Here is a 67,789-nt window from a genome sequence, read left to right on the forward strand (position 1 = left end):
GTGCGTCAGCCCGGCTCTCTCCGGAGCAGCTCTTGGATGAAATTAGACAATTTCCATTAGGAGACCGTGCGTTATTAGTCCCTGGTGCCAAACTGGAGAATGAGCCAAGATGACTATTTCTGGCCAGGCTCACCTCAGGAAGGAACCTTCTTGGCTTTAATGGGATTTTGCTATTGTTGGTTGCCTTCTGTTTGACACCAGGCCAGCCAGAGCTTGGAAACTGTTTAGAAAGCTGCAGTGAAATATAACGGAACCCCAGCCATTTGCTGAGGCACATTCCTGCACAGTGTTTATTTTGAAGAAAGGGGAAAAAAATATATTGTCCTTGGCAGACAACAATTAAAAAAAAAAAAAGAAAAGAAAGAAAACAGTAACATGACTCTCTGACCGCGTGCTTCTAGTTGCCAGTTGTGTTTAAAAATTCCCTGCTGCTGGTATCAGAGAAATTCACACCAACGCAATAAATCTCTTGTAATATTTATAAGCATCTTCATTACACAGATTCATTACAGATCCAGGAAGATGTTTAAACTCGTGGAGGCCTTCAGGGTTGTTCAAACTGTTTGGAAAGGACGTGTGAGAGAGGAACAGGGAAAGAATATTCCAGACTCTTGCTGATCCTTACTGAGACTGCAGATAGGAAGCTCACAGAATTTCCCCTGCCTTTCATTGTGGTCAAGATGTTCCTCGAGTGGCTGGGGGACACAGCTCAGTTGGTAGCATGCTTGCCTCGTGTGTGCAAAGCCCTGGATTTGCTCCCCAGTACCATGTAAACAGAGCATAGTAACTCACGCCTGTAATCCCAGGATTCAGGAGGTAGAGGCAGGAGGATCACGAGTTCCTAACAGTACACTGGGAGCGAGGCCAAGCTACCCAGGAAGACCATGTCTATGAGTGAGTGAGTGAGTAAATAAATAAATAAACAAACAAACAAATAAATAATAAAGTCTTGCCTCCCCCATCTCCAGGAGCAGACTTTGTGAACCCAGCAGAGTTGCTGACTGATGTGTTTGGAGACAGCATCTTGAGACCTAAGAATACATGAGAGGCCACCCTTTGATGGCGCTGGTGGTGGTTTCGGGGTGCTGACGAAGGCAGATCACCATCATAGTTTGATTTAGAAGCCGAAGTTGTCAACTTAGACACAGCTATTATAGAATCTTCTGCTAAGTACGCTGAAGGGTCAGACATTCTTGGATGAGACTATGGGACTAGGATCCCTAAATAGCTTTCTAACCTCCCTCATGCCAAAGCCTTGGCCTCTTTTTTTTTTTTTCCTGGTTCAATCCCTATGGACCTAAAGTGTATATGTGAGAGAATGGAAGCTGGCTGAAACAAAACAAACAATTAAAAAAAAAAAAGGAAGGTGGGGTCTAAGCAGACAAGCCTTGAAGCAGCATCAGATTCTGTTACAAGAGCCCCTCGATTGAGTACAGATGCCGTTTTCCCACGATGCTTAATGATAACATCTCTAAGTCTGGAAGCCAATCCCATCCATTGACATCCAAGTCTCTTCGGACTTGTTGCTTCCTTTCACTTATGAGGCGTTAGCCTTGGCCCTTTCCTCTTTAGCTCTTTCAATAAATAATACCTACAATTAAATCTTGACTGTCGACAACAATGGGGAGGAGGGGAAGCAAAGATAATACCCCAAGTCAGCCACCAAGTCGAGTCGGTGTTAGACACAAATGTCACCTCTTTCCCATGTAATCGTTTACTGCAATTGCTGACCCATGGCCAAGGCAGACTGATGGGTGATGTGTGAACCATGAGGGAGAGGAAGCGCACAAGGACTCCAGAACCCAAGCAGCTGATGGAGACTGCTTCATTCTTGTCTAGAAAATGGGGCTCGCTCTCCTTGGAAGGTGGCTAAGGCCTGCTCAGCTCTAGGACCAATTTTGACACACTATACAGAATTATGAAGATGATCCCCAAATGCCAGACACATAGTTCTCTTCCTGTGAGTGCATGTGAGTCCTACATCTGGGGAGGCGTAGCACTCCTCCAACTAGGTTAGATTATGTAGCCAAGATGAGGAGATTTCTCAGCTGTCCTGGACACTGGTCAGGGGACTTCGTGAGCCAGAGGGAGGTTATCATGTGTGGGTCTGACTTCATCAAGAGGACAACTTAAAGGGAAACTAGTATGTCCTCGGGAGAGAAACACCGTACTGGTTACTCTTGATTGTTAACTTGACAGCAAAAGGAATCGCCTAGAACACAAAATGCTGGGCATGTCTGAGAGGGAGTCTCTATCTTAGGTTAACTGATACGAAACGATCCACAGTAACTGTGGGTAGCATCATCCCACGATCCAGGGTCTCGGGCTGAGTGAAAAAGAGAAAGTGGATCTGGTGAGATGGTTCAGCAGGAAAAAGCGCTTGAGTCCAGCCCCCACAGTAGAAGAGAATCAACTCGTAAAAGCTGGCAGCTGAGACCTGAGTTTGCTAACACACACACACACACACACACACACACACACACACACACACACACACACACACACACACACAATTGTGGATAAACAAAAATGTAATAAGAAAGTGAACTGAGCAGCGGTCCTCACCTCTCTGTGCTTCCTGGCGGCCTCAAGCTCCCCCCCCTGTGATGTCCTCCCCTCTATGGTAGATGGTATCTTCATACCGAGTCAAAATAAATCCTTGAGCCCTTCACCACCTTTGCTGTGTATGTTGCCACATCAGTGAGAATGATAACTAGTACTCCATGTTGGTGAGTTTGAGCTGCCAGGGAAAGGCAGTATAGACTGGGAGGTGTATAAACCCGGGCTCTTTATTCCTTGTAACTCCTGAAGCTAGAAGTCAAAGGTCGAGTGTCAGCAAGCCAGGTTGTCTCTGCTAGGTCGTGTCACCATCGTTGCTAACGCTGGTGCATCTGGGAAGGGTTTGTGAGCGTATGGAGGCTGCTGGCCTGTGAACTGAACTGCCAATTCCAGGCAACACAGACGGGCGTTGCTCTAAAGAACCTTTCTAAACAGGTCTCCCAAGGGACCTTGTAACCACCAGGGGACCATTGATGGCTTCCTTTTCTCGTTTTTATTTTGCTTGTTCGTTTTGATCTCACCATGAAGTCCTGGCTATCCTGGAACTGTCTATGTAGACCAGGCTAGCCTTAAACTCCCAGAGATCCACCTGACTCTCCCTCCCAGGTTCTGAGATTAAAGGCATGCGCCCCCACATTTGACTCAAATTTTCTTTTAAGAGAAGTGGAAACTACACATTTGAGAACATGCATTCCTATTTGAAATTTTTAAATGGTATAACTTGATCAAATCATCTCTGAGACACACACTTTTAAAAATGGGGAAAACAAGGACCTTGAAGGGTAATGCACACTAGGGATCCCAGCTCTTGGAAGACAGAGGCAGGAGGATCATAGCTTTGGGACTAGTCTTGGGCTACATAGCAAGACACTGTCTCAAAACAGAAATCAAAGGGGAAAAACAAATGAGTAATATATACGAAGCACCTCTCCCAGGGACTCGAACACACGTTGCTAAATATATGCATTTTTTCCCAATAGCACAGCCCTGTTAGACCATGTGGGCTTGTTCTTTCTCTAGCACTTACCGATGAATCATTTCCCTTAATTTTGCTTCCGTGTTATCATGAATAGAATGAAAATAGCACTGACGCTTATTATGCAGAGCTTTAAAAATGTTACCCTTAGAGAATTGCAAACACGTATACAATGAAACACAATTGTATCCACGACCTATTTTTCTCCTTTAGCTCCCCCGAGACCGCCATTACACACCCCTCTCTCAATGTTATGTCTTCTAATTAGTTCATTGATTGCTGCCCATAATTCCATGGGTATCGGTCAGTTCAAGGAACACAGGCAATTGTCAATGGCCATATCCCCAAAAGAAAACAATTCTCTTCTCCTCTGCAGCTACTGTCAATAGCGTCTCTCTTAAAAATGGGGCCTTGTGAGCTCTTCCCACATCCATTTCGGAACTTGTGGTGGGTGGCCTGATTTTGTGCAGGTCTTGTGCAAAACCACAGCTGCTGTGTGCAATAGCCAGGTCATAGGTCATATCTAGAGGACAGATTTCACAGTACTGCTTCCCATTCTCCAGTTTCTTCTTCCTTCTTCTTCCTTCCTCTTTCTTCTTCCTTCTTCCTTCTTCTTCCTTCTTCTTCCTTCTTCTTTCTTCTTCTTCTTCCTTCTTCTTCCTTCTTCTTCTTCTTCTTCTTCTTCTTCTTCTTCTTCTTCTTCTTCTTCTTCTTCTTCTTCTTCTTCTTCTTCTTCTTCTTCTTCTTCCCTCCTCCTCCTCTTCTGCATTCCCTGAGCTTTGTCAGAGGGTGTGGCTAAGCACTCACACTTGCTTATTATCTGCATCTTGACCTTTTCTGAGTCTCTGTGTCGACTGCTGCCTGCTACAAAAAGAAGTTTCTCTGGTCAAGATTAAGAACAGCCCAGATCTATGGGCCTGCAGTGGTCAGAATGATGTCCCCACAGGCTCAGATATTTGAATGCTTGGAAGTGTTTGGGAGGGATTGAGAGGTGTGGCCTTGTGGGAGAAAGCATGTCATTGGTGGAGGTGTGCTTTGAGGTTTTAAAAGCCCACACCACTCACGGTCAACTTGGTCTGCTTCATGCCTGTAGATGACAATGTCAGCTCTCAGCTACGGTTCTAGTGCCATGTCTGCCTGACTGCCTGCCTTCTGCCATGCTCCCTGTATGACAGTCATGAATTTTAACCCTCCAGAACCCTAACCCCAAGTTCCATGCTTCCTTTGATAAGCTGTCTTGGTCATGGTGCTTTGTCAAAGCAATCGGAGACTAAGACAGGGTCTAAACGTAGACACTTAGGAGGCAAAACAACAGCAGGGTCCATGCAAGCACCGTGACCTTTAGACTGGCGCAGCAGGTCTTGGAAGAATTAAATTTTAGAAATTCAAGTAAAGTATCACGGTCTGCCTGGTGCCCTGCACACACGCCCATTTCTCCAACCAGACTGATCCTTTCTTTTTTGTGTCTCGCAGACGTGGACTGGATTCCTGAGTCTGCTCGTACCCTCAGATTCCGGTGGTGTAAGGAATCATACATTCCTTTCTGTCCAGATCCATGTTTTGCCTTAAGAGGGCAGGTGCCATGAGTTCTACGGTCTTCCCAGAATCTCACCCATTCCCTCCCATGTCATAAATGACTAAGGACTGATCTGTCTGAAACTAACTGAAGAGTTGGACTCACACAGACACAACTTGTGTAACCCAAGAAATGGCAGTGGCTCTGTAGAAGGGTTGGGTCTTTCCTCTTTGACAGATCAACTCAAGCCACACCAGTGTCTCGGGTGTGTTTGAAATACCCCCACATTAGGAGCTGTCCACCAACCAACCGGGCATTTGTGTTCTAGAAACACACGTAGGTTTGGTGTTACATACAGAGGATAGATCCCTGACTTGGGGAAACTTCCCATCATGGAGAACTTTCTTCCTGGTTTGTTGTTCCAATGTCACAAACCCCCTGCATCAGCTCCACTCACACCCCTCGAGGACTCAGAAAACTCCCCAGGACAGCTGCCTGCCATCCTTAGCCACACGACCCTCACATATTGAACGCCCATTAGTGTCACCCCTCAGCCCTTGCCTCTGTCTCCAAAACAGAGATATTGATGGTAATGGGACTGGTCGGGTGCCTCTAAGCAATAATTCATTAACATGGTGGCACGGGGCATGGAGAAGGCCAGGAGACAAGGCCACGCAGAGTCCCCTGTCACTCCATTCATTCTCAAAGGAAAACAATTCCGATCAGAGCTATAAAAAGAATCCTGTAGGGTAAAGCACGCCTCTCTCCCAGCTCTGGTAATTTGTTTTCAAGGAGGACCCGGGCACTTGCCTGCCTCCTCCCCGCCTTTAGCACAGCACATTTCTCATCTGTTCTTTTATTCGTGCTGGGTCATTTTCATTGTCTCCTGCTCAGAAACATCTGATAAAGATCTAACTTCATGGCAGTCGGAAAATCCGCTATTCAACAGAGGAACCCGCCATTGTGCCCAAGCACTTCAAAGAGCTCTCCCGGTATCTTATTTTTATTGTTTCTCCTCTTTTTCTTTTTTTCCTTTTTGGTCAACAGTATGAACAATGTGCCCTGCATCCCAGACTATCTGTGGGAACATGTACTTCCCATTGCTTGGGTCCCAAGCTGCTGACCACTGACAAAAACCTACAGTAGTTCATCCCTTCGTAAAAATGCCTTTAATTCTTTTCTAAGTAGAATACAATCACAGAGGATGTAGAACTCATTGCAGGTGCTACTACGAAGGGTCAAGACGCTCCAACTAGACTATTTTCTTCCTCTCGCATATCGACTTAGCATTAGTAATTAGGGTATAAATAAAGACTGATGGGTAGAAAATGTTATTACATAAACCAGGCATGAAAAAAGACATGCCTACATTCTTGTAAGAAAAGCTCCGTGTGTCCACCAGATAGAAACCACAGCAAAGGACAGTGTGGGTAAGTTAAAGGAAGGTAGAGTGAAGACTGAGGTTACACACACACACACACACACACACACACACACACACACACGGGGGGGAGGTGGAAAGGAGGAGAAGGAGGGGGAGGGGGAGGGAGGGGGAAGGGGGGAAGGGAGGGAGGGAGGGAGAGACAGGCAGGCAGGCAGGCAGACAGACAGACAGAAGAGATTACAGAATTACAGAGATCAGGAATTAAAAGGAATCTTACAAATGTCCAGGAACTGTAAGCTTATGGAAACATTAAAGTAGCTTCCTGGGATCTAGTCACACAAGCAAAACAGTGTTTCTAGCAAAGGTGCTTCTGGGTTTTCTTCAGTTCCATCACAATGCACCGAGGTCATCCAGGCGAGCGCCTAGCTCGCCTATGGAGCAAGTACAGGAACTGTTCCCAGATTATTCCTCCTGCTTGCCCGACATCTAACAAGATGACCCGCAGACAGTTAATCTGGATATTGTGAGTAAGTTGAGAAGTGGAGAGATAAAGACTCCCTCCTTGGATGCCGGTGGCAGCCAGCTATACCAGTCATATTGCCCTGTCCACATTACACGCTCGTTCCTAATCCTCACAAGGCTCCTTCTCATTGTATGCTTCTGTTCTCTTTCTTCCTTACACTCTTCCACACCAACTTTCACTGCACTCCCCCATCAGCATCCACTCCAGAGGATGCAGGCGGGATTCTCATCCTACTTTTCACCGTGCTCGTAAGTTAGTATGGAGACCCAGATCATGTTGCTAAAAGTGATCGTTGTCCAGTAGCAGAGATGCTCTGAGGAATGCATCATTTAGGCCACTTTGTGACCATCCAAACATCATAGAACGTGCGTACCCAAACCTAGATGTAATAGCATACTTCACGCTGGGGCTCTATGGTATAGTCTATTCCTCAAGCCGACAAACCTGTTCAGAGAGTCACCGCACTGGAAACCGTAGGCCGTTGCCACACAGTGGTGCTGTTTGTGAATCTAAGCATAGATGGTTATGCAAAGCCGTCGTAAAAGTATGAAGCAGTCGGAATTTTTCAGCTCCACTGTCTTCTAGGATCACCACTGCATACGGAGTCTGTCTTCAGACGACCATGAACTCTACGCATGCGTGTTGTGATTCTACCACGTTGAGTCCGTTATCTGCTAATGTCCTCTCTCCCTTAGGAGTAGACACAAGTTGTCTGTAATTACTATTTTTTTTTTATTGAATGACCAATCATTTCCTCCACCCCCCGCTGATGTCACTGGTAATTCAGCATTTTTATATTAGCTCAAAACGATACGCGACACCCCTTGAAGCCGTTTCTGAGATTCAGCAGTCACTTGGATTTTTCTCCATGTGCTTCATCCCTGGCTACGCATTTCTAATTCTATGAATTCATTCTAAGCACTTGAGGGTCGTTATAAATTTCAACATTGCTTAATATCTCAGCAATGTATTCCCTTAAACACAAAAGAAGCAGCGCTGAAGAGATGGTTCCGTGGTTTTAGAGCACTTGTCTTGCAGAGGATCCGGGATTGATTCCTAGCACCCACATCACGGCTCATAACCAGCCACAATTCCAGTTCCAGGGAATCCGCTGCCCTCTGAGGGTATCAGACACACACGTGGTGAACATACATACATACATACATACATACATACACACACACACTCAGGCAAAACACTCACACACATAAAATAAATCTAAAAACAAAGTTTTTAAAAAGTCATATGTGGGGATGTGTCCCTTTAATCCCAGCCCTTGTGAGTCAGAAGTCAGCAGATGTCTGTCTGTGAGTTCAAAGCCAGCCTGGTCTACACAATGAGTTCCAGGCCAGCCAAGGTGACATAGTGAGACCCTCTTTCAAAAAATTCAAAACAAAAACTAGCCTCTTCTTTTTATTGGTTATTTTATTTACTTACATTTTAAATGTTCTTCCCCTTCCCCGTTTCCCCTACATAAACCCTTTATACTATCTCTCCCCCCGCCCCCCCCCGGCTTCTATGAGAGTGCTCCCCCACCCACCCACTCACTCCCACCTCACCGCCGTAGCATCTCCCTTATGCTGGGGCAATGAGCCGCCACAGGACCAAGGGCCTCCCCTCCTACTGATGTCCAACAAGGCCATCTTCTGCTACATATGCGACTGGAGCCATGGGTCCCCCCATGTGTACTCTTTGGTTGGTGTTTAGTCCCTGGGAGCTCTGGAGGGTCTGGTTGGTTGATATTGTTGTTCTTCCTATGGAGTTGCAAACCTCTTCAGCTAAAAACTATTCTCTTATGAATCACATTCCATTATAAAATTAAGGATGTTACGCATTGATGCATCCTGCCATTTAATCCAAAGAGCACATGCGGATTACATCCTGGGTCCCAGTAATGGGATAAAGCAATTTACCCTCCCGAAACGAAACCCAATTCAGATCACGTCTTGTGTTGACATATCTCTTCTCTTTGTTTTTTAAATGCTATTGTAATTTTATTTTTAATTTCAATGGTATTTCGACTGGGATGTAGAACATACGACTTACATTCCCCACTGCGGCATTAGGTGATGTCTCTGTGTATGGTGTGTCTGTTTTCTCTTTTGTTTAGGGCGGTTACTCACCCTTTCCTATAGTGGCCAGAGGTGCCAGGTTCCCTGGTGTTGGAGTTATAGATGGTTATAAGCCACCCAGGATAGGTGCTGGGAATCAAACCCAGGTCCTTTGAAAAGGCAGTCAGTGAGTGCCCTTAACCACTGAGCCATCTCTCCAGTCTCATTATCACTTTATATTCTCACTACAAATTTGATTATAAAGGTAAAATCTATCCTGAAGCTAAAATGGCTATCACTTTCCATAGGTTAATGACAGCCTATAGCCTCAATCTAGTTTCCTCCTGTTTCCGTTGTAGGTGGAACCCTGCCGGATCCCCCGTTACATCAGGAGGTTCTAGACACATCTTAGATTTCTGTTCCCATCCTGGAAACAGCCTTTGCTCCGAGGAGCTCCAATTTGCTTAATGGAAGGTGATCACCCATTATATGTCATGACTTCTAGGTTCTCTGGGAACTCAGAATACATATACATATATGTGTGTGTCCTTTATCTACTGATGTTGTGTGTATACGTATTTGAATACATATAATACATTATAGGTATATATAATATACATGTGTGTGTTAGGCTGTCTTAATCATAGCACATGTAGGGAATGTTTTCACATATGTATATAGTTGTAGCTATCATATAGAAGTTCATACCGATACCTCTAACATCAGTTTAGCAACACAGGGCACATCCTATATTTTCTTTTTGCCATATTTATAACCCCAACAATGGGAAATCTCTCATTACCCTTGATAAAGTCACTCATACACTAGCCCATACATCTCCGAATAAGCAAATTTAATTAATGTTCGCTTCTAGTTCTTCTTTTATAAACTTTCCAGAAGTGGATACAGTGTACAGTCCCACAAACGGTGACAAACTCACGCACTGGTCTCTCTCACACAGCTCTGAGGATAGGCAGAGAGTTCCCACCATCCCAGAGAGTTCCCTGGCCAACTGCCTTCCCACTAGTGGCAGCCATTTTTAACTGTGTTCACCGTTGGTTCTTGTCTCTTTGCCTGCTCTTGAAAGCACATGAGTGAGTCATGCAGGATCTTCTCCTTTCTGCTTGACTTTTGTTCCTCAACAAGATGGAGAGCTTAGTCCAGTCTCCTGCATGTTGACAATTCTTCCTTTTTTATTGAATCGGATGCTGTTGTCAGATACACCACATCCGGCTTATCTATAAACCTTCACGGTGTTTTCAGCTGTTGGGTCTTATGAATAGCATTCTCACAAACACGCTTGTGAAACTCTTTCTGTGGGCATGCTTCCTCTCATTAATCTCTGAACCGTTTCTTTTGTTTTCTTAATGGCTTCTATTGTTTTTCCCATGTCCGTGGTTTCTTATCTCTACAATTTCTTCCTAGTATTTTCTATGGGTTTAATTTCTCTTCTTCTAGTTTCATAAAGTAGAAACTTGGACTTCATATAGGGCCTTATAAATGTGCGTTATAACTATAGCTACCTAAACAGTTACATGTGCTCATATTTATCTTTATAGTTTATCAATAGTGATTTCCAATCTAATTCTAATCAGATTGGATCCTAATTAGATTCCAATCTAATTACAGCAAGACGGTTCCAATCTTTTGAAATGTATTCAGGCTTATTGCATAATCCCACATATCAGCCCAGCAAACCTCCAGATGTATCTTGAGGTAGGTTTGTCTGTTTGTTTATATGGCTTGGTTTGGTTCTTGTTTTGAGGTAGGTTTCCTATAGCTCAGGCTGGCTCAGATATGCTATGGACCCTTTTGTTGTTGTTGTTGTTGTTGTTGTTGTTGTTGTTGTTGTTCTTCTTCTTCTTCTTCTTCTTCTTCTTCTTCTTCTTCTTCTTCTTTTCCTCCTCCTCCTCCCCCTCCTCCTCCTCCTCCTCCTTTTTCTTCTTCAGATGGAGGATTTTATTGCTAGAGTCACATAGATAAGGTTGGGGGAGGGAATGTGGAGTCCAACCCCAAAGCCTGGTGATGAAGAAGTTAATAAACAGTGCACAGAGAAGGCACAAGTGGGGAGGCTCTCCCCTGCCTGGAATATTCCCCACCCACTACGCAACTCAGGTTTCCTGGGGAAGCCTGGCATAGACTTTCTCCACTCCCTCTGCTGTCTTCTATTTAAAACCTGTCAATTCATCTGCCCCTTGGCCTCATCCACAAGACCCAGCAGTGGGGTCTAGCACCCAGGGAGTTTCCGTGGGCCTCTCTCTAGTAGGGACCAACAGGGAGGAGAACACAGCCTACTTTCTAGCTCAGCTTCTGCTCAGCCTAATCTCTTCCCCATGCCTCAGAAAGATGGGTGCTAACCAAGGTCTCAACACCTTCAGATTGGTGGTCCCACTTCCATAACTAACTCAGACCATTCTTCATGATCTGGTGAGGGCAACAGGCAAAATAAATCTAACTCTGTCATGCCTACATCTTAGTCTGCATGGTCCCATGGCAGGGATGAGGGGCAAACTAACGCATACCAAGCCTAAAGGGTGGGCTGGCCTTGTTGTGCACATGAATGTGACCTGTTCCTCTTGTCTCAGCCTTCCAAAGAGCTGAGATTACAAGTATGCACCATCACACTGATTTATGAAATACTGGGAAATGAACTCAGGCACTCTCCCATCGGAGCTACACCCCCAGCTCTACACACACACTTGGAAGAGAATGTGAAATCTCTAGGTGTTGGCTACAAGGCTATAAACACCATTTAGATCAAGATAGGCTAATCTGTTGTCTAGATCTTCCATAATCTCGCTGCTTTATCTTGAGTTCTGTCTAGTTGTTTCCATTTCCGAGAAAGAGAGGTAAAAAATGTATCCAATTCTAATCGTGGAGTTGGGTCTTTTGTTTTTTTGTTTTTGTTCCCACTAATTCTGCCAACTTCATTCTATGTAGTTGATAGCTGTTATTACATTCATGCATGCTTACTAAAGCTATTACATTTTCTTGATGAATTCATGTTTTATTATTATGAAACTTCCTTTCTCTGGCCTTACGTCTAGCCTTGAGGTATGTTTCGCCTGACATTAGCATATTAATCACTTATAATTAATTCAGATTTCCTATGCCTCTAGCTTATCATTGTTGATTGTTTATTTTCCATCTGTGTCTTATTCTAAAAGCATTAGTCTTGTAGACAGTATATAGTTTGCTTTGAACGGTCATATATTTTAAAGAAATTAAGAAGGGCGTAAAAGACCTTTCCAACCCAACCAGGGAGTTCTTTATTTCTTGTCTTATATATTTTTCACATCCAGAGTTTCCATTTGGCCCAAAGTCATAAGCTAGTCCCTGTGTCATGTTGCCAATATCCTTTATTCAGACTTTGAAGCCATTTATTAACTTTAATTTACATTCCTGTTCTTTTTGGTCCATTAACTCTGCTTCCTCTGGTTTTTGGCCTTTCTTTCATGGTTCTTGTGTACTTCATGTTCTCATTGTTTCTTCTGAGCTCATAGCCCCTGGAGACTACTAGCTACCTTCACTGTTCTGGTGGTACATACCTTGGCGGAGGGTCAAGAGCCTCTACTCTAGCGTTTATGGCCTCCAAGTGAGTTGGGAAAGCAGGCGTGTCTCAAGATACTACAAATCGACAACATAATTCTGCTTTCAGCACACCTATGCAAACTCCTTCTTCTGGGCATTGTCCTGAACCTACACCTCACCACACCTCATTTCCAGTGGCGACCTTTCCCTCTGATGGCTGCCAAGACCTAAGAGCTGCAGGGCGTTTTGGCGAGGGAGCAGTGTCCAGCTAGCCGCTGCTCTTCACCCCAGCCAGAATCTAGGATTTTATTTCGTAGACTCTGAATGCACGACTAACTCTTTGTTTTATATAATACATGCAGTAGACAGTTGTCTGCCCACGTGGAAGGAGCTGAAGGGGGAAACACCAGTCTTTGTCGGTTGGTTTTGCTTGGGATGTGCGCCCTTTAAATAAGTGAATTGTTATAGCTGAATCTGATATACTATCCATGGAAGAAATTAAACAAGCCACGAGCCCAAAGAAGTTGACTGTAACAAGTGGAAATCTTGAATAAGTCAATGAGAATCACTGAGTGATAAAAAAAAAAAAAATAGTGTGCGAAGCAAGTATTTAATCCCAGAGAAAATAGATTTTACAGACCTAATGATATTGATGTCAGATTTCTGGCCCATGAGGGAGTATTTCCGGGTCCCAGTCCCAGCCTCCCGTGTCCCGCCCACATCTCATTGCCCCGCCCATATCCATTGCCCCGCCCACCTCTGTGCCCCTCACCTAGAGCTCCAGCTAGAGAATTCTGCAGTGTGAACAGACAGAGACTGAATTGAACTTAAAAGAACTGAAATGCAGACAAACACACCAACAGTCAAAGTGTTGTGGAAAGCTGGCTAGCTCCGGTGTGGTGTGGTCTGTGTTCAGAAGGAGGGAGACTTCCCACTGCGAAGCTATTTATTGACTCCCTCAGCACTGGGCAGAGCTCTGGCTACTCTTACTGGAGAGACGCACTCATGTTTGCTCATGTGTTTGCGTGTCTGTTCTACTTCCTGATAGGGAAGGTGGACTCCAAGGAACCACTTTGCTGTCACGAAGCAGAGTCTGTGAAAGCCAGAAGTAACTGTGGAGATAGTCTACACACCTTTCATTTTACAGTGTGGGGGGGCGGGGGGGGAGGCCTGGGTGGAGTGGGGAGGTTGTTCAAGACCTCACTGTGAAACTGCGGGTCAGCAACTAACCAATCCTCATGTCCCTCAGCGCTCTGCCCGTCTGAGGGAGTGAATAAATTGAGGGGCACCTCTGAAGGCCCCAAGGGACTCTCCCTCTTTCTCTTCACAGCTCTGAACTCACCTATCCCTGTCCTTTTCCAGAGCCACCGTGTTGTGTCAGCTCTGTGGGATGCTGGGTGTACAGAACTGAATGAAATGGTTCCGGTAGCCCAGTAGGTGGCAAGACCCAGCACAAGAAATCATGAACAAACACATATCTTTAATCTCAGCGCTAGAGAGGCAGAGGAAGGTGAATGTGATGGTTTGTACATGCTTGGCCCAGGAAGTGGCCCTATTAGGAGGTGTGGCCCTGTTGGAGTGGGTGTGTCACTGTAGGTGTGAGCTTAAGACCCTCATCCTAGCTGCCTGGAAGTGAGTCTTCTACTAGCTGCCTTCAGATGAAGATGTAGAACTCTCAGCTCCTCCTGCACCATGCCTGCCTGGATGTTGCCATGCTCCCACCTTGATGCTAATGGACTAACTCTTTGAACCTGTAAGCTACCCCCAAATAAATGTTGTCCCTATAAGAGTTGCCTTGGTCATGGTGTCTGATTCACAGCAGTAAAATCTTAACTAAGACAGTGGATCTCTGTGAGTTCAAGGTGAGCTTTTACACAGTGAGTTCTAGACCTGCCAGCACTGTAGTGTAAGATATTCTCTCTCTCTCTCTCTCTCTCTCTCTCTCTCTCTCTCTCTGTGTGTGTGTGTGTGTGTGTGTGTGTGTGTGCATAGACATGTGGCAGACAATTCTATGGAATATAGTCTCTCCTTCCACCATCTCATGGGTTCCAGGGATTGAACTCAGCCACCAGGCCTGCACAGCAAGCCCTTGCACCCACTGAGCCATCTCACCAGCCCACCCTGTCTTTTTCTTTTTTAAGTTGAATTACAACTGACTGTAAATCATTGATATTCAGCATCTCTTGTGGAAGCAGAGTGAATTAAGATTATTAAGATTATTAAGTGTTTATGTTGACTTGTACTCAAGGGTGCCCAGATAGCTGGTGAGAACATCGTCTCTAGACACGCCTGGGAGGAGGTTTCTGGGAGAGAATGTCACATGTTGGTGAGTGATAAAGACCACCCTTCCCAGGGCAGTCGCCACTGTCCTCTCTACCCAGAGCTCGAGTGCAACGGAGAGGAAAGGGAGATTCTGTGGGTTTCAGCTTGGACATGCATTTCCCACCTTCTCTTTCTTCTGCCTCAGATGTTGGCCTGTTTCTTGGGTCCCTGATCCAGACTGTACCGAAACGCTGGCCGTTCCAAGTCCTTAGCTTGGAAGATGGTGGACCTTCCAGGCTTCCATCTTTGCTTGAGTCAATTCCCACACGAAGTCTCCTAGATACACTCCAACAGTTCTTTCTCTGGAGATCCTGACTCAACATCATCTCCCATCGGGCATACATGAGACTGGAGCTGGCCATGGTCTACTTATCTCTTTGGTCCTTCCCAAGTCCTCTTCTCTGGTTTCTGTTATGGAATTTTAGAGATTAAATCCTTGCTCTGGACATCCAGAGAAATCCTTGTGGAGAATAGCAGGCTCCACTGGGAAACTAGGGAGGACCCTTGGTTCTGCGAGATTATTGGAAGAAATACAATTTGGGAAAAGGTAGATGAAGCCAGGCTGGAAAGGGTGCAAGACTGGAGAGAAACGGCTCCTTTGCTGATGTTTGCTTTGGGTCTGCGTAAGTAATCTGAGGAGGAGGAAGGTTGTTTTCCAGCCTCATCCTGAAATTTTCAGCCAACCCTGGCTTCTCCTGTGGGACTCCCTATCTTTGCCTCTTGGCTGGGTTTCATTCATGAGAACCAGGGGCAGCAGGGAAGCCCTTACTGTGATCTAGTCTCTGCTTCCACATTTGATGACGCTGAATCTAAAGAGGAAGCAGCCATTGGTTACCAGTAGCCCTTCATCCTGAGTACCCATGCCGTGTGGTCAGCTCTAAAGATGCCCGCACATATGGGTAACACTGAATGAACTCATTAGTAGATATATGTGTGTGTATGTGTAGAAGTGTGGGCATGTATGATGAAGGAAGAGGTCGTGAATTTGAGACGGAGTGGGGGAAGGAAGGTGGGTGGAGATTATGTAAATACAGTACTCGGGTATGAAATTCTCAAAAATGTTAAAAAAAAATTAAAAGGGAGCAGAATCTTGGTGAAGGGGCAACGTCAAGATTCCAAACTACAATCAGCTCCTTGTCCACTTGGCCACTGTCGCACCAGAGAAGTAACAGAGAAGAGAATGAAGGGGGAGACAGGTGCGGGCACAGGCTGAGGTATGGGGACAGGGTGAGGTATGGGGACGTGGTGAGGTGTGGGGCAGCTTCTGCTGCTCAACTCACCAGAACCTGGGAGTCAAGGGATTTCTTCTGCCCAGAGGAAATGTGTTTTTGTAATCTTTCTCTGGCTGGTGGGAAAGAATCCTTCAAATCCCCCAAGGAATCTGTCAGATTCTAGCCTTCAGCCTGTCTGAGTCATAGTAACTGTAATAAATTCAGAGTGTGTTTTCTTAGCATTTCTCTCTTTGGGTGGGAAGGGGGTGGTTTACGACTGAACTAAGAAAGTGTGCGCGCTGTCATGGCCTCATCGGTAGGCATGATCTAGCCACATCTGGAAGTCCTGCTGAGAAGTTTTCTGCAGAATTCCAGAAGAAGGTGTTGGGATGAGGGAGCAGGGTTGGGTTGGGTATGAGTAGACTCTATACGGCCATGTAACCCGTCTGCAGAGGGCACACATACACCTGTTCTCTGTTCGGAACACTCTCCTTCACTTCCGGCCCCAACACTGCCACACCTTCATCGTTCTGAGGTGGTTCTCTTCCACGCTCAGCTGAAGTATCTTCCTGGTGCCCTGTGCTTCAGGTAGTTAACTATGTATGTGTTCCATTGCTTAACTCCCTCTCTTGACCCCTCATATGCTCCGTTTGACTAAGTCTACTTTGTCCACAACGTCTATGTCTGCTTTGCCCATAACTAGCACAGTAGCAGAGTATAAATGGTGACCAATGAAACATTGTTTTAAAAGGTTTATTTATTGTGCATACAGCATTCTGCAGCCCAGAAGAAGGCACCAGATCTCATTATAGATGGTTGTGAGCCACCATGTGATTGCCAGGAATTGGACTCAGGACCTCTGGAAGAGCAGCCAGTGCTCTTAACCGCTGAGCCATCTCTCCAAGGCTGAACCAATGAAAATTTAACGAAAGCCTCTGGGATGTTATCCCTGCACAGCCCTCATGGAGACAAACAGCCAAAAGCATCCACCTCTTGGTTTTCTCATCTCACAGACACCGTTCAGGGCATCCTATGTCCAAACCGAATTGTGCACATTAAGAGGGAGCCCCAGCAGAAAGAGGGGTTGAAACAAGCAATCTAGACACAACTTCCCTTGGAGCTGCCTGAATCGGTGAATCCAGTGTATTGCACCCTCACTCCTAAGGACAGGTGGCTGAGAAGTACAGGTATGTCCCGCAGATGGAATAAGAGATCTCAGATAGGAGTCCCAGAGTCACTGGTGTCCAGCACTGAGTGGCTTGGCTTTTGGGTACCCCATTTCCTCCTTGGGTGAGCATGGGTGGTGCTGATGTTAATTGATCTCAAAGTAACAATTTCCCATGGTTCTCCAAAGTCAACAGGAAGCCATTCACAAACACTGAATTCTTCCAGTTTTGGGTGGGAACTCATTCCTACACATCCTGCTAGTGGCTAGAGGCTGGTAGGCTACTGGGCCCTGGCAAATGGCTAGCTAGCATTTAAGTGTTCTGCACACGGTAGAGGGCTTTACATACAATTTGGTGTTCGATTCCTGCAACGTTACAGGGAGGTTTGATCCCATCACCTGGTCTACGAATACCCAAAGGGACCTTCAAACATTAGGATACACAGTTGGGGAGTAGAGTTGAGGTACCGCCAGGCTGCCCTCCTCGACACCTTCTAGTCCCCCTTTGCCTCAGAGAGTCACAGGTTCTCCAGATGTATATGAGAAGTTGCTATTGGAACTGGGAGTTGGGGGGGTGTTTTTTCTAGCACACAGTCTGGCCCCACTAGTCACCCCATGACCCCCATCAGTGTTGGGCCACCCCACCATTTCCAGTTCCCGTCCAAGAAGGGAGAAGCTCTCCACACTGCAACACTGGGTTTTGTTGTCCGTTTCTTCTCTGGCTTGGGTGCTGGAGATGGAACCCAGAGCTCTGATCATACCAAGTTCCACCCCGGAACCACATCCGTAGCCCCCAACAATGTTACTAAGCCCCACTGACCACCCCCACCCAATGCCAGTGAACCAACATTTGGTGGCTGCCACATATGTGCCTGTGGATGGGACAGTCAGGTACCTAAACCTGTGCTCTTTCTCCTGAAGAACTGGGGCTTGGGTCTGAGCTTGGAGAGACCCTGCCCACCGGCTGCTTAGGGGGCGCACGTCCAGTGGCTGACTGCGTATATGGAAGTCTCTTACAGTAGACCAGGTAGGTTGGGGATAGATCAGGGAGGTAGAGCTAGGATTGCTTCTCAAATTCAGAGCCCAGGCTATTGTCCTCAGAAACACCAGAGTCCTGGAAGCAAACAAAAGGGCAGCGAGGGAGGAAGTGGAGGAAGTTGCTTATCTCATTTATTTATCCTTCCTCCCCTCATTTCCTCTTATGCTCTTTCAGCCCCTCCCCCGTCGCCTCCCCCCCTCCCCACCCCAGTCTCTGGTTTCCTGGCCACTATCTAGCCAATAACCTTCCACATTTGCATTCTCAGCCCTCCTCTGCTCCCATAATCTCTTCTCCAGGCTCTGCTGAGGGTCATATTTACCACCACACAGGATTTCCGCCGATGATAACAGCAGGGCCTGGTCATTCCAGAACTGCCCCATCTCCTTGAGGGTGTCTATTTACAGCGAGGAAGGCATCTTAACTTCTCCCAAGAATGTGGCATTCCATAGTTGTCTAACCTATACCGGACCACCAAGGGAGCTTCTCCGTAAGCAACACTGACTCCCATCCCTGCACAGCGCTCTGAATCAAAAGTTAAAAGAAAAAGTCGGCTCTGTCTGGGTCTTTCTGTGTGCGGATGCCTCAAGTGGAGACATAAGTTACTCAGGAGGCTTGTCCAAGGTGGGTCACTCACCCACAAATCTCTGCTCTGAGGACTGTGTGGGTCGGCATCTCCTAGAGCCCTAGGGCCCTGGGGAGGGCCTCTGCACACAGAGGAAAGGGATACAGCGCCCCCTCGTGGTCATTTCTCTCATCTCATCAACACAGGGCTTTTCACTTAAAAAAACAAAACAAAACAAAAAACAGTCACTCGTAGGCAAGCTGTTTAACTTCTTGTTGATGTATGACATCCATCCAGAAGTGTACAGCTTCATATGCTCAAAACACGCGCCGAAATGGACACACTCTGGTTAAGCCAAAGCCTGTAACATAGGAGTAGTTTCCTGGCCTGAGCCCTTCTCCATTTTTCTTTTTTTTTTTTTTTTTTTTTTTTCTTTTCTTTTTTTTTTTTTCGAGCTGGGGACCGAACCTGGGGCCTTGGGCTTGCATAGGGCAAGCGCTCTACCACTGAGCTAAATCTCCAACCCCCCTTCTCCATTCTTGAACAACCACCCCACCCCCTTACCAGCTACCCCCACACCCCGCTGACACCTAGGTAACGCCCCATCCCCCACCCCTGCTGCCATTCAGGGTAACTGTCCTAACCACAGATTAGTTTTGCCTTCTGGGGTTACCTTAAGAAGCAGAGTTCCAGAGATGTGGGAGATAAAAGACCAGCTTGTCTACCAAGCGCCTAAAGCCTGACTCGGGGGTTTTACTTGGATCGTGATGGCGAAGATCACTGAGTGCTTAATAACCGTAGGAACACCAGGCAAGGACCTTTAGGGAAAGGATCGTCTGAGTGAGAATCACCGCTGTAGACAGAATGCTGAGCCTGCAGGTGAAATGAGATGAACTATTGAAGGCGCTGTAAGGAGCTGGGAGCCTGAGAGGCTGCGCTCAGTGCACAGTGCACAGCTGAGCCTGCAGTTAGCCTTTCTCACAAGGGAGGGGAAAGAGTTCAAACCTGCCCCTCACCGTCAGCCCGCATATCCTTCCACCCCCCCAACCCCATTCTAGAGACACTTGTGTTTACACAAAAACACAGTCACTACCCCTGAACAAGGATTGCACATCAGAAATACAGCGTGACACATGTCAATTGTTGCAATCTTTCAAGCCAAAAGATGTGTCTCAAGGGGCCAGAGAGAGGACTCAGCCTCAGCAGGTCAGCAGGTAAGGGTGTTGAGCCTGACAACCTCGGCAGGCATGCACCCACCCATACGTACATGCCACACACACAAATAAAAATAACAAATAAACGAATAAAATTTTTAAAGTTTTTAAAAATTTCCATTAGGAACACTTAATACAGTCATTAACACCATACAAACCAATAACATGGTTTAGAAGATCTCACCACAAAGAAAGTTATGACATTCCATATGCAGTCAGTCATAATAAAAATAATTACGGGGATTTCTTACGCTCTGTCGATATGAAGCGCCTAATTATATCTACAGCACACCTCAATTGGAACGAGGCACATTTCCAGTGGTCAGTGACTTGAAGCTGGGTGTTGTGGCTTTGAGCAATGTATGGGATGCCATCCATACCCCGAATCATCACGCAGGAAGAGATTATTAGGAGTGGTGAGGTAGCCAGTAAAATCGCTTGCCGTGTAAGCCCAACAGCATGTATTCAACAACCAGAAGTCACGGTCGAAGGAGAGAACCAATGTCTAAAAGGTGGCCTTGGATCACTCTACACACACACACACACACACACACACACACACACACACACACACACACATATTTCATTTTATTTAAAATAGTTTTAAACTTAAGTACACAAATATCTTAAGGTTATATTTTCATTTGCAGTCTGGCTTCTTAATTATAAAAACTAACATATTAAAAACTAACATAGAGCTGGAGAGATGATGGCTTAGCAGGTTAAGAGCACTGGCTGTTCTTCCAGAGGTCCTGAGTTCAATTCCCAGCCACCACATGGTGGCTCACAACCATCTGTAATGAGATCTGATGCCCTCTTCTGGTGTGTCCGAAAACAGCTACAGTGTACTCATATAAATAAATCTTTAAAAAACAAAACAAACAAACAAACAAACAAAAACCCTAACATATTTGGTGCTAAGGAGAGCTCCATTGACAGAGTGTTTTCCTAGTCCTGGTTTGCTCTCTATTTTGTGACAAACACAGTAACTAAAGCTAGCTGAGGAGGGAAAGGTTTCATTGGGCTTACACATCAGAGGTCTCTCTCCATCACCAAAGGAAGTCAGAGTGAGCTCAAGGCAAGAATTGACGTAGAGGCCACATGGGATGCCGCTACCGGCTTGATCCTTGTGTTTGCTCAGCGTGCTTTCCTGCACATAACCCAGGGCCATCTGCCCAAAGGTGGCACTACCCACAGTGGGTTGGACCTTCCCATAGTCATTCATTAATCTAGAAAATACCCCTATAGACATGACCCCAGATCAATCTGAGGGAGACAGCAACGCAGTGGAGGTTCCCTCCTGCCAGATGACTTTAGTTTGCGTTAAGTTCACACACACACACACACACACACACACACAGCATTCACAAAGCCCTGGGTTCAAGCCTCAGGAACAAGTAAGTGGAGTGTGCTGGCCTATTGCAATCTCAGCACACAGGAGGTAGAGGCAGGAAGATCCAGAGTTGAGAGCCATCCTTAGCTACACAGTGAGTTCAAGACCGACTGGCTACATGAGAATCCATTTCAAGTGGTAATGCATGGGAGCTATACTCATAAAACCATGCACATAGAACCATGCACATAAAACCATGCACATAGAACCATGCACATAGAACCATGCACATAAAACCATGCACATAAAACCATGCACATAAAACCATGCACATAAAACCATGCACATAAAACCATGCACATAAAACCATGCACATAGAACCATGCACATAGAACCATGCACATAAAACCATGCACATAGAACCATGCACATAAAACCATGCACATAGAACCATGCACATAAAACACACGAAAGCAATGCTTATGCAGCAACACAAAGAATTGTAGCTGTGCTCGGCACTCGGTGTGCTGCTGTGTTGTTGTCGGTGTCACTGTTCTCGTCCTTGTGGGCACAGTCTCTGTGTTGTAGAACCAAAGCACAGCCTAGCTCTCATCGAACACCAAAAGCCAGGCACAAGGCTTGTGGGTGACTTAGAACAGTTGCAGCTCCATCCTGTGGTCTGAAAGCTCTCCTGCCTGTCAGCTTTTGTTCATGTAAACCAGAGGGTGGCTCAGCCAAACCCAAGGGCACAGACTCGGACTGATGTTACCTGGGTTGTTCTGGCAGTGTGGGGGACCACAGCGAGACCAGAGCCTTCCAGAAGATGAATCCAGAACGTTCCGACACTCGTTCCTCTCTGCGCTGCCACACCTCTGGTTTGACCGCTGCATCTCCCCTTATACTACCTGCTGCTGCTCTGGGTACGAAAATCTCTTAAAGTCTTGAAAATGAGAAAATATCACTTCCTTAAAGACTGGTTTAGAAAGGTGAAGGCATTGGATGAATTCTCTGCCTTTTAAACATCTTTCTTGCCATGAGATCTGTATTAGTTGGCTTTGTCCCCTGGGACAAAAATAAGTGAACTAAATAAGCTTATAAAAAAGAAAAATGAGAGATGTTTACTTGGTCCCAGAGTTTTAGAGGTTTCAATCCATGTGAGTCATCCCATCATCTAGGGGTTGATGATGAGGGGACAAAGCATGGCGGACTCAAATAGTGGAGGAAGCTGCTCCCCTCTTCACAGCCAAGAAACAAAGAGCCAAGTACATAGAAGTGTCCCACTGTTCAGTGCAAGGCACACCTCCAACATCCCAACTTGCTCCTATTAAAGCTCCATCTCCTAAAGCCTCACTGCCTCCAAATAGCACCACAGGCTGAGGGCCAAGCCTTCAGCAGGCATCCTTTGGGAGACACTCAAAATGTAGACTATAAAGAGCCTAGGTTTGACATCAGAATGCAGAGCCAAATGTGGGCAGGAATGTGGGCGAGACTGTGGGATAGAAAGTGGGCGGGGCTGTGGGTAGAAACTAGGCCGGAGTGTGGGCGGGAGTGTGGGTGTGGCTCAGCAGATCAAGAGCTTGCCTACCATTGCATTTGGACCCCAGTGTGGATCCCCATCAGTCACATACAAAAGCTAGAAGTGGTGGCACACAATTGTATTCCCACAGCACTGGGGAGGTAGAGACAGGTAGATTCTGCAGGTCACTGGCTTGCCATACTAGCAGAATTGGTGAGACCACTGCTCTTGCAGAGAGAGGGTCTCAGTTTGATTCCCGGCTCGCACCCTACAAAACAGCTCACAACCACGTGAAAATCCAGCTGTAGTGTGTGTGAGTGTGTGTGTGTGTGTGTGTGTGTGTGTGTGTGTGTGTGTGTGTGTGATTTAAAGATATATAGATAGCAGAGTTGAGGATTACGCTAGAGCTTGGTTGGCTTTTTGCTGCCACACTCACTGAGCACACATACATGTGTTCATTCATGCGAGCACACACGCACGCACGCGCACACACACACAACACAGAGCACATAAAGGAATCAGGACTCAGATTTGTCTACTCAGCCTGGCTGAGCAAAAGCAGTGTCATTCAGCATCCATGTTCAGAAAGAAGAAAATCTAGTAGAAGTCGGAATAGGTACAAAGAATGCAGAAACATTTTTAGGAGCCAATGCCACGATGTCTCGAGTTGGAGGAAAAGTGCTGCTTCATGTTTATAGCAGAGTTCCTTCTCGTCCTGCGGTTCTGCCCCGTCACAAACCAAGGCAGATACCTGCAGATTTATTACATCCTTCTATTATTCAGACTCAAGTAATCAGGGCCAATAGTGAAGCCAGTCCACAGACCCGCCGGGGGTGGAGGAGGGAGGGAGATTATTATTCTCTAGGACCTCAAATTCCTGAGAGACAGGTTATTTTCTAGAAGGATTTAAGGTTTCAGAGCTCCGGACAAAGCCTGAAATTCATCTTTCCACGTTTCTGAGGAGCATGGCTGCTGGGGAGGAAAGCCAGGACTTTCTCTGCACAGACTCTCTCGCTCCCTGCCAGCTTTTAACAATGTTCCCAGTCCTGAGATGGCCCTTAAAGAAAGTAACAGAACAAAACAAAACAACAACAACCAAAAAACCAAGGCCCTGCTCCTGGCCCCCATGCTCCTGAAATTACCCCTGATTGATTCTGAATTCCTTTCTATTTACTGACTCCTCAAAAAGGCAATAGTTGACTTTTTTAAGCAAACCATCCTTTCTCGTTTATTCTCCCACACGAAGCACACGTACAGGCACATGTTACACAATTCGTACATGCTAGTGAAACCCCAAGCCTTAAAGATTAGGGTTACTTCGCAATAGGCCATTTCACAGCTCTGGGTGGGGACTCTGTGGGAGTCCTGGTTTTGCTCTATTTCCCCATCTCTCTCAGAGGCTGTGTGGGAGCGTTTGAATGTGAACTCATCCCTCCTTGGCTATAGATGCATTCCAGGGGGTCCCAACTTTCACAGAGAGCTAGACGTGACCATGCCAGTTAACGTCTTTTTTGTGGAGGAAGTTGACATTAATGTCAGTTGAGTAGAGGCAGGGTTGGAACTTGGTGTACAGAAAGGGGTTGAGAGTTTAACTAGTTTGGGGTCCGAGGACCCCTAAGACCCACTGCAGATCCACCAGCTGCGACCAGCTTAGAGTCATACACGTGAATAACCACTTTAAACAAGAGTTCGGGGTGATCCAAACACATATGACACTTACTACACCGAGCTCCAGTGTCTGTCATTAAACTACAAGCAAATATTTAAAACCAAGAAGGTGGGGTTGGGGGCTCTTCGATGAAGGCGGCGTATTCCTGGACAGATCACACCGAGCCAGCAGAGTTCTCACGGGGTGGGGGAGCTCTTTACAGACAGAGGCACCCCTGAAGTGGGGTGAGAGTAAGAAGCAAGGGAGAGAGCTACGGGTCGGGGTCCATGTCTTTTATCCGGGCAGTGACTAGGTAACGCAGGTGATGCAGGTAACTAACACAGGTGATGCAGGTAACACAAGTAACCCGTGCGCAAGGGGTGTGGGTCAGGTGCCACGGCAACAGTAGGAGAGTTGTTGCCTAGGGATGAAGTCATCACTGACGTCAGAACTGTCTGTAAACAGCTTCTGGCTGTCAGTGGACAGTTCTGATGCTAACAGGGGCGACTTGTTTCCGTTCTTTGAAGGGATAGCCATGGGCTGCCTGTCAGAAGCCAAGGCCTTGAGTTCTGGTTCTAGCCTCTCATGTACAGTGTGGACAAGTTACTCAACCTTCTGGAACCCACTGCGGTGAGCTCTGTATCAGGAGTTTGTGGGACTCTAAGCGGCTTCTCAGAGACTTGCATCCTTCCTCCACCTCTCCTGAGACTCCAGGTCCTCTTACAAACACAGGATACAACTGGAATGAACGCATTGGGCTGGGGGGGCCGGGGTGGGGGTGTGGCAATCCCAGTGACCTCACTGCAATCTCTGGAACCCACGTGAGTGTGGAAGTCGAGGGCTGACTCCACAGAATTGTCTTCTTGTCTCTACACTCATGCTGTGACACGTGAGGCCACATGATGTATATTTTTTAAAGATTTATTTATTTATTATATTTATATTACACAGTAGCTGTTCAGACACACCAGAAGAAGGCATCAGATCTCATTACAGATGGTTATAAGCCACCATGTGGTTGCTGGGATTTGAACTCAGGACCTTTGGAAGAGCAGTCAGTGCTCTTAACCATTGAGCCATCTCTCCAGCCCCATGATGTATATTTTATATGTACACAATAATACTAACAAGCACACTTTTTATTTAAATTTTTTACTTATTCACTTTACATCCCGCTCACTGCCCCCTTCCCAGTCACCCCCTCTCACAATCCTTCCCCACCCCCCATCCCCTTCTCCTCTGAGTAAATGGCTCAGCCCCCTCCCCTCAGACATCAAGTCTCTGTAAGGCTAGGCACTTTCTCTCCCACTGAGGCATCCCAGCTAGGAGAACATATCCCACAGGCAGGCAACAGCTTTTGGGATAGCCTCTGATCCAATTGTTCAGGACCCACAGGGAGCTGCACATCTGCTACATATGTGTGGGAGGAGTAAGTACAATTTTTTTTTTTAAAAGATTGTGTTACATTAGCTACTTTTCTTTCCCTGTGATAAAACACCGTGAACAAGGCAACTTACAGAAGGAAGAATTTATTTGGGCTTACACTTCTAGATGAATGAGAGACCATCGTTGGTTGGGAGACGTGACAACAAGCAGCAGGCATGGTGGCTGGAGCAGGAAGCTGAGAGCTTACATTCTGTCTGTCGTCTGTCTGTCTGTCTATTGTCTATCTATCTATCTATCTATCTATCTATCTATCTATCTATCTATCTATCTCTATATCTCTTTCTTTTTTCTAGACAGGGTTTCTCTGGCTGTCCTGGAACTTGCTCTGTAGACCAGGTTAGCCTCAGACTCAGAGATCACCGGCTTCTGCCTTCTGAGTGCTGGGATGAAAGGCCTGAGCCGGCACACCTGGCTGAGAGGTCAAGTCAAATGTAAGCCTGAGGCAGAATGGTCTGAGTGGAAGTAGGATAAGACCATATAATCTCATAGCCCACCCTCAGTGACATGGTCCTTCAGCGAGGACACACCTCCCACAAACCTCCTCTTACAGGGTCATTTCTCCTGCAAACCATGACAGTACTGTAGACCCATGGGGGCTTGCTGGGACTTGTTTTGATTTTTTGGGTTTTTTTTTTTTGGTTTTTTGTTTGTTTGTTTGTTTGCCGTTTTCATTTTGTTTCATTGAGATCAAACTACCCGCTTCTCACTAATATTAGCCCCACCTGGGGTGGGGGTGGGGCTCAGTGTGTACTAGCGACCCAGCTTCAAACCCCAGCATTGTAAAAAGAGAGAAAAGGAAGAAAAGGAAGAGGAGAAAAGGAAGAAAGGAAGAGGGATGGAGGTGGAGGAGAAGGAGGGAGGGAAGGAGGAAAGGAGGCTAAAGATGTGGTTTAGAAAGCCCAAAACAATGGAATTTCTGATACCAAATCCCACTGTGAGCTTCATCCTGCCAGCCTCAGGCAACAGTAGAGAACTGTGGTCCCCTTCCAGTTGAGATGGGGTCTTCTTGGCCAAGGTCACCAGAGGCCCCAGTGACCTTGTAAGTGGGCAGAGTCCAGAAAGAATAGGGAGGAGAGAGAGAAGAGGCTGACTTAGCCACTCCCGACTTTACCAATCTCTTCCACAGATGACAGAACAGGAGGTCACAAAGAGGGACCAAGACTAAGGCACCACAGGGATAAATATTGATGATTCTGGAGCTGCTTGTAGACAGGCACCACCTCTGCCCCAACCAAATCTCTCCATTTTAGAGGCCGTCAAGGTAGCTCAGAGGGTAAAGGTACTTGCTGTCTGTGCTAATTTTTTGCTTGGTTTTGTTTGTTTGTTTGTTGGGTTTTTTGTTTTGTTTTGTTTTGTTTTGGTCAATTTGACACATTAGAGTTATCTAGGAAGAAGGAACCACAATTGAAGAATTGGTCAATTCAAATGAGTCTGTAGGCCATCTGTGTTGTATTGTCTTGGTTGATTGATGTAGGAGGCCTAGTCCACTGTGGGCGGCACCACCCCTAGGCAGGTGGTCCTGGGCGGTATAGAAAGAAGGTTGAGCAAGGCATGTGGTGGTTGCTCCTGCCTGTTAGCAGTGATCCTCCAAACCTTCTGCTTCAGGACCAGCCTCCAGGTTCCCACACTGGCTCCCCTTGACAATGAACTATCACCTGTAAACCAAGCAAACCCTTTCCTCCCCTGCTGATTTTCATCAGAGTGCTTTATTACAGCAACAGGGATGTAATAAATTTACATTGTTACATTGTGCAAGGCTGATGACCTGAGTTCTATCTTCAGAGCCTGTGTAAAAGTGGAAAGAAATGGGGTTGGGGATTTAGCTCAGTGGTAGAGCGCTTGCCTAGCAAGCGCAAGGCCCTGGGTTCGGTCCCCAGCTCCGAAAAAGAGAAAAAAGAAAAAGAAAAAAAGAAAAAAAAAGTGGAAGTAAACAAAAAAGTCCACAAAACCACTCTCTGACTTCTGATACACACACCCCTGACACACACACACACACACACACACAGAGAGAGAGAGAGAGAGAGAGAGAGATAGAGATATTAACAAAATGGAAGTTTTTTTTTAAAAAAATCACTCAACTTTGTATTCTTAGAATCCATTATACGTATAATTAACCAAACATAAGAGAGGTTCTTACAGGGAACCAGCCCTGATCTCTAATACAGCTCTTCTATAGGGCTTCTGCCTGTGGGGCCCTCAGATGGGTCAGTACCAAATAGCCCTCCTGTCATGGAGAAGTATCCTCTTTCATCTATCCCCCATCTCACATTATCTCCATCCACATTGGCCGACATAACCTACCAGGGTTGAATGCAACAATCAAGTTGAATCATAAATGTGGCCTGACAGTAAAATGCCAAAAAAGAAAAAAAAAGTCACTCTAGACCTGAATGTAAACCCCACCAACATGCACTCCAAGGAGTCTCGTGTTCGTATGAACCACACTTCAGAGGCGAGAACTGAAGAGCTTCGGTTAATTACCTCAGTTTCAGTGGAGGTGTTGCTCAAAGATAGTGTCTCAAGTTTCATTTGCTTTAGTCTGAGTGTCTGGGAGAAGACTCATTCAAGGGCCTGGGAGGGTGGGATCCTTCCCATAGTTGGACCCTACAGTGTTTCTTGAGGGGAGCCTTAGAGTTTAAATTCACCTGCAAGCTACTCAGGGCTTGGCTCTTCTCTCCCTCCTCCCTCTCCTCCTCCTCCTCTTCCTTCCTCTCCTCCTCCTCTTCCTCCCTCTCCTCCTCCTCCCCCTCCCTCTCCTCCTCCTCCCCCTCCCTCTCCTCCTCCTCCTCTTCTTCCTCTTCTCTTCTTCCTCCTCTTCCTCCTTTTCCCCCTTCCTCCTCCTCCTTCTCCTACTCCTCTCTTTTTCTTGAATGTTTAAATCTCAGCAAAGTGCACAGAGCACAATGTTTGCCACGGGAACCATTCCTCGCTGCCGTACAATAGCTCACTGGATCCCCCTTTGACATGTAAGAATGAAGCTCTAAACCCCCTAGATAGCAGCATCCCAGTTACCTTCCCCTGCTCTCTCCATCCCAAGCCTCCCTTCTCCCTGGGTCTGAGTTTGACTACAAGGTACTCACAGAGGTGGAACTGTGCGATATGTATGCCGTGTGACTGGTTTCTTTCTGGTAGTCTCATGTTCTTCAGGTTCATCCTGCGTTGAGTACATGCAGGGCGTTGCTAAACGTTAAGGCTGAATATAATATCCTACTGCTTGCCTGTGTTTGCTTACCCGTCTGTCCATGCTTGTCCATCTGTCCATGAATCCTTGAATTGTCTCTGTCTCTCAAGCATTATGAAAAACTCTGCTACGAAAATATCGTATAAGCCTCAATCTCTGAACCATCAAAAAAAAATATAGCAAATTCAGTTAAACAAATGCATTCTAGAAGATTGTTCTACAAGGGAAAACAGCTAACATCTGTCTCTGGGGTATCTACCCATCACTCATTGTTAGGTAACCACAACCCAAGGAGAACTTAGTGATGGCACCAAGTTGATCATATCAGAGAGAGACAGACTTGCCTATAAACAGTCTTCTCTGGAAGGGGCCCTGAGACATTCCCACTCTGAGCAGTTTTCACAGTACAAAACAAAATATCATTAAAAGGCTCTCCATTTTGTCCCCAAGAAGCTCAGAACACAGGCATTGCTAATAAAGCCCAGCACTTCTGAGTGTGCTGTAACAAAGAGAGAAACAGAGTGTCCCTCCCATCCTGCCTACAGATGATGCCCGGAACACTGTCCGCCTGACATGCGGTTTACCAACCAGTGTGAGGTAAGATGTCAGGCACACATCCACAGAAGGTCCTGTCTCAAAGGGAAGGAGATACTGGAGAGCGGGGAGGGTGATATAATTAAAAAGCTACGACACAATATAATTCAGAGACGTGTCAGTGGGGTAGCACACTGCCAGCACTTGGGGTCTCTTCTTATTCTCTAAAAGCCCTGTGATTAGAACAAGAAGACAGCTTTAAGAACTAAGATTCACCCCACCAGGCATTAACGGTGTCCAGAAACTATGTGAACAATCTCGCTTGACGTCCTCAAGACATTTATATCTGTCTGATGCAGAACCAGAGCAGGGAAACATGTTAATTTTCTCATCCTGAGATAACACGTCTACAGAAACTCACAGCCCCACAAAAAGCTCCAAGTATCCTCTAGGGCTTCCACTGCCTCTACTGCCTTAAAATATAGACTTGCATTTATCTTGGCCACATTAACGAGGTCTGTTTGACCAATACATTTATATTTATGATGACTGAGGGCAGATTATGGTTGTTAAAACTTGTCCTTGGGACATGAAAACACTCCTCTGTCATTAATACATTTGCTAATATAAACTATGATGTCAGGTCAACGTAAAGGGTAAAAATGTTTCTAAAGTACGTGCACATCATTTTTTAAAGCAATTGAGCCTAATGGAATAGCAAAGGTCATCATAACAAACCATTACAGTCTTCGACTTGGCTACGCCGGCCACAGAAGAACCTCCAAGAAACCGTCATCATTCCTCCAATGTTATGGCATCCAGACGACAGGGATGCCTCGAAAGTGAGTCATCCGGGCTCAGATCCGCAGTAGCTATGTGAGTGCAGCACAATCAATTATTCATGTGTTTACAGAGAGCTTTCCTGGTTGATGTTAACCAGAGATGCCTGCAAAGGACAGCTCTCCAGCTGCCCCAGCCATCCCCGGCCTCCAACTAACAAGTCACTTTAATTGCTGTAGAAGCCATCTGGGAGGATGAGCCTCCCCAGCCCAGGCCCTGAGACTTTATTAGGTGCAAAAATATTAATCAGGGATAATTATGACAATACTTTATATACAGGACTCTCAGGAAAATCCTAAAGAGGGTGAGAGAAGGTGGGCCTGACCCGGAACCCATTAGGCTCAATGGGGCTTGGACTATTGAAGATCCAGCTCAGGGACGCACAGAGAGCTAAAGAGAGGAGGACGAAGGAAAGGAATGGGAGGCTTTGAGTCCCCGTGTAGAACGCTCTGTGAGGAAAGTTGCACGACTGAGGACCACCAATGGTGAACACTTTAGATTGGTCAACAGCCAAATTGACCCACCCATCCAAAATGGCCCCAGGAGAAGGTGGATGGGAAACAGGACCTCCAGGCTGTCCAAGAAGACTAATGCTGTGAACAAGGATAATTCCTGTCTCTGAGCTGGGACACAGTGTGGGAGCTGATGGTTCTACTGGCCTGGCTGGAGCTGTGTGTGGGTTGTAGTCAAAGCCGTGGCCTCGCTTCGTCTTAGGAGTGTGTAGTCAGAGCAAACGGTGATCAGAGGGTACGGCAGGCACATTTTATTATTAGATGGATTCCAAGAACTTGGCTGTACTGAGAGACTTTTCTCCTTTTGTTTGAAATTAAGTAATTTACAACATTGTCATAACGCGGGGCTGGTGAACAGAGTGTGGTTGGTAGAGCTTGCCTAGCATGCATGACTCCCTGGGCTTGATCCTCAGCACCGCATACAACTGGATGTGGCAGTGCACGCCTATTATCCCAGAACCCAGGAGGTAGCACCAAGAGGGGCAGAAGTTCAGAGTCATCTGGGCTACAGGAAACCCTGCTGCAAAAAAATAGACACATAGATAGATAGATAGATAGATAGATAGATAGATAGATAGATAGATAGATACATACATACATACATACATACATATATACATAGGATACATAGATAGATAGATAGATAGATAGATAGATAGATAGATAGATAGATAGATACATAGATACATAGATACATAGATACATAGATACATAGATAGATACATAGATAGATAGATACATAGATAGATACATAGATAGATACATAGATACATAGATACATAGATACATAGATGATAGATACATACATAGAAGATAGACAGAGCTGTCATAACTCATCTGACTATATCTAAGAAAGTATCGTAAATAATCTATGTTCTTACTAACATAAGCATAGTTAAAAATAAATATTGAGCTGGGTGTGGCAGTGCACATCTCACACACCAACACTGGTGAGCCTCAAGCAGGAGGATTATGAGTCCATCCTGGGACATGCAGCTAGACCATGTTTTGACAAATGCACACACACACACACACACACAACTAGATAGATAGATAGATAGATAGATAGATAGATAGATAGATAGATAGATAGATAGGTAGGTGATAGATATAGAGGAAGAGAGTTAAGAAGAACTACAGTAAGTTCTCAGAAGGATCGAGGACAACCCTCGTCAGTGCACGAGGCATCCTTGGGCACCTCTGCAGTTGGATGTCGTTGTGAAGCCAGAGTTGCTTGTTTTGGGATCGCTTTATCTCTTCCCAGCCTCCCACGAATGCACCACTCCTGTTGACCAGAACTCCTGAGCTGTTCCACAAGCTTCCCTAGATACCAGAATGGCATTTGACAAGGGCCAAGTGAAATGCCAGCACGTCTTCATACAGGCCTCCCCAGAGCCTCCAGATGGGCTGCTGTGTCTTTGAAGAAGACTGAGGCAGGCTGGACTTCTCAAACATATTGCTCCATGGCATTCTCCCTAACCCCCACCCCTGCAAACTCAGGCTTCCACTGTGGAAAATGCAGTGCAACCCACAAGAAACCGAGCTGTCCACAATCAAGTGAGTGAAGATATGTGTGTTCATTTCTCTCTCTGCTCTGATTGTGAATACAATCAGGCCCCTCAAATACCCACAGCCTTGACTCTTCCACATGGTAGACCTTGAATTATGGGCTAAATACACGTGTTTTCCTCTCAGCTGCTTCTGGGCGTGGTATTTTATCACAGTAGCCTAAGCAAAACTAGGAGAGGGCTCCGACTCATGATGGAGCCCAGTGTAGTCTTGAACTCATGATGAGCCCCCTGGCTCAGTCCTTCAGGGGCCGGGCTTATAGGTTCATCCCACCACCCTCCACTCCATCCTGCTTTCTTTCCGGTTTTGTGTGCCTAAGTTGCTATTTTACTTCCTGCTGGCAAGTTTCTAGCTCTTTCTGTGGGATGCCAAGACAGCAAGCCTTTAAGGTTGCCCACTGGAGTTATTCTACAGCTCTCTTCCTGTTCTGCAGCCCTGGGTTCACCTGTCCACCATGATTACTACATAAAGTCCCCAGGCACAGAACAGCCACAAAACGCAGCTATTTGGGCATGACCTCACAAGTCTGTCACTGGCTGTTACAAGCTCTTTCTGAGGGTCTGTGATGGCCCATGGACCCGATCCTATGTTACTTCAAGGGTGCATGTGATCAGTATTCAAAGTATATACGACATCAGCTTTTCCTTTAGTACTAACCCACTCATTAAATATAAAATAGACACAAGTAAATGGCCTTTAAATCTCACTGACAGCGAGATCGAGAACTGCTCAGAGCTTCTGGAGGTCACGGGGTTCTCGGTGTTCGAGGAGAACCTTTCATCCAAGGGGCTGAAGAAGGCAAGCGTTAAGTGAGCAGGGTTCTGGGTGCCACCGCCCATTTGGGGGCTGCCCTGCAGCGCTAGCTCTAGCTACCTCACACAAGGTTCTGTACGGAGATAATGAGGGGTTCACCTGCAGCAACAGCCATGGGGAAATGGACGCCATCTTTACAAGGTGGTAGGGATATGGGCGTAGGGCCAGGGAGGATAAAGGTGACTACTCCGACCACCTGAAGTGGATCCCAGGGTAGAAGGAAAGAATTGACTTCTGCAAATTATCCTCTGACTTCCACGTGTGTATCATGGCGCATGCGCGTGCGCACACGCGCGCACACGCACCAATATTTAATATACTAATATACACATTTATATATTTAAATAAATTAAAATTTAAAATAATAAAAGAAAGTACTTTCCTAAAGCAGAGAAAACACAGGGGCACCTGGGGGCTCCTCTACTTCCTTCAGATGGAAATGTGTCTAGTACTTAACAGGGACCTGCTAAGTTCAAGAGACTGTATTTCTCTGTGCCCGCCCCAGGAAACAGAAGGAAATCTGAAAGCAGATTTTAAAACTAAACAACAAGTATAATCTTTTTTTAATTTTTCTCAAGGTGGGTTGAGCTACCATTCACCACCACTAGGCGGCGCCATATCTCAGGGCCATTTCATTTTGCTCACATTCAGCGAGCCATCATTTCCCCGGGTTAAGCTCAAATCTCATCTTAGAAACCTAGAAGGAGGTGTCTCCCTCTCTAGTGTCACTGTCTGTCCCCAGATTTCGAATCCTTTAGTGGGGAGCATCAACGGCTTTGCTTCCAGAGTGGGATCTTAATACTTTTCACAGAGTTGAGAGGCAGTCTGGGTGCTCCAGAGAGCTAGCTTTAGATCCTGACACTTCAGAGGTTTCTTGGGCTAACGGATCCGTCAAATCTTCATGCTGTCTGGTAAGCAACAGTCTGATCCAGGATCTATGGAACAATTTGTATCTTCGGGGTTTGCTCGTTAAACCCTTTCCAAAGCCTGGGCCGGAGGAGAAAAGTGAATGCCGTCATTCCAGCTTTACTTGGGAGAGTATTTAATTTCCATTGTACGCACCATGTCCAGGGGTAGCAAAACATTCTGGAACATTCTTCTGGCTTACACAGTCGTCCTCTTTTTTTCTCCTCTTTCCCAAAAGAAGGCTAGGGAGATGACGGACATCTGCTGTCTTGGCAAGTGAATGCCAAAATAGAAAAATTACTCCATAATTATAAACAGGGCGATGTGATAATCCCTTCATTCTTCAAGAAACTTAACGGGGGCCTAAACTCGCCAGACCGTATTTCCCTGCTTTCTGTGCTGGCCCCAGGAAACAATGAAACAGAAGGAAATCTGAAAGAGGAGAACCCACAGATCCAAAGAACAGGCTGAAGAATGATTTCAAGCGGTGTCAGTTTTTAAAATGTTTTTTTTTTTTTTTAAAGAGACATCTGTTCTTCCGGAACGCACAGTTCCCATCACTGGCTCAGAAGGTACACAGGGTCTCCCACTTTGATTGTCCCTGGATTTTCCAGAGCAAAATATTGTCCGAAGGTGGGTAACTTTCCATACAGCGCTTGCTCGGAAGGGTCACACAGGCGGTAACTGCAACGGGAAAGGGCGCTGATGAGTCAGAAGGAACGGAAGAGCTTGGACCCCAGGTGGCTTTGCTTTGTCAGGGCTGAAGCAGGTGTCCACCCAGTCAGGCCGGCTATGCCTAGAGCCGGGTTCCAAACAGTTCTAAGGGACCAGCACCCCCTGGCGGATGGCCAGAGAGTGACAGGCCAGTTGGAATCACCAAGGATGGGCAAAAGCTACATCCTCACAGCTTTTCCCTGCAGGGACATTCTCTCTTCCAACATTAAGAAATAGGTACTTGGAGCTGGAGAGACGGCTCGGTGGTTAAGGGCACTGGCTGCTCTTCCAGAGGACTAGGGTTGGGTTCCCGGTATCCGTACCAGGAGGCTCCTAACTGCTTGTAACACTTGGGCCACATCCGCTCTATGTGATCCAATTCCTTCCTCTGGCTCTGCTAGGATTGTACACACATGGCACACAGGCACAGAAGCAGGCAAAACACTCAGGGGCATCAAACAAACAAACAAACATAAGCTTAAATTTTAAGAAAGATTTAAAATAAAAAAAAAAAGGAATCAAATACACATGCCTGAGTCCGTATAATGGGATCCCGTTTGAGTTACCGTTCTCACCAGACATGCCTACAGTTCTCCTTTTCTCTCACAATTCCTCCACGGTGGTGTCACCTGGTCCAAGCTCACCCCTTCCACTGCCTCTCCCTTCCTGGTCCATGATACCCCCAGAGCAGAAGCCCTTGGAGGGTATCATTTGGTTTTACTCCCTTCTCTCCCTCCTGCTGTGCCAATGTTGCTGCCGGCATGGCTGATGTACGTGAGAAGCTGTACTATCAAGTCCTTTAACTTCTTAGCTCTCTTCACTTTTCATTCCCCCACATCAACTTACTGTGGACGCTGTCCTAGGAGTGTCTTTTTTAAGAAAGGTGTTGGCTTTATTTAACTCTGTGAGTATTGCTCTACACATGCATAAATAACCATGTGTGCAGGGGCTGCAGGTGCCTGAGAAAAGGCTCTCCTGAAGCTGGAGTTACAGGCGGTTACGGGTGCCCCAAATGGGTGTTGGGAACTGAACCCTGATCCTCTGCAAGAGCAGCTCGTGCTTTTAACCACTGAGCCATCTCTCCAGCCCCATGCTGCCCTAACTTCATTCTGATCTTATTATTCTTCTACTAGGAAAGCCTGTCTGGCTCCCCAGTTCATAAAGAATAACACTGCAGGGGGCTGGAGAGATGGCTCCGTGGTTAAGAGCCCTGACCGCTCCTCCAGAGGTCCTGAGTTCAATTCCCTGCAATCACAGGGTGGCTCACAACCATCTGTGATGGGAGCCGATGCCCTCTTCTGGTGTGTCTGAAGATAGCAACAGTGAACTCATATACATTAAATAAATAAATAAATAAATAAATAAATAAATCTATCTTAAAAGGAAAAAGGGCGACACTGCAGCTCTCCCACATGGAGTGCAAAGCACTGTACCTGACCCCAGACAGCTTTCTTAAACCCTTCTCTCCTGCTACAGACTGCACCCATGCAACACTCTGCTTTTCATGGCTTGCTGACTCCTGTAACTATCCCTCCTCCCCTTCCCCAAGCAGCAGGAGCCCACCCTTCCCTCTAGGGCTCTGCTCAAATGTCGATGAAGCCCACACCCCCATCAGTTCCTGCTTCTTCATCTCTCCGCTCTCTCCATGGTTTGTCCTACAGGTCCACCCACACATCTGTCTGTTCTACGGGACAGAATGACCTGGGGAAATCCAAGTGTGTCCAGTTCCCTTTATCCACTTACACTCAGTTCTAGGCCTTGTCAGTCACCCTGGTGCACAGGTGCTGACTGGATAAGAGTGTTGGTAAGTGAGACCCTGAAAGACAGTGCGAGCTAGATGCGGTCATCCCAGCACTCAGGAGACGAAAGGAGCGGGGATATCAAGTTCAAGGTCAACCTGGACACAGAGCAAGACCTTGATGGGGGGTGGAGGAGGGATATGCACCTCTGCCAGGCAGAAAACTCAAGAAACCTTGGAGAATTCATATACACAACATGGGATGCCATGGTAAGACCCTGCCCCCAGCGCCTCCCCACCAGGAAAACTTCTTTTACTTTCCCACTTAAACTGACCTCAGCATTATTATTGAAAGTATTAATTTTGTTCTACTTTACCTTTAAAACAACACCTTGTAAAACTTGGTACTACCTACTCTTCAAAACATAAATGTTTGATGAGAACAGGGACTCAAACAAGATCCCAAATGTTTGGGTCATATGGCCGTGAACAAAAGGTATAGCCTAGGCTGTCCTTGAACTATTGACCTTCCTACTTTTGCCTCTTCAGCATCTCTTTCTGGTTGTGCTACCACAACCAACAGAGATCTAAATTTTCTGTTGAGGAAGTCGATTTGGGGCAAGATCTCACGAGGTCCAGGTGGATCAGGGGCTGACTGAAGCTGTGCCGACTGAGAATTCTGATCCTCTCCCACTGGAATAACAGGTCTGTGTGACACTGCCCAGCTTAGGAGGTGCTGGGTATCAGATGGGGGTCCTTTAGCGTGCTAGGCTAGCACTCAAGCCCCTGAGCTATAGCACCAGAATGTATTATATAAATGCGTGAGGTTGTCAAAGAATACATTAAAATAATAATTAATAAAGGAAAAAGAGCTGAGTCTGTCTCCTCTGGAGCCCCCAACCCTCCCCTAGTCTGTAGGATAACAATGTGTCTGCCAGCTTTCATTGCAGCCATTCAAGAAAGGAGTGGATAGATAGATAGGTAGATAGATAGACAGACAGACGGATGGATGAAGAATGAATAGATGGATGGATGGATGGACGGATGGATGGAGGAAGGATGGATGGATGGATGGATGGATAGATGAACACACAGGTAGATGGATGAATGGATGGATAGAAAGATGGATGGATAGATAGATGATGGATGAATAAAGCTGCTAATCTGGGCCATCTCAGCTTGCTTAGTGTTTCCTCATAGCATAGCCTGCAGTGGCCTTGGATCCATGAATCCAGGTATCTCTTCTTACTTGTCTCTCTCTTGGTTGCCTTGTGATGGAAAAGACATTTGAGCATGGGGTAGGAGGAAGACAGCATTCATTTATGGGGCTTGGCTTACTCCCAGGCTCTCTACTGCTGGACTGAGGAGCTTACCTATCTCAGGGAATCCCTGTGCCTCTTGTGTACTTGCATATGCATCGAGCACTTACCAGGATACTCTAAGTCCTTACGAGCCTTAATAGGAATGTGTGACACCCTTGATCCACAGGTGAGTTTCAGAGGCAAAACCTTTGTGGCCAAAATCCCATCTCTAAATGCTAGTCTGGTATTAGAGTCCAGAAGGAAGATTGGGAGTTCAAAGCTATCTTATCCTCTAGCAAGGATGAAACTACTCTTCATATCTACATATTCCTAAGCAACCCTCCTACCCAAGGCCAGTAAGAATCCAGAGATGCAACCAATCACACGTGCACCTTTAGCCTTGGACGGTTACTAAGTATCAGGCAAGAGAAACCAAGTGAGGTCAAGAGCGGCCTCTGGTGGACATGATTAGGTATTGCAAGAGGTGTGTTCCAAACTTTTCCCAAAAGTCTTGTCTGATCTAGTTATCATCTATATCTAACACCTATATCTGTATCTATATCTACCCGTATCAATCTGTTGATATTGATATCTATAGAGATAGAGATATGGATAAATACATATGCAACTTCTGTTATCATTAACAAATTAGATTTTGAGATGTGTCTCATTTTGTAGCTCAGAATGACCTGGGACTGACTCTGTAGACCTGGTTAGCCTCAAAATTGTACCAATCATCCTGCCTCAATCTCCAAATACGGAGACTACTAATAGCCCCATTACTGAGCAATAAATTCCATTTCAAAGAAAAATGTCTATGCATTTCATTTGGGTGCATAGAGAACATGCACTTACTCTGATCAGCAGGAGGCCCTAAGACATGGCATTTACCCTAAGCGGAGGCCTCTGGACTGGACACTGTAGCCCAGGGCACAGCACTAGCCCAGCATGCTTGAGCCTCTGGGTTTCATCCCAACACTGAAAGCAACCATCAACAAACAACTCTCTCTCCAGTCAGACTTCTCCATCCTTACATGACGGTGTGAGCAGAAACATTTCATCATATATCAAAGTGCCGTGCATTAGTGAGGAGCAGGTGTGAATCACACGGCCTTCTGTACTCACGCCAGTGCAAGGTCCCCAGCCAGTCCCCATGTGGAGATCACAGAGCAATGGGCAGCCTTAGATCCACCCCCCACCCCCACTGAGGCCTCACTGTCCATCTCCAAGGCTGGGTTCTGAGCTAAGTATCTTGTGGCAGCTGCCAAAGGGTTGACACACAGACACTGTCACCACTCTGGGTCACCAATAGGGCTGGGTGCCACTGAAAGCAGTTAGCCTCAAGAACAGAAAGTTCTTCCTGTGGTCAGGATCCAGTCACCCATTGAAAGTCATACAAGTTGCTTTATTTCAGCTACTGTAAAGTCCTGTTACAAAAACGAAGCAAACCAAACAAACAAACAAACAAAACAAGTACCAGGGGCTAGAGAAATGGTTCAGCATTTAAGAGCACTGGCTGCTCTTCCCGTGAACCCAGGTTCAATTCCCAGCCTTCCAAGGAAGCTCACAACTGTTTGTAACTGCAGTTCTAGGGGATCCATAACACCAGACATACATTGGGGTGCGCACACACACAGACACATACACACACAGAGACAGACACACACACACACACAGACACACACAGAAACACACACACACACAGACACACACACAGACACATACACACACACAGACACACACACAGACACATACACACACACAGACACACACACATACACACACACACACACACACACACACACATACACGAATGCAGGGAATGCCCGTACACATAAAAATAAATAAATCTTTACAGAAAAAACAAACAAACAAACAAAAAAACCCGCAAACCTCAGGATACTAAGCATGCTAAGACAGAACTCTGTGACAGAGAGCTCACCCATTGTACACAGTGTCCTGGGTTCCAATCCTAGCACTATACAAGAAAAAAGAAAAAAAAAAGACGTCCCACTTTAGTCGTCCTCTAAGAAAGAACAGAGTGATTTCATCCATTCGTTGTACTGTCCCTTGGGCAGACAAGCCTGAGCTTAGCTAACAGAACTAGTCCTTAGCTGGAGGACAATCCTCTGCCCTCTGCCTTGTCTTGCTCCCGCCCACCGTATAGTCAGCAGGCAAGGCCAGGCAGGTGGCTGAGAGGTCAGCAGCCCTGCCCAGCACAGTCAGTGCAAAGCAGCGCCATCTCCCGGGCATCAGAAATACTCAGAGAGGCCGCTGAAGGGCTGTGCCCTCCGCTCATGGTTTATACCCCTGCAGTGGGGCCTCTCCCTGCCGGATTTATGACCACCTGTCCCGGGAAGAGTATAAATCACTATATCTGTGGCACTTTAAGTCTCAGGGAGAGACAGAAGACACCTAGGCCGGCAGCACTGTCTCTCTGGGTATTAGAAGCAATTAGGGCCCGATGGCTGGACTGTAAGAAACCTGCATAAGATCAGGAGGTGAGTAGGGCTCCTGTGATTACCCCCACGCTGCCCCTTCCTGTCCTTTCTCTATGTTTTGGGTCCATTACTCTTTCTACAAATATAGCCTCCTAAGGGAGGGACTCTGACAGTACAAAGAAACAACCCCAAAACCCAGAGCCCTTTAAGGAGGAGATGGGACTGCAATCACATGAGCCTTTCAAAGCCAGAGAGAAAGGAAGTCTGGGATCCGGCAGTGTGTGAGGGAGAGATTAAGAGACACAAAGGTGACAACCAGCTCCCAGGTCTTTTGTCTGCCTTACGCGTAGACTCATCTAAGTTTTCCCCATCTCTTATTTTATGAGGATCAGAGACATGTCTACTGATACAAGCCTATACCGTCCAAGGTACCTGGGAGGCTGAGACAGGAGAATCACAAGTTGAAGGCTTACCAAGTTCAAAACCAACCTGGATGTCTTAGGGAAACCCTGCCTCAAAACAAAAGTAATGGCTGCTTAAGCACACCCGCTGCTCTGGTGTAGAGTCCGGGTACAGTTCCCTGCTTCCACGAGGTCTACAACTAGACTTCCAGGGGATCTGACACCTGCTTCTGGCCTATGTGTGGATTATACACATACGACCTGCTCAGATGCGTGTAAACACCCATACATAGAAGAAGAAGAAGAAGAAGAAGAAGAAGAAGAAGAAGAAGAAGAAGAAGAAGAAGAAGAAGAAGAAGAAGAAGAAGAAGAAGAAGAAGAAGAAGAAGAAGAAGAAGAGGAAGAAGAAGAGGAAGAGGAGGAGGAAGAAGAAGAAGAAGAAGAGGAAGAAGAAGAAGAAGAAGAAGAAGAAGAAGAAGAAGAAGAAGAAGAAGAAGAAGAAGAAGAGGAAGAGGAAGAGGAAGAGGAGGAGGAAGAGGAGGAGGAGGAGGAGGAGAAAAGATGGCAGGGGACGTGGTAGAACAGCTTACCAAGCATTCACAAGGTCCTAGATTCAATCCCTAGAACGTAAAAGCAGAACAGATGGAGGTCCTGGCCTAAGGACTTGCTGACAGTAACAGCATTGCAATGGTTGGTCTCTTTCCATTGCTCGGCCTGGCTTTTTCTTTGCTATATCTCCTCCATGGAAAATAAAAAGACTGGATTCTCCACTGTTCTGATGTTAACAGACAAAAGTAAGGGCTGTAGTGGCTCACCATTGCTGTCCCAAAGCCTGTTCCTCATGGGGTATTTTACCTTACATAGTGACATTTCCCACAGTGCCTTATGGGAGCCCCATCCCACCCCAACCCCCACTATTCTCTGGAGATACCGTCCAAGATCTCCAGTGGGAACAGCAAATTATAGGCAGTATGGAACCTTGGACGTAATGTCTTTTTTCTATTCATACCAACTACCTAATGGCCAGGACTCCCCAAAGCTCCCATTCTGCGTGTGTGTGCTGTTTCCACTGTTCCCCTTTATAAATAATAATAAACATGGTGAATATTATTAAACATGGCTCCTCCGACACCCAGACCCCCAGACGAGACCCCACGCGCCTGGTTCTACCTCTTCAGTGTTTCCAGAGGCTCCTTTTTGTCCATGATGCCAGTGTCCGGATCCACCGTTGTTAAAAGGCACCTGGACACACACACAAAGTATTGCAAGGGGGACAAAGCAGAGAGGCCCTGGCCACGCCCCGTGCCTGTGGTCACGCCCATGCCCATGGCCATGGCCCCGCCCCGGCCCCGCCTCCACCCCGCCCCGCCTCCACCCCCAGGACAGGAAAAAGCCTTACCGGGTGCAAGGCATCACCCGTTTCAGTTCCACGTCTCCAATGAGAACCTCGTTCCAAGAATCCTAGAAAGTAAAGAACAGATTCCCAGGAGCTCTTTGGGGGTACTCATCTGCGCAGGAACTTGTGGGGAGTCATACCTAATGATGTCATTGCTTCAGCGGTACTGGGGGGCTTCACTTCAGTCCAGAGGGGACCAGCGGACACCACACACCTGTTAGTTCCCTGTCTTCCTAAGCATTGTCTGTCCATCTCCTCTTTGAAAGCTTATCCACACACAACACCCTAGGTTGGACCCCTCGTTCTGAGCAGGATCAGAACTTCTAAACCAGTCTTGATACATAACAAGTTTGTTTCAGCACAACCAGGGCTATTACACAGGGAAACCCTGTTTAAAGCAAGCAAACGAAAAGTCTATTGCAGAAGACCAGCATTCAGTTCCCAGGACCCACGTCAGCCACTTCACAACCACCATAATGGCAGATCTAGGGAATCAGAGGCTCTCTTGTGGCCTCCAGAGGCACCTGCACTCACATGCATATGCCCCCACCACCACATACGTAATTAAAAATAAATCTTTTTATTTAAAAGAAGATTGTCAGGTATGGTGGTACATGCCTTTGACCCCAGCAATCAGGAAGCAGCAAGAGGTGGATCTGTCTAAGTCTGAGACCATCCTGGTCTATATAGCAAGTTCCAGGCCAGTCAGTTTTATATAGTATGACTCTTCTCTTTAAAAAAAAAAAGTTATAAAAAAGAAAATTAAGGTAAAAATCCCACCATCTGGAAAGTGCCCTGCTTCCCTAAGCAGCAAAGGGAAGAAGGAGGAGAAAGCTGTTACTACTGACTTCACACCAGGCCAGAAGAGTCCAAGGGAGCCTACGTCAGGGCACACTGGCTGGGCAATGTCTCCAAACAGGATGGGCTCAGTGCAGAAAGGTCCGGACAGAGCCCACTCTGGCCTACGGCTGCATATCACCGCAGGCCAATGTACAGTTTATAGCGCTCTTATGCAAAGTACAGGCTAGGAAAATGAACTATGACATAACTTGAGAGCTGGAAACAGGGTATGGACTTCTTTATTATTATTATTATTATTATTATTATTATTGATGAATTAATAATACGAGGATGAATTAAAACTCATTCATTTATTACTATTGTATGGGTATGTAAAGGGTGTGAGGGGTGTCATGGTGAGTGCTAAGTCTCATGAGCTCAGCCCACTCACAGACTTACTATGGACATTTTGAGAGAAGGAAGACTATTGAGCAAGGCAATCACATCGTAAGAGCTCCACAGGGGTCCTGGGAACTTGTCCCTTGCCTCTCTAGGGTTTGAGAGGGAACATTTTGTGGTCCAGATGTGATGATGTGTCAAACTCTGACCTAGAAGGTAGCCAAGAACTGAGAATCACAAGGCAAGCGCGCCGACTGGGCTGGGAGGGGCAGAGCAGAGGGAGGAGCCAGGAGCAAACTTCCGGTGCCAAGTTCAGTGAAGAGTGTTGTGCCCCAGGCAGATGCTGGAAAGTGAAAGGGGCTCTGGGTAAGAGAGGAGCCTGAGGGCAGCCTGGGAGCATGCGTCTTCTTTATCAGCAGAACTGAGCCCTTCAGAGGGAGTCCTGTGTTGCGGTAAATTCTCCAACCAAATAAGCCCGTGCAAAGAAAACACAACACAATTAACATGAACACAAGCTGCGCGCCTAGATTGGGCAGATCTACCACTACACTACTCTATTCCCCAGCTATAAGATCCCTAATAACATACGGTTTCTCCAGGCCACATGTTTCTGCTCCATTTTCCTTCCTCCCCCTCCTCTCCATCCCCCTCCCCCTCCTCCACTTCCTCCTCCGTTGTCCCCTTCCCTCTTCTCTCTCTCCTCCCAACTTTTCAGTTCCACCTTCCCTTCTGCTGCCCAATCACTGGCTCTAGCCTTTATTTTACAAGTTAAAATGGGAAGAAGGTCCGGGTGAAGTCACCAGAGTACAAGATTCACTTCTCATCAGAGCAGCCCCTCTTGGGGAAGTGTAATTAGCATCAAAATACAAACAGCACAGGGCAGCCCACAGTCCTGGGCTATATGTATCTCAGGAGTGACAGGTGGAACACTGCAGGATTGGTGCAGAGTGTTGAGAATTGGAGGGGGGAGGGGGAGGGAGAGAGAGGGGGATAGAGAAAGAGAGAGAGAGATGGCTTCCTAGAGGCACAGCAGGCACAGAAGATGTTGCCTTTTGTCACGCTGATCAATGATTGACACAAGCCTGGACAAATGGCCCATTGTCACAAAGGAACACAAGCAATGCAAAGTCATTGTATAAGGATACATGCAGTTCACCCACTGTGCAGACACTCTGCCGTCATCAGAGGAATGCTGTTGCAAGACGTTTGATCACACTGTCAACCTCGAGACTGTTGTTCACTGGAAAAACCTGTTTCTTGTTGTGGTGTAGCTCAGCCTTAGCACACACGCACATTTAATACCTCTGACTCGAATACACATGCCCTTAGCACGCATCTTTCATTCCAAACAATGAAGGTAAAGTGAGTTTGTAGAAGAAAGCACCCGTGTTTGAAAGTGATCTTCATGACAGAGTCAGGGTCAATTGTGTGACAGGCAAAGCCATGAAAGAGGAATATTTGACAGAAGAGTATATACCCCACTCTCAAGAGAACAGAGAGAAAAGGGGAGGCCACTTAAGAGAGAGCAGCATGGAGAGAGGAAGCAGTTTTACTGGGATAGTTTTACAGAGAGAGGTTGAAGAGAAAGGGAGCCAGAGAAAGAGAAGGAGCTAGAAGATTAGAACGGATTAGTTTGAGGCCAAGCAAAGCAAAAAGTCAGAAGCCAAGAGAGAAACCAGATTAGATCAGTCAGCTCGCAGAGCGGTTTGAGCCAGAGCACTTGAGTTGAATCAGCCAGCCAGAGATCAGAAAGAACCAGGAAGGGGTGAGAGTGTTCAGCAGTCAGTCTCAGAGGCTGAAAATATTCTAGGCCTAGATTTGATTGTACAGAGAGGCTAGACACTTCCAGGACTAGGTGTAGGCTGGCAGACTGAGGTTTTAAGCCTCTGAGATGACAATTTTATCAGGTGAATAAAAGTTACCTTTACAGAACACACATGTTTGAACCAGAGAGTAGGCAAGGAATATGTTATATAAGACATCAGAGGTGAGCGAGCAAGATGGCTCACTGGTAAAGACACTTGCCAACCAAATCTGAAGACGTAAATCCAATCCCTAGGGCCCACATGGCTGCGGGAGAGAGCCAATGTCCACAAGTTGTCCTTTGGCCTCCACATATGCACAGAACATGTACACACGCTAATTAATTAGTTAATTAATTAAAAGTACCAAGGGTATATTTGTGGGAATGGAATTCCTAGATTGTTCTTTTCCCATCATTCCTTGTTCATCTCCCACAGCAAAGCCAAGAGACAGAATTAGCTTCCCCAGTATATGGGGTTAGAATTCAATCACTTGGCAGAGGTCAGGGCCTCTGTCTAGTCTCCTCTGTGTTTCCCTTTCTATACACATACAAAAGGTATGGCCACAAGTAAACTCCTATTTGCAGGCTGACTCCTCCGCTGGGTACCCATACCAGCCTCACTCACTGAGCCCCCAATGCCAGAGGGCATTTTCCATTCACAACCACTTTTTTGCCTGAGAAATCTTTATGTGACTCCCCAAGCATCCAGTTATACAAAATAGGTACGATTTCCAAACATTTGTTGATAACAAGTCGTAAAAACTATCTTTAAAACAATTCTTCAGGGCATTTGCCATTAGGTCATTTGCCAAAGACTAAAGTGAAGTCTGTATGCTAACGCCATGAATGTGTTTGTGTGACAAAATAGAAACCCAAAGAAATTCTTACTGGCTCTGTGCTGAAGCAGAGGTAGAAAGACATTACCTTCTTTTCCAGTTATGAAACCACGACGCTGTGCAGAAACTCTGTTATGCACAATAAAACCCACCCCAATTCATAACAAACAAAAGTTTCAAATCTGCTTGTGTAGTGTGGCATGACGACGGTACGCTCAAAGTGCACATGTCTGTGTTCAGAACCGAGGCTGTGGTGAAGTCACGTGATACACTGTGGGCAGGTACTGCCAGAAACACATCAGATTCACTGTGTGGTTGTGAGTTGTTCCACGTTCATTCCTGTACCGGCTATTTTTCTATCTCTATTGCTGTAATAAAACACTGCAACCTAGCAAAAGAGAAACCATTGATGTGGGCTATGCCAGAAGTTAGAGTCTGGGCTGGCAGAGCGAAACCATGGCAGTGGGAACAGAGCCCTGAGATCTCACGTCTTGAACCACAAGTACAAGCAGACAGGGCTAACTGGAATGTCACTAAGTCATAGGTCCCAAACTCCACAATCAGTGACACCAACTGGAGACCAGCTATTCAAATGCCCGAGTCCACAGAGGACATCTCATTGAAGCCATCCCTGGCACTGTCCCACATTCTTCATGAGCCTCACATGCAGCTCTGTTGTGACCAGCATCTGCCTTCATGACAGATCAGGCAGAGTCAAAGTCAACACCCAAAGGTCATCACAAAGGTAAGTCAGCTACTAGGGCCACACGGGACACTAGAAACCAGTATCATAGATCTCTTCGTTGAGGCACAAGGTGGGACACCTAAAAGCCAGAGGAAGGTGGCCCTGGAAGTATTAGGGTGTAGGTTGATGTCATCATGCAGGTGAAGGCAGGTACAGGGTAGAACGAGGCCTGTCATTGGATGAGAAGGAAGGATGGGCGGGAGAAAAGTTTTAGAGAGGCAGAGGAGACCAGAGCGAGGAGGAGGGCTGAGAGAACATGGCGGCGGATGTTAAGATTCCTCTCTGCACATATTACTTAAGGGATGGATGAGTACAGGATTTTGTGTTGTCTAGATGGGCAAATTGTATTTTACCAGTTGGATCAGAGGATATTGTGTGGATGTATTGTGGATTGAGAATTTAACACATAAATCTGATCGTTGGGTTACAGTTTGTTGAGTCTTGATTTCCCTGGGTAGTTGGGAGTTTATAATTTAACTACTAGGGGGCGGTTGCCGGGAGTGTGGGCAGAGTCCGTGGCAGGGAGCCACAGTAGGCCAGCCACTGCCGGACTTCTAGAACCATGATTTTACCAAGTGGCTAGAACCAGAGAGTTCACGGCTAGCAGAGAGCCACCAGGAGAGATACTAATCTGAGGTAAATTAGCCCTAGTGCCAATGGCCCATTGGAGCCGGAACTAGCGACCGACTGCCAGGGTATGCGTGGGAATCGGTCCCGCCCCTTTTTTATTTTCACCACGACATTAGGGAATGGCACCATCAAGCTGAGAAGTGTTCCACCCCTTACCAGCCGCCATGCTAAAAATGCTGATCTTTCTTCCTCAAAGGAGTCACCAGCTAGGCAGAAACTGGGTGGGGTAGCAAGACGAAACAAGCATTTTGTTTGTCCCCTGAATGAATGACACAGTCCACACAGTCCGTGCTGAGTACATGTAGCTCAACGGTCAGTCTGCCTACTCAGGACTCTTCCTGTAAGTCATAGACCTCACAGAGCAGCACCTTTGGTGCGTCTTCCATACACAAGCCTTCACCTTCATAGGCACTCAGCAAGCCTACCATAGAGCCATTCTGCAGCATAGAGACAAACAACTCCTGGCAATAGTCTAGCCCAATACCAATAACTGTTATGCTTCTTGTTGTTATTCTGAGAAAGGGTCTTACATAGTTCAGGCTGACCCTGAACTCTTTACGTAGCTCAGGCTGGCTTTGAACTCCTAATCCTCCTGCCTCTACCGCCATTGCTTTGATTACTGTTATGAGCCTCCTGGGAATAACAATTTCATCTTTCACAAAATAAAAAGAAAGAGGCTATTCGGGCCAGACGTTACCTCGGCATAGACGCCACATCCTGAGATGACGATGTTAGGCCTGAAGTTCGCTGCTTTCACTTTTCTCTCCAGCCTAGAGTTGAGGTCTTCCAAGGACGCCTCAGAGAGCACCAAGAATGGACTTGCATCTGCGTAGGCCACCTGACAAGGGAACAGACACTGGATACAATGTGGCCCAGGAATGCCTCATCCCGGGTATCATGGGTCTGGTCCCTGAAAATTCAGCCTCCACACCCCAACCCACACACATTGTTACAACTATTTTCCCAGTTCTTTTCAATTCAAATCTCAACTGTCCTTACAGAACTGCGTGACATAAGGGGTTCCAGAGAATGGCAGTTAGGAGCACTGGTTACTCTTGCAGAGACCCAGGGTTCAATTCCCAGCACCCACGTTGACAGCATACAACCATTTGTGACTCCTTTCTAGAGGATCCGATGCCCTTTTCTGGCCTTCATAGGCACTGCACATGTGTGGCACACAGACATTCGGGCAAAACACGCAACGCTATAAAATTGTGTTTTATTTTATGCATGACCTCCGAGTTCTACATCACTACACATCTTCCCTTAAAGACATCACTTTGGCTGGAGGGATGGCTCAGCTGGGTCCTGAGTTCAATTCCCAGCAACCACGTAGTGGCTCACAACCATCTGTAATGGGATCTGATGCCTTCTTCTGGTGTGTCTGAAGACAGCTATGATGTACGGTGCACTCATATACATGAATTAAATAAATAAATCTTTTTAAAAAAACTGAGTCACTCAGTTTGGGGGTGGGGAGGGCTGGAGAAGCAGCTCAGAGGTTGAGGGCACTGGCTGCTCTTCCAGAGGTCCTGAGTTCAATGTCTCACTATTTTGAGAAAATGTTCACTGGTTCTATAGGTGTACCTGTCTCTATGCAACCTCCAACTTAATATGAAGTATAAATGTCGCCCCTCATTTTTTTAACATTAAAGTTGTTGGGGGTGTTACTTCCCTACATCATGAGTCTCTGAAGCCCCATGTCTCAAAGAACCAGCCGGACCGTGTGAAGCCTGGGGCTCCCCACACCTGCTCTGTGGCAGGTGCCCCTTCAATATGGGTGCACCCTACACATTGTAAGAAAGCTAAAACATTTGGACTACACTGTTACAGAACTGATTGAAATGATATCCCTACAGAATAAATAGTGTCGGATCCCTACAGGCACCAGAATGCTTACACAAACAGGAAAAGTAGATACCCCCAGGGAGTGCAATGCTCCCCAAAATCAAGAAACAGGAACCCCATTCATACTTATCCGGGTAGGAAGGAGTTTATTCCCAAGAGACACTTGGCAGTGCTCTCTTTGGCTATGAGATACAATGGATTCCAAGAAATCAGAATATTCCCAGAAATCTTAGTCAAGGAGAGAGGGGGGGGGAGCACTGGCGCCATGAGGCTATGGTGTCAGCCAGGGGGCAGGGCCTGCCTCCCCGTTTCTGACGGCTTTTAGGGGAGACTGGAGCCTAGATAAGGGGGTGGTAGGCAGGCCTTCCTGCTCTGAGTGTCTTGGCCCTCTATTTAGAAGCCTGGTTCCAGAGCCCTATCAGGGCCCAGGTTGAGAGCACAAGTGCTTTCTTTCTGCCTGTTGCTTGGAGTCCCTGGAACCTGGAGGTTGCGGTGAAAACCACAGCCTATCAGGGATGTATCACATGTGGGGAAACCCACAATAACTTTTCTCCGCTCTCAGACCAAGCCCCTCACCAGCCTTTTTACCTGGTCCGTGGGCCGGAATGAAGCCCTCATTTTCTGAGAACTCCTGGGGCGCATGTGGGGCTCGAAGTGCACCAGGCGACAGCGCTGCGTCTTCAAAAAGCCGTTGATCCACTGAGCAGCATCCTCTCCACAATCCCTGCCCTGCACTTCCAGGCCATGCACTCTGCAATGGGGACAGGGCAACAGGGCGGGACAATTTGGAGACTCTGAGTACTGTCACACTATGCCTGAATGGGTCAGAAAGCGGCACCGGTCCAACGGTGATGCAGCTTGGCATTCCTTCACCACCGGATGACTTTACTTTCAGGTCGGCCCTGCCTCGCAGCATCTGTACAAACCCCAGTGACGTTGAGAGTACTGTTGGAAGACTTGCTTTGCCCACTTATTTGTTTTCAAGACAGGGGTTCCTTTATGTAGCCCTGGCTGTCCTGGAACTCGCTCTGTAGAGCAGGCTGGTCTCGAACTCAGAGATCCACCTGCCTCTTCTCCCAAGTGCTGGAATTAAAGGCTTAAGCCACCATGCAACGGAAGCAAACCTGTGACTCCTTACCCAGAAGGCCTGTGCAGGGGGTGAAGGGAGGTAACAGATTTGAGAATCTCCAGAAGGACGTGAGCAGGGTGGGAGACAGCGTGTGGGGAGCTGGTTCTGTTGGTATGAGCATGAGAACCCAAGTACCCAGAGCCTGTTGGGGATTGGGTCTTTTGTTTTGTCTTAATTTGGCTCCCAAAATCACACGGGAATCTATGTGTCCAGATGCTGAGGGTTCCTGTTCCCAGTTGGTTTTAGATTGATCAATAAAGAGCCAGCAGCCAATGGCTGGGCAGTGTTTAGGATTCCTGGGCAGAGGGGAAGAGGAATTCTGCCGGGAGAGGGGTGTAGGACAGACCATGCACCATGAAGGAGCAGAAAAGTCAGACTTAAGAGACCACTGATGTAAGAATCCGGGAAAGTGGCCCCAGGGGCCAAACCCCACTGGGTCTGGAGTAGTAGAGATGAAATGCGGATTTTTAAAAGGTGATAAGTTAGAAATATCGGAGGGGAAAGTGGGTTAGCCATGTGGAGTTAGGGAGAAGCCCAGTGGGTGAGCTAGTAAGGCATATTAAAAATAATGCGCTCTCTCTCTCTCTCTCTCTCTCTCTCTCTCTCTCTCTGTGTGTGTGTGTGTGTGTGTGTGTGTGTGTGTGTGTCTTTCATTCGAGAATCCAGAGAACTCTGGTAGGTGGCAAGAAGTGCAATCACCTGCTGGGAGCTCAGAATCAGTCACCCAAGAGCCTCAAGTAAGGAATTGTTAATTGTTATAGGAAGACACAGCTAATTGTCGTGGAAAGAGACAGAGATAGAGAGACAGACAGACAGACACAGAGAGTCAGAGAGGGACAGAAACAGAGAGAAACAGAGACAGGATGGGAGAGACAGGCAGAGAGACACAGAGACAGAAAGAAGTTTTAGCAGTAGTGGGGTTTGAACCCAGGACTTTGTGCATGCTAAGCAAACCCTCTAGCACTGACCCACACTCCATTCCTTTTTCTGTCTTTTCATTTTTTTTTTTCAGGTGGGGTCCACTGAGTTGCCTAGGCTGCCTTTGAACTTATGATGCTCCTGCCTCAGCCTCCCTCCTGCTGGGATTACAGACCTGACTGAGATGGATTCATGGGTGTTTATTTGTTTGTTTGTTTGTTTCATTGGTTTTTTTTGTTTGTTTTTTGTTTTGTTTTGTTTTGTTTTTTGAGACAGGGTTTCTCTGTGTAGTGCTGGCTGTTTTGGAACTCAATTTAAACCAGGCTGGCCTTGAACTTACAGAGATCTGCCTGCCTCTGCCTCCCGAGTGCTGGGGCTTAAGGTATGCACCACCACACCCAACTCATGTTCATATAAATTAAAAATACAGAAACACTATCAAAAATATAATTAAGCCAAATCATTTCCCCACAATGGGAAAAAGGAAATGCTAGCTTCAATTTCTCAGCTGCTAAGTCAGGCCCCAGAGCACCTCCCTTCCCGCAGCCCACCAGCGTCAGGGCTCGGGAGGTGGACTCGTGTGCCAACAGCTCGAGCAACGCCATATTTCCTGCAGTGGAACACAGGACACCTCTTCAGTTACCACTGTTCTTTTCCACTTTGCAACTTCCCTGCTTCGAGCTGAATATCATTTAATATGGCATTGTTACCAGAGCCCTTTGTAAGGCAGCCCTGGAGCAGATTACAGGACTTCCCCCTTCTAGGACACCATTCCTACATGCTCCCAGTTTGTTCTGGATTCTTTGGTGGGATTATTATTTTTCTCTTAGGGTCATGCTCTAAGTGCTTTGGCCCCCATTGCTTTCTGCATAGAACTTTATTTAATTGGCTCATTTATGTTTGAGTTGGGGTTCAAGCCCAGAGCTTCAAGCATGCTAGTCTAGTGCTCTACCACTACACCCCCTCTTCAGCTTGCTACATTGGGCTTTTGTGTCCCTTGTTCCCACACCGGCTTTTGAAGCCACGTCTCTCCTCTCATGACGCAGAGGACTGGATGCTGAGGGGGTCCTGTGCAATCAATGGCTGTTAACAGTGTGCTTTCTGGAGCCTCTCTGTTGTTCACACATCCTCAGAATTGCAAGAGCATATGCACAATCTGGATTTTAATATAAATATGTGTTCATACGTGTTTCTATAGGACATGGAAGTAACACAGGGTCTGTGCATGGAAAGAAAGCACAAAAATGGGGTGCAAATAGCTCATGTTTTCTGCTTTATTTAGAGTCTAGATTTAACTATATATCTATCTACCTACCTACTTATCTATTATGTAAAGCCAGCGTTTCATGTAGCCCAGGCTAGCCTCAAATTCAACATGTAGCCAAGGATGACCCGAAACTTCAGATCTTCCTGCCCCTACCTCTTCAGCACTGGAATTAAGGGAATGTACCATCATGCCTGGATTATGTGGTATTGGAGAGTAAATCCAGGGCTTCCTGTATGGTATAGTAGGCAAGTACTGGACCAACTGAGGTGAATTCACAGACCTACCTATCTATACATACGTGATATGAAGTACTGAGATAATTATTTGAGGGGAAGAAAGGACCAGCGAATGGGTACAGGACAAGGGAATATGGGGCTAATATGAGCAAGGTACAGTATGTGTGTGTGTGCTTGCATGCGTGTGTGTGTGTGCACACGTGTGTGTGTGTGTGTGTGTGTGTAAATGGCATAATGAAACCCATCTATTATATCATAAACTAAATGAAATTTTAAACAACTAAAGGCTAAAGTGAGGGACAGTGCAAGCCTATCTGGCCCACAGGCCAGAGGCCTGCTCTGCTCACCTGCACTGGAGGAGTGGGTTTGTGGCAGGCGGTGTGATAGGCAGCAGCAGGTCCTTTGTGTAGGCTGCACTGAGTGTCAAGGCGTCGTCCTCACAGGTCAGAGAAATCTGGACCAATCGAGGTTCCTGCCGGGCAGTGACCATGTTCCCCTCTTCATTGACCACGAGCCAAAACCTGACATGGACAAAACACGGACTCCATGGAAACCAGCACAGGCAGCCTCAGCCTGCACCGGAGCCACAGTTACCCAGCTCTCCTCTCCCCATGAGCTTAGAGAGAGGGCTGGGGGAGGGGGAAGGGTGGGGGAGGGAGAGAGTATGTTGTCCTCAGCATTGCCTTGGCAATGAGCAAGACTGGGGCCTGACACCGTCTGTTCATTTTGAAGGCGTCAATAACCAATCAAGAATCAATGTGTAACAGATGGAATGTTTGCCAGGACTTGATCATATTCATTAAACAAGGCCCAAGAAGATGTGAAAATCCCACTTCACAGATGGCCAGAGGGTCACGGGGAAGCTGTGAGCTCTCCGGGGCAGAAAAGTGAGGAGTTTGCAGCCATAGAGTTCAGCTGAGCAACCGGTGGCTGCCTTTGTTTACTTTTAAATTTTAGGCGTGGGTGTTTGCCTTCCCCCTTGTATGCGCACCACATGCATGCAGTGCCTGTAAAGACCAGAAGAGGGCGTGCTGGCAACAAAAGACCCCATTCACCCACAAGAGCGTCAAGCGCTCTTAACTGCTGAGCGGGCTCTCCAGCCCCACCCATCGGATGTTTAAACACCGGGTGTTGTGGATTCTGGAGTTTGCTGAAAAGGTCTGGTGTCTCTCTACAGTACTGTCCTAGCCCACTCTTCTCCATGTTTAGAGATGCTCACTCCTCAGGGAAACGTAACTGGAGACGGAAGAGCAACGGATAGAACCATTTGCAGAGGAAGTGCGATGCATCCCCTCTCCGCTGCCAGGGGAGCGAAGATTCAGGGCAGAAGCCACGGAGCAGTGCTGCTCCCTGTCTTGCTCGTTCTAGTTGGCTCTGCCTCCGTTCTTAAACAACGCAGGACCACCAGCCCAGAGGGTGGGCCGTTCTACGTCAATCTTTAATCAAGAAAATGCCCAACAGACTTTTCTCTAGGCAATCTAGAGAGGCTTGTTCTCAGCTGAGGTTCCTCTTCCCAGACAAGTCTAAATTGTGTTGAACCAAAAAAGAAAAAAAAAAAAAAAAAAGAATCAGGATACCCCATTTATTGTCTTATGCCTCTAAATAAGTGGGCATTGGTATAATTGTAACTAAATGCTTTGTGAAAAGCTAGTATTCTGACCTAATGTGTCAGCCAAGGCAGAGAGACACACTCATTATGGCCCGTACGCAGGCCTTCGTTCTCTTGATCCCCAGCCTGGAGCACTAATCAGAGCCCTTGAGTGATCTCAGTCACGTGGCCTCTGTCAGTCAGTCTTGCCAGTGTATTCGTCAGTCTTGCCAGTGTTTTCCTCTGGATGCTGGAGTCTAAAACTTGTACTGTTGCCTTGCTTCAAATAAAGTTACCCACTGCTTTGGCAAGCCCTGATTTAAAAAAAAAAAAAAAATGGAGAAGGAGCCAAGAACTCAGGAAAGGCCCAACCCAGACACCGACCACCAATAACATCCCCCACACATGAGCGAGTCATGCCCTCAGCGCGCTCAGTGTTGCGCAACCTTCGCCACCGGTTCCAAAACCTTTCCTCTTTCCAAACAGAAACTCTGCACCCCGTAGACAAGAACTCACCACGCCCACCCGCTCCAGCCCCAGAACCTCTCTCCTGTTTCTGTATATGAATTTGGAGTCGAGCGGTTGGAGCTGAAATCCTTTACAACTAACTAGTCCTTCTGTCCTGCTCAGTTAGATTAGTGTTGTGTTTCCGTTGTCTGCCTGTGCTCCTTGCCGAGGCTGGATGATATTCCAATGTTTGTATAAACCACATTTTACTTAATCTCCTCACCCCTTCACGGACACTTGGGTCATCTCCACTTCTTACTGGCTGCTGCGCACGGTCGTTTCAATGTTGCAAAAGTATTCCTTAGATTTAAACCCCTGTCCCGTTTTCAACTCTTTCTGGTAAACACATCAGAACATGCCAGCCTTTAAGCCTGGTGTTTTTGCCCAACTCTCTAGAATGTTCTTACTTGCCTGGAAAGGGCTTGGCCGTTTTCTAGTTTTCAGTGTAAGCAAATGACTTTTCTTTTTCTTTTTTGTTAAATTCTCCCTGAGTCCCCCCTAGACAGCCTCTGGGACCGTCTTCTCTGTTCTCTGGCCCTTGTCATGTTCCCCAGTGAAGCAGTTCCTCATTTTTTTTTTGTTTGATTGTTTGCATTTGCTGTTGTTTATCTATCTATCTTTCTATTTATTTATTGCTTACGTTCCCTGGAAGCTTGTGATGAAAGTGAAGAATTCGCCACCACAGCTGTGGTGCAGTTCAGAACATGTTTTCTGAATCCAATGGTAGTAAAATGTCAACAGGCTTTGCCTCTGAGGCTGACAGGAGCCACCTAGAGACGAGAGGCTAGTGTACGCGAGGCCCCACTGCACAAAGCAGAGAATAGTTAGGGTTCCTGAGTGCCTGAGGCAGGGATGAGCAGCTGACCTTTGAACTTCGTGGGGAACTGCTGTGTCTTGGTGAAAGGATCATTGGTGTATTTTCAAGTGGGGGGGAGGGGGGCAGGGAGTCTGGCAATCAGCCCCGGAGCCGTGTGTCAGCCACCTCCAGCCTCTAATGATCTTTGGTTCTTGAGACAGGAAGGATTGCAAAACACAGGTGATGGGGGACAGGGGGTTGTCATACGACAAGGTCCGTCCTGAAAGGAAAATCCCACCAGTCCGTAACTGCCCATCAACCTTATGTAAAAGCCGCCCGTAAATCAGCTATGAGACAAGAAGTGCTTTGGAGCAAGGATCTCCATTTCTCCTTCTTGAACCGCTCCATCAGCATAGCCACTGGACTGGCCTGGTAGGGGGCGAAGTGCTCGTGTTAGCATTAGAGAGCTGAGACCGGAAGGTCACAGCCTCTGTTAGCCTGTGCCCTTTGCTGAAGGAGAGGCCCTGAGGATCCTGAAAGACAGCTTTCCAGTGGTGCCGGGAGCTGGTGAGAGGCAGAGCTGCTGACCCTTTGCTGAAGCCCAGATGATACGGGTCACTCCTCAGCTGGACTCTTAATCGCTGTTTACAAGTCCGAGGTTCAGCCCTGCGCAGAACCTGTATCTGCCAAGAGCCTTGGGGAAATAACACCCACAGATGACTTTCTTAAGCTGCAAGAACGTGTTCAACTACCGCACTAACAGTGGTGAGCAGTGCCTAGGATCCGAGATCTATTGTCTTTCTCTAAATTTAAGACTATCGCTAAGAGTACAGTAACCAAGGGGCAATCCCTTCCGGGTCCCTGGGTGGAGGGAGACAAGTTTCTGCTTGCGAATTGGCCGACCTGAGAAATGCCTCCTCTACACCACAAGACTTGAAACCTGCACGGGAGGATGGACAGAAAGAGGTCCATCTCCAGGAAGCGGGGAAACTGGGAAACTTCGGAATTCCAGTTCCCGGAGTTGGCTGGCGGAGGGTGAGGATCCCTTTTTCCCGTTTCTCACCACTCCTTCTCCAGCTCCGGACCCCTAGTCTGGGAAAGAAGGGACCTGGGAGCGGACCCCGCTGACCTCCCCGCACCCACACAGCCTAGGTCAGCGTGGTGATGGCTCGGCGTTCCGCATACCTGTCGCGCAGGTGGCCGCAGCGCAGCCCCATGGCAGTGCACTCCGCCTCGGTCACCGACACCCCCTTGCAGGACTTGATCGGGTAGATCCAGAGTTGTGCCACCGTTCCCACTTGCTGCAGCCGCCGGCGCCGCCGGGGACGCGCGCGACGCCAGGCCACGGTCGCCAGCGTCACCGCGGCCAGTGCCAGCGCGGCGACACCGACCCAGGTGGACCCTGGCTGCCGGGACACCCGGGTCGCAGAGAAGCCGAGGAGGGCCAGCGCCCAGGTGCGGGCACTCATGGCTGGAGCGGGCGGGGGAGCGCTGGTACACCTCGGGCGCCAACTGGACCAAGAGCTACTGTGGCCGGCGGCTGGGGCCTGGACCTCAGCCCAAAGGCCAGCAACTCCTGACCCTTCCCCTCCAATCCAAGCAGAGCATCTTCACTCGGCCTAGGCGGGAGGTGGTGGCTCAGCTGTCACTATTCTCACCCTTTGTCCCTACTTCCTGCTGCCCCCTCCTTCGTTCCTCCCTCCTTCCATCCCTCCCTCCCTGGCTGGCCCTCCCCCACGTTCAGTCGGTGCAGAACAGCTTATTTACATGTTTGTAGGTTGTTTATTTGACCTAAGACACACAACGTTTGCAGAACATGGCGTGATTTTGAAATTAGAAACCAGGCTGCGGGCAGCCGCCCCTCTGGAGACTGTGGGGAGCAGTTTGGCAGCAGCCAGGGAGCTTCCAGTCAGCTGGGATCTGAAGTGAAAAGATCTGACCAAGCCCAGAGGATCTACAGGGGCCGATCCAGGCCTGCTGCTATCCGCAGAGGCTCAAGTGTGGACTAGTATTTAGACAAGCTCCCCACTCCCACCCACCCCAACCCCCTTCCCGGGCATCCTAATGTGGACTGGCACTGCCAGGGATCTCTTCCAATGCCACCATATCTTGAACAACAAAGAAGGCCAACAAGGTACCTTGGTCGCCTTAGGCACCCATTCGATGTATCAAGTGGCTAAAATGTCAAGTCTTTATTTAAGACTGTTCCAACAAGGAGAACCGTATTTCTCTAGTATGATAAGGCAGAGAGATTGGACTTGGTACTAAAACAAGGGCTGGGGATTTTACAGCCAAGGGGCAGAGGGTAGGGGGTGGCTGAACACGGCTGCAACAGTCAAGGCAGAAATAAAGCCATTTTGCTGAAGAGAAGTTTGTGCCCCTTCCCTCAGGCCATCACGCTCGCTATTAAAACAGTGGACCGAGAAACTGGAATATCCCAATTCTGCCCCACTCCAAGTCTCAGGGTGAGAGAAGGAAAAGCCTGGGAGCCTAGTGTCAGCTGGAGGGAGAGCGTCTCCCAGAGAGAGATTCCACACAGTTCTGACAGGACCGGACTGCCTTTCAGGAGACTGCAGCTGACACACTGGAGGGCCTGTGATGGGTAGGATCACACTTTGACCAGAACGGGTCCTGCTGCATCCTGAAGCAGAGAGGGACAGTCCCCCAAACTCCATGTTTACGTGATACTGGGGTGAAAATGCAAAAATGAGGTATCAGAGGGCAGCTGAGGCTGGGTAATGTGTGGCGGCCCAGTTGGACACCCTGTAAGGGTGCCCCGGAGAGGTCACTGTATGAAGAGTGGGGGAAGCGGAATGCTAGCACACACGGGTCTCAGCTAGCTGGGCGTCTCACTTCCGTGGGTTTGGACATGAAATGTCACCCTCTAGCTGGCATGTCCCCAGTCGGTGGCACTATGTGGGGAGGCTGAAGTAAGTTCTGAGGTGTAGGCTGGCTGTGGAGGAGGAAGTCTCCTGAAGGCTTGATGCACCCGGCCCCTTCCTGCTGCGCCTCCCACAGATGAGGCTCCGCCCACTGCAGCAGAGTGGCAACCATAGCCAGAGCCCTTTGAAACCGTGGAACAGATGAATCCTCCCTCCTTCAAGGTGTTCTCTTGGGGATTTTTAGCGGTGCCACAGGAGAGCCCGGTGCTCTACGCTCTCTACAGAAAGCCATCTTGATGGCGCCAAGAGCCGGAGTGTGTTCATCACGCTTCCTACTTCTCTTTGGAAACGTAAAGAGGAAATGGCTCGAAATTTAATTGTTGACTTTAAACTGAGTGTGACCGTTTAAAAAAATTATCATTTCTAAAATTGACTTAGGATACAGCTTCGCAGACCACGTTTACATCACAGCCTCCTGGAGGCGAGGGGCCCAGAACCCAGAGAAGGAGAAGGTACAAAAGAGGTCCCCCGTTGATTATAAGATGACTCTTGAAGTCATCAACGATAATGCCTTAGACCAGAGGTTCTCCACCTCCATAATAATACTGCCACCCTTTAATAGAGTCCCTCATGTGGTGGCAACCATGATTTTATGGTTATAAAATTATTTTCATTGCTACTCCATACCTGTAAGATCGCTACTGTTAGGAACTGTAAATATCTGATATGCAGGATATCTGATATATGACCCCTGTGGAAGGATCGTTGAGAACCATTGGCTTAGACAGTCATGTGCACACAGTTCGAGGTGCCCTCCACACACCAGTGACCAGGTAAGGCTTGGGACCCAGGGAAGACTCACGATGATGATTTTATAAAGAAAGAGCAATGTCACGGAGGAAGTAGGAGAGATTCCCACTTACTAATGACGAAGGAACCACACCGCTGTAAGCAAGCCGTTACTTGTTACCTTAGTGGGTGCTTCTACTGTCACAGCAAGCTATGAAAAATAGACATGAGCCTTGAAAACTGTGCTCATGGCTTCCCCTTGTCTCTTCCGAAGGTTCCATTCTTTTAAATTCATTTAAACTTTAAATTGTAGAATTGGAAGGATTCACAGCTACAGATAAACTCTACCTGTCTTAATAGAATCGGAACGAAATATAAAGACACAAAATCTATGAACGGAATAACCCCTTGACCTATGAAGTCATTTCTGTATGTAAGCATGCTTCTGTGACAGCAAGGTAAACACAGCCGCCATAAATGAAAATTCAGCAGGGCTCAAGAGCCAGGTCAAGACCGACTAACAGGCCTCTGTGAGCATGTTAGCGCATAAGATATTCAGGACACGATGATTCTGTTTCTTACTTTTCTCAGATGATATACCTATAAAAAGTATAAACATTTTTTTTTCTTTTCTTTTTTTCGGAGCTGGAAACCGAACCCAGGGCCTTGCGCTTGCTAGGCAAGCGCTCTACCGCTGAGCTAAATCCCCAACCCCAACATTTTTTTTAAAAAAATGGCAGCTTTTGGCTGTCTCTTTAAACTTTCTTCACTCAGAGATGTTACAGGCAGGAATTAGAAGAATGTAACCGTGGGAGTAACAATTCCGTTTAATTTTTTAAAACCTCATTGTCTAAAATGTATACACCGTCACATTCCCAAACCACCTCTGGTAGCTTTCTTGAATGAACTCGGGGCGTGTGCAGCTCCAGAGGAAGAACAGAGATCCATTTCCAGGAAGATGGCCGTGAGGACTCGCAGATGCGTCGTCTCCCAGGGAAGCTGAGTAAATGACAAGATTCCCCATCACTCTGTTACTCAGACTGTCGGTTGTGAATAATCCAAACCTGGAAGTTAAAACCCGGGGACTGTAAACTATGACCTGCAGAAGCTAGCATCAGAAAACAGCCGCTTGTGAAAATCGACTCCCAGCAGAGTCCTAAGGAGACGTCTTTCTTACTTGACACTGCTGGCTGTGGTCACACCGTGCTTTGCGCCCACAGAGGCTCCCGTGTAGCGGTATGAGGAGTAATGTGACCCCTGAGAGGTCATTTCCTCATACACAGAAGTACAACAGGGTGCTGGTGAGGACTGTGTCTTGGCTGTGTCTCCCCCTCAGCCCCACGATGCCAGCTCGGTTGGGGACAGGAGCCTTACTGCTTAGCTTTAAGCATCCATTGCCACTCCCTCCACACAGGCCCTAAGAGTCTGTGAAACTCAAGGCCTCCTGGGAGGCTGAGCAAGTGGGAGCGGCCAGAGTGATCTACAGAAGGGCGGCCATGTTTGCTTACTGCAGACGGGATCTGAACACGTAGGCCTATCACCAGGTGACCTGTAGGAACTAGTCTAACTATAAAGATGCTCAGAAGTCACAGCCAGGCACTGCTCCTGGGCTCAGTCACCCAGAGCTGGGACAGCAGAGGGAGGTCCAATGGGAGCTGTCATTTCCTCTCTGGTGTCCTCTATATGTCATCAAATCCAAGGCAGAGCCATTGAAAAATACATCGATTTTCAAGCACAAGGGTTTTATTTAAATTTTTTTCCTTTCCTTCCCTTTCTTTTCCTTTCCCTTTCTCTTCCTTCCTTCTCTCTCTCTCTCTCTCTCTCTCTCTCTCTCTCTTTTCTCTCTTTCTTTTTTCTTTTCTCTTTGAATCATGGTCTTTTTATGTAGCACTGGCTGTCCCAAAACTCATTATGCAGACCAGGCTAGCCTCAAACTCACAGAGACCCTCCTACCCCTACTCTCCAAGCAGAGGGATTAAAGGTGTGAATGATCACATCTGGCTATTTAAAACTACGTGTGTGTGTGTGTGTGTGTGTGTGTGTGTGTGTGTGTGTGTGTGTGTGTGTGTGGTGTGTGGCACACATGTGGAGATCAAAAAAACAATTTGGGGGCTGGAGAGATGGCTCAGCGGTTAAGAGCACTGACTGCTCTTCCAGAGGTCCTGAGTTCAATTCCCAGCACCCACATGGTGGCTCACAACCATCTGTAATGGGATCCAATGTCCTCTTCTGGTGTGTCTGAAGACAGCTACAGTGTACTCATATACATAAAATAAATAAATCTAATGGAAAAAAAAAAAAGACAACTTGGGAGAAGAAACAGTTCTCCTCATCCCCCATGGTGGGTCTGGGGAATCGAACCCAGGATGACGGACTTGGCGGCAAGTGCCTTTAGCCACTGAGCCATCTCTCCAACCCTCCTCACAAGAATTTCTGTAAAATGCATCCTATGTTTTATGAGAAGCGTTTCAGATAGTTTAGACAGGCATCTTTAAAAGAAAACAATAGGGGTTGGGATTTAGCTCAGTGGTAGAGCGCTTGCCTAGGAAGCTCAAGGCCCTGGGTTCGATCCCCAGCTCCAAAAAAAAAAAGAACAAAAAAAAAAAAAAAAAAAAAAAAAAAAAAGAAAGAAAACAATAAAGTGCTGGGTGTAGTGGACCTGCCTTTAATCCCAGCACTCAGGAGGCATGGACAAAGAGATCTAGGAGTTCGAGGCTAGCCTGGTCTACAGAGTGAGTTCCAGGATAGCCAGGGCCACCTAGAGAAACTGTCTCAGAAAAACAGGAACAATGACGTGTGGTCAGAAGTATTACAGTGTCCTCATTACAGCAGGCAGCCCTAACAGGGTAGGGTTTCTCCATCCTGTCTCAGCCGAAGCCAGTTTTGGTTTCTACCCCTTGGCCTAAAACGTCCCGTGGGAAAGCACCCAACCTTGTTCTGGAAACTCGGGGTCAAAACGCCCCAGCTAAGTGCATGTTCTTGACTTGCTAAACTGCTTGCTTGTTTCTCCCTGCAGCTGCCAACCAGGATGTAGTTTTTCTGTATTCTTTGTCTTTAATAGGTCCTTGTAGATGCACTAGGGGATGCTTAAACCACTCTCTATTTGAACTTCGTCATTTGAGCGGTCGGTCCCTGGGATTTGATTTCCTTCTTCTCATTTCCTGCCTCACATTTATACCTCAATGGTCCCTAACCCTATGCTACGGTCCAAAGGACAATAAAAAACATCAAGGCTGGTACATACCGAGTGCCTCTGTGTTTCTGATATAATGAACTAAAACCAAAATAACATGTTTTGGTGAGGACGACCTTTACTTCCTACTTACAATCCACAGAGACTCGGAGCTAAGGATGAACCCCAATGTACATGCTGTTGTTACCCCTAGTTCACATGAACCTCGGGGCACTTTGTCCTTAGGATGGTCACTCGTGGGCAGGGACAAAGCTGGAGAGAGGTGACCGTATGTGAGAATCCCAGGGAAGAATTAGAGAGCAAAGTCTCAATCAAAGGTTTGGGCCTCGAGATAAATTTAAAACCTAGGAAATGGGGGTTGGAGACATTCAAGGGCAGTGGGTGCTCTTACAGAGGACCTGGGTCCAGTTCCATGGAATCCAACGCCCTCTTCTGGCCTCAGCAAGTACTGCATGTGTACACATTTATGTCCACAGGCAAGGCCCTCATACACATAACACAAAAACAAATCCAAGAAAAGAGCAGTGCTTCGGGGGTGGATGATGGAGAGGCTCCTTAGGACTGTCTTCCCGTGACACCTCATTCTAATAACACGAGGGTTCTGCTGTGTCTGCAGGGTTCAGGGTTTCAGGTGACCTGATACATTCAGCATAAGAACATTATCATTGTTTTCTACCTTTGCAGCACTGTCAGTCAGCCTGACACACTTGGTTTTAAACCTTAAGTTATATTTAAGAGATGTCTGATAAGGCGCTCGCTTTCAATATTTCCTCCCTTTCCTCAGACAGAAACACGTGCATGCACATGCACACACACACACACACACACACACACACACACACACACACACCACACACACACACACACACCCCTCACCCTAGAGAATCATTTGCCTTCATTTCTTATTTCCCCTTTGTTGCTGATGACGTTTTGTTGACTGAGACAGGGTTTTTCTGAGTAGCCCTAGATGTCCTGAAACTAGTTTTGTAGACCGGGCTGGCCTTGAACTCCGAGATCTGCCTGCCTCTGCCTCAAGTCCTGGGACCAAAGGCGTGCCCATGACACCTGGTTCCTTATCCTTTAGGGATGTTCCCCAGGGAGCCAGGGGTACCTGCCAGTCAGGCAGTGTAGCTGCCCTGGGTATTTTATGACCAAACGGGAAGAGGAACAGTGAAGGCACAGAGTATGGAAGGAATTGGGGGAGGGGACATTTTTTTTCTGATTCCCAAACTGCTCATTCTCCACAAAATTAAAACAGCATAAGGTTTTCCTTTTAAAAGCATCTGAACCAGGTGGTGTTGGTGTATACCTTTAATCCCAACACTTGGGAGGCAGGGGCAGGCAGATCTCTGTGAGTTCAAGGCCAGCCTGGTCTACAAATCAAGTTCCAGGACAGCCAAGGCTACACAGAGAAACCCTGTCTCGAAAACCAAACCAAACCAACCAAACACAGGCATGTGACTGAGCGGCTCAGTGGTTAAGAGCACTGGCTGTTCTTCCAGAGGACACAGGTTTGATTCCCAGCACCCACGTGGCAGCTTGCAACTGTCTGTAGTTCCACTTCCAGAGGATCAGGGGCCCCCTTCTGGCCCTCTTGGGCACTGCCATGCAGGTGGGACACATACAGGTGAGCACAACATCCATGCACAGAAAATAGTAAAGTAATTTTAAAATTATTAAAGAATCAGAAGATGAGAAGATGTGGCCATGCTGTCAAGAGTCCGAGTTCTACAAACAAAGAGAAACTTTTACCAAGTCAGTCCTCGGGATCCACTAATCCACCATCCGATACACCGGGTCACCCACTCTCAGGCTTCCAACTTTTTCCACTGAGAAATACATCCCAAAGAGTGGAGACGACTGGTATAAACTCTTCACAGAAGGATCACACAGGCGGTAGCTGAAAGAAAAAAAAAAAGCCAAAATCTGCCGTCAGGCCCCAAAGGGAAACAGGAGTCTAGTGTTATCCAGAGAACATGGAAGATTGCTCCTTAGGTTAATTACGGGCCAACAACAAGCCCTTTCTGGAGGTAGACAGGAGTGACTGTAACCAAATACTGTAGCACACACCTTTAATTCAAGCACTCAGAAGGCAGAGGCAGGTGGGTCTCTGAGTTCGAGGCCAGCCTGGCCTACTAAGTGAGTTCTAGGACAGCCAGAGTTACACAGAGACTCTTTCTCTTAAAATAATAATAATAATAATAATAATAATAATAATAATGATAATAATAATAATATAATGTGTGGGTTTGTAAGCACAAATACTTTATGACTTAGGTACCTTAGACTCACAACTCACGGGGAAAGAAAACGCTCACGGAATCTCAGAGTGGAACCACCCCTCCCCCACTGAGATGACTGGCTTTCAGTGTCAATGACAAAACCTAGAACTCCCTAGGAAAGACTCTCAACGAGAGAGATTGCCTACACTGGGTTGGCCTGTGGGCTGATGTGGGAGGACCCAGCCCTGTGTGGGTGGCGCCATTCCCTAGGCAGGGGGCCCTGAACTGTCTGAGAGTGGAGAGATCAAGCTGAGCATAAGCCAGCAAGCGAGTGGACATTCATTCTCTGTCCAGACTCCAAAGACGTGACTGTTTCAAGTTCCTGACTCAACTTCCCCATAATGTCTTACGGGATCCTGGGAATTGGGAGCTTCCAATAAACCTCATTCTCCCTTGACTTGCTTTCATCAAGGTATTTTATTTTACCCCAGCAATGAGACTAGAACACTTGCCAAAGCTCTGGGTCAAGGGATTGGCCCCCTGTACTTTCAAGTTTCCCAGCATTAAGATTCAAAACTGCAGTTCCTAGGCAAACAAAAATTAAGGCAGAAATGTCACTGACCAGTCAGACTGCTGACAGAGTCTGAGGCCTAGCTGAAGAAAGTTTACCTTCACCGTATTTTAAAAAGCAGAGACAAAATGAAGATCCAAAGGCCTCATGAAAAACTTCTAAACCTGTTAGAGATACACAACAAAACAGAAGAGAGGCAAACAAAACAACCAATCACCCCTGAAAAATGTTAAATTAGGCCTTTTTGTCCTCTTATGCTTTTTGCAATGTTTGAGATGGAACCCAGGGACTATCGCATTGTTAGGAATTGATGGGAGGGGCTGGGGATGCCTCTGTTGGTAAAATGTTTGCTGTGCAGGATCAAGGACCTGGACTGAGATCTCCGGCAGCCAGGAAAAGCCCAGTGGCACCCGCCTATAACCCTGGCGCTGGGGAGGCAGGGACAGATGATCCGTCCCTGGAGCTCACTGGCCAGTGAGAGGCCTTGGGGCATCCTGGGTGCATCCTGGGTGGGCAGGGCCACAGCAGCTGTGTGTCCTCACCTCCTGGTTGTCCCTGCTTCCAAGCTGGCCATGGCCCAGTCACTCAGCACTGCTGTGTGTCCCTGCAGAAGGAGGCTCACACACCCCGTCTCTACTAACTGCATGAGTGCCACTGTGCCATTCTTACTGCCAGGGTGACATCCCTCTTTGACGTTAGCGGGAACAGGGGCTGAGTTCCATTCGCCTTGAGCCTGGCCTGGGAAGCCCCAAGGCACCTAGCATTTTCTGAAGACCTGGCCTCAGACAATTTGGACCAAGTTAAGACTTTTATGGCCACAGAATATGGATTTGGGTTAGAACTGCCGACATGCATGCATGCATGCAGAGCTGTGAGTGTGTTCACAAGGGATCATGTATGATGCTTTAGATCAAAAGGATGTGCAGGGATGAGGTATGGAGACCTCTTCCTCATGTCTGGGAGTGAGAAGACAGCGGCCCGCTGCTGACGGCAGCTCTAAACTGCCTAGGAGTTCTGCCCCATGAAAAGAAGTCTAATCGCTGGAGAGGTGGCTCAGAGGCTAAGAGCACTGACTGTTCTTCCACAGGACAAGGGTTCAATTCCCAGCATCTACAGGGCAGCTCATAACTGTCTGTAACTCCAGCTCCAGAGATCAGACACCCTATAGCAGACATAGTTGCAGGCAAAACACTGATGTACATAACATAAAAAATAAATAGATTATTTTTTAAAAAGAGATTTCTATAAAACAAATCCAAAAAACAGAGATGAAAAGTGACTGATAAAGTCATTCAATGTGAACCTTTGCCCTACACACACACACACATGCACATACACAAACACATATACACACATAAATACACACAAACACACATGTATAGACACAAACATACATATATACAGACACACACACATAAACACACACATACACACATATAAACATATATATACAGACACACAAACACATACAAACATACATAAACACACACATACATACACACATAAACATACACATACACACATATACACACACATGTATATACAGACATACAAACATACAAACATACATAAACACATAAGCACATACACACACCTATTTACATACACACACATGCATATACACACATACATACTCACATATACTCACACACATCAGAAAAGAAGTTGGTAAGAGGTTAAAGTTTCAAAATAGAACATTGTACAACTGAAAACGTATTGATTCAGAGGATCCACCTAGAAAATTACAAAATAAAAAGAGGAAGAAGCAGACTCACATCCTGGAGGAACAGATACAAATCAAAGGTGCCCCTGGAATATCACACAAGTGCCCCTGGTGCACGATAGGTCGTTTTGAGCATGGGTGACAGCAACAGTACACGCGAGCGTCCTACCTCTTCAGGGTCTCCAGCGGCTCCTTCCTGTCTATGATGCCGGTGTCTGGGTCCACTGTAGTCAACACGCACCTGTAAAGGCCGGAGTTAGACGGTGGTTACACACCGAAGTGCACTGCACACCCAGAGGCCACGTCTAGGTCCAGCCTTTACCTGGGGCAGCTCAACACCCTCTTCATCTCTACGTCACCAATCAAGAGTTCATCCCAGGTGTCCTAGGAGAAAAAGGAGAGGTGGCTTTTAGAGTCAGGCTTCCTTCATCTTAGACAGGTACTCAGGAAACGCAGAGGACTCTAGAAAGTGCCCAAGAGAGCTACGGTCAAGCTCCGGACACGTGACTCACAAACTATTCTACCGCACTGAGTGTGGAACCCAACGCCGGAGCACAGGGGCCAAGTAGCCAATCACAGCACTA

The 67,789-nt window shown here is 47.1% G+C and overlaps 2 protein-coding genes across 2 annotated transcripts in view; both read right to left on the minus strand.

Annotated features, from left to right (window-relative positions):
* Positions 1 to 34,003: 34,003 nt before the first annotated feature.
* On the minus strand, positions 34,004 to 57,352 carry Mtarc1 (mitochondrial amidoxime reducing component 1). Its single transcript, XM_032915072.1, has 7 exons — positions 57,011 to 57,352; positions 53,282 to 53,455; positions 49,973 to 50,135; positions 48,234 to 48,374; positions 42,346 to 42,407; positions 42,117 to 42,188; positions 34,004 to 35,035 (listed from the first exon to the last, which is right to left on the minus strand). Exons 1-7 carry the CDS (start codon positions 57,292 to 57,294, stop codon positions 34,909 to 34,911), a joined length of 1,023 nt encoding a protein of 340 aa, XP_032770963.1. The 5' UTR covers positions 57,295 to 57,352; the 3' UTR covers positions 34,004 to 34,908.
* A 6,980-nt stretch (positions 57,353 to 64,332) lies between these two features.
* Positions 64,333 to 67,789, minus strand: part of Mtarc2 (mitochondrial amidoxime reducing component 2) — a 31,443-nt gene continuing 27,986 nt past the window's right edge. The window contains exons 5-7 of the mRNA XM_032915261.1: positions 67,528 to 67,589; positions 67,375 to 67,446; positions 64,333 to 64,589 (exon numbers count right to left, since the gene is read on the minus strand). Coding sequence (XP_032771152.1) covers positions 64,463 to 64,589; positions 67,375 to 67,446; positions 67,528 to 67,589 — 261 coding nt within the window. The 3' untranslated portion in view covers positions 64,333 to 64,462. The remainder of the gene's footprint in view (positions 64,590 to 67,374; positions 67,447 to 67,527; positions 67,590 to 67,789) is intronic.

The sequence above is a fragment of the Rattus rattus genome, chromosome 10, assembly GCF_011064425.1.
Source record: "Rattus rattus isolate New Zealand chromosome 10, Rrattus_CSIRO_v1, whole genome shotgun sequence".
Lineage (NCBI taxonomy): Eukaryota > Metazoa > Chordata > Mammalia > Rodentia > Muridae > Rattus > Rattus rattus.

Excerpts from the sequence above, each read along its gene's own strand:
- Mtarc1 (XM_032915072.1), bottom strand. The coding sequence starts at position 57,294 with ATGAGTGCCCGCACCTGGGCGCTGGCCCTCCTCGGCTTCTCTGCGACC. Across the intron at positions 53,456-57,010 it reads TGCGGCCACCTGCGCGACAG|GTTTTGGCTCGTGGTCAATG; the intron begins GTATGCGGAACG and ends TGTCCATGTCAG. Across the intron at positions 42,408-48,233 it reads GATGTGGCGTCTATGCCGAG|GATTCTTGGAACGAGGTTCT; the intron begins GTAACGTCTGGC and ends TTTACTTTCTAG.